We start from the raw sequence: 66,253 nt of genomic DNA, 5'->3' as shown, positions 1-66,253 counted from the left end.
GCATTTGTTGACATGCCAAATCTCATCTAATGAAGTATAACCACTGTCTTGTCTTCTTTATGACTATATCGATACATTGGCACCAGGTTAAATCCTCAGAGAACTTGACACCCAGGAACTTGAAGCTGCTCACTCTCCCCACTTCTGATTCCTCTATGAGGATTGGTACGTGCTCCATTTTGGTATGCGTGCCAGGTGAACACCAAATTTCTTGAATCTCACCTGATCCCTCAACACCAGCTCCATAGCAAAGAAAGCCCAGCAGTGTCTCTACTTTCTGCGAAGGCTGAGGAAAGTCCATCTCCTACCCCCCCCCCCCCATCCTCACCACATTCTACAGGGGTTGTATTGAGAGCATCCTGAGCAGCTGCATCACTGCCTGGTTCAGAAATTGCAGCATCTCAGATCTTAAGACCCTGCAGCAGATAGTGAGGTCAGCTGAGAAGATCATCGGGGTCTCTCTTCCTGCCATTACAGACATTTACACCACACGCTGCATCCGCAAAGCAAACAGCGTTATGAAGGACCCCACGCACCCCTCATACAAACTCTTCTCCCTCCTGCCATCTGGGAAAAGGCACCAAAGCATTTGGGCTCTCACGACCAGACTATGTAACAGTTTCTTCCCCCAAGCTATCAGACTCCTCAATACCCAGAGTCTGGACTGACACCAACTTACTGCCCTCTACGGTGCCTATTGTCTTATTTATTATTTATTGTAATGCCTGCACTGTTTTGTGCACTTTATGCAGTCCTGGGTAGGTCTGTGGTCTTGTATAGTTTTTTGTGTTGTTTTATGTAGTTCAGTGTAGTTTTTGTACTGTTTCATGTAGCACCATGGTCCTGAAAAACATTGTCTCATTTTTACTGTGTACTGTACCAGCAGTTATGGTTGAAATGACAATAAAAAGTGACTTGACTTGATTTTGTTTTAATCTTTCCTGAAGTGCACAATCAGCTCTTTAATCTTACTGACATTGAATGCCAGTTTGTTGCTGTGGCATCACTCCACTAGTTGGCATATCTCACTCCTGTACACCCTCTTGTCACCACCTGAGATTCTACCAACAATAGTTGTATTGTCAGCAAATTTGTCAATGGTGTTTGAGCTATGCCTAACCACACAGTCATGTGTATATAGAGAGTAGAACAGTGGGCTAAGCACACACCCCTGAGGTGTGCTAAGGCTGATCGTCAGCGAGGAGGATATGTTATCATCAATCCGCACAGACTGTGGTCTACCAATTAGGAAGTTGAGGATCCAATTACAAGAGGGAGGTACCGAGGCCGAGGTTCTGCAACTTCTCAATCAGGATTACGGAAATGATGGTATTAAATGCTGAGCTATAGTCGATGAACAGCATCCTGACGTAGGTGTTGGTGTTGTCTAGGTGGTCTAAAGCTGTGTGGAGAGCCACTGAGATTGCATCTGCTGTTGACCTATTGTGGTGTTAGGCAAATTGCAATGGGTCCAGGTCCTTGCTGAGGCAGGAGTTCAGTCTAGTCATAACAGAGCTCTCAAAACATTTCATCACTGTGAATGTATGTGCTACCAGGCGATAGTCATTAAGGTAGCCCACATTATTCTTCTTAGGCACTGGTATAATTGTTGCCTTTTTGAAGCAAGTGGGAAATTCTGCCCGTAGCAGTGACAGGTTGAAAATGTCCTTGAATACTCCGGCTAGTTGGTTTGCACAGGTTTCAAGAGCCTTACTGGGTACTGCATCGGGACCTTCTGCCTTGCGAGGGTTCACTCTCTTTAAAGACTAAATATAGAGCTAAGACGTATGGATGCAAAGACAAAGAAATAAAGAAGCCAAGTTAAGATGGCACCTCTAAATAATCTATCACTTTTATAATGAAGATAAGGAAAATTCCTTATATAAGAATGAATTAATTAATATGCTATGTATTTAAAACAATTACATCACGTGGGTAATGCGCTAGTACTTAGTCAATGAAAAATGGGAAAGGTGATAAACTGTTAGTTTAGCAGCTATACTGCTTTCTGCCAGTGAGTGTGAAAAAAATAAATGAGTTTGTTTAAAAAGTAGAAAATTTAAAAAATATTATTTTAAAAAAAAGCGGTTTCTAACAGTTAAGAGGGGAATAGATCATTTGCTGGCCCATTTCAGAGGGCACTTATTTTACACATGGTTTACAGAATTTCTCCGAGGTATATTAGTGACTTATATGGGTTTACTAAATGAAAAAACAGTCAATGTCGACTGTTTATTCTTCTCCATAGATTTTGCTTGACCTGCTGAATTCCTCCAGCATTTTGTGTGTATTGCTCTGGATTTCCAGTATTTGCAGAATCTCTTGTGTTTATTACTCCAGTCATTCTTAAAATTTATTATTGTTGATTATTTTTGTTCCTCCCACAAAATTCAGAATTTAATCTGATAGCTAGCATAATGGGATTTGAATTGCTTCCCCTCTTGACTCAATTCCATACCCTCCCCTCTCCTCTCACACACTTCTCTTCCTCTCCTGGCTTCCCCCACCCCCACCATTTCCTGTTCAAACAGTTCTGGTAGTTGTGGCCATTACCAATCTGTACGTCAAGTGGCCCTTATCAGTAGAAACTATTTATTTATTTATTTGCAGGCTGATGGCTTGAAAGTTCTTGTTTTGGCAGGAGATTCCACTGCAAAGTTTGCGTTTCTTGTGTTAGTATTTCTAATGCAAGCTCTCTGCATAATTACACTGTGAAGGCTTGAGGTATGAGATTCTATCAAGCACATTACGTACGATTACCATTCTTCAGTGATCTCAATTGAACATGCACAGATCCCATTATTTTTATGCCTGGGATTGTCTATTGCATGTTTTCATCCCGTGAAGTCCACAACAAGCAAATGACATAGAAGGGTGACTCATTGCAAATTGAACTTGAGTTGATTCACATTTTTAGTGATGCAAAGATCAAGAAATGCTTATTTCACAAGGGGGAATGATTTCCAATGCAATTTGCATAATGTTGCAAACAAATTATACAATTGAATTTTCGAGGTATTCTTATTGCACCTTAGCTAAATTTAGCTTAATGTAGCCAAAGCAAGTGGACCTGATTTTGTCCTCTCCTCACATCCCACCACTCTGATCGTGCCAGTTGTTGATCCCAGTCAGTCAGTTTCCCCAATCCATCCCATGATTTTTTCTTGTAGGTTTGAATTTGTGTTTCAAATTTTGTTTCATTTCTCAAAAATAAACAATTGAAGTGAACACATTTATGCTTAAAGCATCGATATTTACAATGAATTCAATTAATCATTGATTTTTTGTATCAGATACTTTCTGTGGATCATAATTCACTTTTAAAATCATGGCAAGACTTTGCTTTTTTTCCCAAATTCATTTCACGAGTGTTATGACCTAATTAAGTATGCATTTCAATTTCCTCCATTCATTTGCATTTATCTTCATTTTAAAATACCAGGAGGTAATATTTGAACTGAAATTTGCCCTTGAAACACCAAGCCAGATTGAAACTAAGCATTTAGGAAGTCAACAAAATCATTCTTGCAAATAGCTTAGATAATTTTAATTCCCAGGGCTTATTTAATTTTAATGGATTGAGTGGCAAATTGTGTATTTCACCCATGTTCTGCACAATTATGCTGTACATGTAACCAATGTAATAAAGATGTAGTTTTCAAAGCAACTTTGGAAATATTGGTGATGCATCTGTCATTTTTAAAATAAAAATAGGAGGTAGAGCATTATCCCAGTTCCCCGATTAACTTTCCCAATAGACTGAAACCCCAAGAATCCATTATCTGTTTGTTTAGAAATCCTGACAGCTTTACACCTGACTAAACAGGGACTCCATTCCTATGGTCTCTTTACAAACTCTGTTTGGTTTCCTGGATCTTTGTAAACTCACCTGATCCATTGAAAAGAGAAGGGAAAGACACCAGAAATTGGAGAAAAGTTCTTTCTCAAACCTCAAAATGAACAATCTGACAATGAACATATTCAAAGCTATAATGTAGTATTACATGCATGATTGGACATAGGGACATAAACAGGAGAGTGTGTATCAAATGCCTTCTTCAGTCTATTTCAATATTTAACATAATCATTGCTAATCCAGCCTTGACTTCAACACCATTTCCCTGCTGTCTTCCTACCCACCTTGTATTTAAATATCTTTCAATCTCCACTTTGAATATATTCAATGACTCCACATCTATGATTCTCTGGGGTGCAGAGATTAATGCCACATACAATTTCTCCTCATTGTAATCTTAAATTATACCAGCCAAATTTTCCAGGAAAACAAATAATCATTCCCAATTTACACACAAAATGCTAGAGGAACTCAGCAGGTCTCCCAGCATCGTTGGTAAAACGTGAACAGTCTCAGCCCAAAATGTTGACTGTTTACTCTTTTCCATAGATGCTGCCTGACCTGCTGAGTTCCTCCAGCATTTTGTGTGTTGCTTTGGATTTCAAGAATCTGCAGATTGTCTTATGTTTGTGATTCATTGCCAAGTACTGCATTATATGATTTTACAGCCACTTTATGCAAGAAATAGATAAGATTAACAGAATGTGACCCATTGTACAAATTTGACTTGGCTCCTGTAAAATGGCTATATGCAGTACAACTAAAGATGATAACTATTTTTAACTAGAAATAAATATAAAAGAAAATTTATTAAATTGTTCTGCAATCTGTTTGGCACTTTGATGTATCAAACAGCACAAGGAAACTATGCTGCTTTTGTAACAGGCTGAAACAAAGTACAAAATAATGCAGGCTCTCTGGAAAATATTAATGCACTACCATGATTTGAAAAGCAATTGAAAATAAATCAAGCAACAATAATTTTTAACATCATCATTACAACACTGGCATTAATGAACATCAACTGAAATTAGAAAAATTCCACCCATTTTTACATTTCATACTGCAAAACAGACACTTGGTTCTAATTTATTCTATGGATCCATTACAAATGAATGCAAAACCATATCTATTGCAAATAGACTAAAAATATTATCAAGACATAAATGATCGATAAGGTATTTAAGACCCTAAAATATATACTTAAGATATTCATGCAAATAAGTTTTTGAAGTTTCTAAATAAATGAATAAATCAAAATATAAAATGTTTAATTGTAACTTAATATTTTAAGGACAAAGAATAAAATTCATTTTCATGGAATGTATGAAAATCTGTAAACATACAAACACAAAATTTATTTAGTTTTACATTGCAGAACATCTCGATACTAACTGTTCTCCAGGAACGCAAAACTGGGAGGAGTGGGTCTGAGAATATAGAGTATAAATAAAAGATGGAGGTCAAACCTCAGTTGAGCATCGACAGTCAAACAGGTTGAGAGATGATGCCAAACAAACCAACCAGGTCTCGCAAGTGTGTGAATTATGTATTTGTGGAGAGAACAATATCAAATTCTGTGGATAACAAGAAACTCAGAAGCAGAGAGAGCTGCAATATTTCAAGTTATAACATGACAAATATGCCGGAATGTAGGAAAATATCAAGGGAGATGCCTTGGGGAAACAAATGCAGAGTAGCAGATCCTGATGGGAAAAGTCTGAATTGGTGCAAAAGATGGCCAAGAAAGCACAAGGGATATTTAACCTTACAGTGTAATTAAGTACCTAACACAGGAAATTATGCCATCTCACTAATAGGTCTCAGCAGCATATTGGGTGATTAAAGGCACTGGAGATCCTGGGATTATTTGCCTTGGGACAGAGAATGGGAAAGACTAGAAATGGAATTCAGTGCGAGGGACAACCCCGAGGGACAAACTTCTCTCTAGTAAAAAGTATTTACAGTATATTAACTACCAAAGGAGCTGGCAGGAAAATTAGAACTTATTTTAAACAGATCTAAGCAAGATCTGTGAAAACTACCTGAAAGATTGGTGGAATCAGATTGCATGACATACGCCACAGAAAAGTTCAATGTAGGAACAAGCCCTGAGGACCACAATGTCTGTGCTGACTACAGCACCAATACAAACTGATCCTATCTGCTTGTACATAGTCTATATTACTCAATCATCTACCTGCCTCTGAAAAGTTGACATTATACCCGCTTCCAACACATCCCCAGACAACATGCTGCAGGCACCTGTCACGGTCTGTAAAAAAAATCTCAAATTTCCTTTAAGTTTTAGTCCTCCCACCCTAAACCTCCTTAATCCCAACCTCTAGTATTTAACATCCCACCCTTGGTCTGATCACCTATCCTTTATATAATCTTAATAAAATATCCAGGCACATACTTGCAGAGTACAGGAAAATAAAGCCAAGTTGCAGTATTAAACAACATTTAAAAGAAAAAAATAAGATCGCAGAGGTATGATGAGCTGAATGGCCCCTCTGTGCTAAGATTTCAAAATGACATTTTACTCATGCTCCAGCGAATCGTCACAGCACAGGTAAAGTACTAAAGCCTTTGGTTTAAATGGTCAGACTAGATGCACCCATGAGACAAGAAAGAAGATCCAGCACAAAATTTAGTCATGAGAATGGAAAACAGTAGTACTTTTTAAAAGTTTAGACGAAGCAAGATATCATGTGTGTTTTTGTCCTTTGCAGCAGTTTTTATACCGGCAAAATATATCCAAGCTTGAAAAAAAAGTGACCAAACTAGTGATCAATATAAAGTGGCTTAAATTAAAGTGGCTTGATCTGAGGTCAGCCAATTGAACTAAATAGAGATAGTCAGAGAAACTAAATGTAACCATGCATTACAAATCAATTCCCCTCTCAATATACACAAAATGCTGGAGGAACTCAGCAGGTCAGGCAGCATCTGTGGAGAGGAGTAAATAGTTTACATTTCAGGCTGAAGCCCTTCATCTGAACCGGAAAGGAAGAGGGAAGAAGCCAGAATAAAAAAGAGCCCTTGCTCACTGCTCCCCCTGTGTTGCCCTCCAACTCTTCAATCATGTGCACATCAGATTCACTCCCACAGCCACATCCCCTTCCTGGGAACTTTCCACCATCCTGCTCCACATGGCTTTGAATTGTTTCCATGCATCCCACTGAGACTCGCTTTGTCCATTCATCCCTTCCAGAGCTCTTCTCCTGGCACTTAACCCTACAAGCAGGACAAGTTCTACACCCAGCTCTTCAACACCATTCAAGAGCGCATATAGTCCTTCCAGGTGAGGCAACACACCACCTGAGAGTCTGTCGGGATCATCTACTGTATCCAGTGCTCCCAGAGCAGCCTCTTTTACGTAGGTGAGACCTGACGAAAATAGAGGCACTGCTTCATCGCGCACCTTTGCTACAACGGAAGATTTCCTGGTAACCACCCATTGTAACACTACTTCACATTCCCATTCTGACATGTCAGTCCTCTGCTGCCACGATGAAGCCACTCTCAGGTTGGAGCAGCAACACCTCATATTCTGTCTGGGTACCTTTCAACATTCCCCTCCTTCCCTTTCTTCCATGGTCCACTCTCTTCTCCTATCAGATTCCTTCTTCTTCAGCCCTTTACTTTTTCCACCTATCACCTTGCAGCTTCTCACTTCATCACCCCTTCCCCACTCACCCACCTGGCTGCATATACTACCGACTTGTACTCCGTCTCCACTTCACCGCCCCCCCCATTTTCTTATTCTGGATGTGCTCCCTTTCTTTCCAGTCTCTGAAGGGTCTCAGACTGATATGTCAACTCTATATTCCCCTCCATAGGTGCTGAGTTCCTTACTGAGTTCCTCCAGCATTTAGCATGTGTCACTCAGGATCTGCGGAGTCGTGCGTTTACAGCAAAATAAATCTCTTCTCAGGTTCGTAGTTGAAATAGTTACAATTATAGAACAATTAACAGGAAAATAGATATACGTGATCTCTACAGAGTCTGTGTGCACAGACGAGGCAGAATACAAAATAATTGACACCACCCAAAACGATTTGCATGGCTGCGGTCAATGTCTTCTGCATAAACGAGGACTTCAGCCCATCAGGCCTGTTACTCTCTCTGAAGCAGTACAACCTAATCCTGATGGTGTTGGAGACTTATTTCCTTTAACTTACATGAAAATGTAGGTTTGGTTTCAAAATAAGTTCAGAAGTTATTTCTACTTGTACTTGTCAATCTATGTCCAATTGCCTTTGATAAGGTGTTAATATATTAATATATTGTGACCTCCATGAGAGCAGCAATGACATCATTTCACTGCTTTCAAACTGGCTTCAGACAGCAGATAGACATTTGCTGCAAGCTATATGTAGCTGTCAGTCAGGACCAGATGACCAATCATCACCGTCCTTCTGAAATTTGGTGGTGTAATTGTTGCAACATGCTATAGCATTGACCTTGGAGGAGCTAAATAAACAAAGCAACTTAAGAATTGCCCTATTTTACTCATTGTAGCCAGCTGGAGTTCAGAAGTTTGGACAACTCAGGCACTTGTCTGCATACTCATACGTCTACTAAATATTTTCCAACATTCCATTTTAATGTTCCTATCTTTACAATTTAATTTAGAACATGCTGTATTACAAAGTTTGTAGCTGAGGTTTTGAATCAATTATGCCAATAATTCCAGGTTAAGGCATTACCACCAAAAATGATTCATTGTACATTTCTAACCGGAAAAATCTGATTAAGTATTATTAAGCTAGACCTATCTGTCCAACTCAATAAAAACAAAGGAAATCAAACAAGAGGCAATAAAACAAAATTGCAAATGCTTCTGTATCTTCTAGTGTCAATTAAACTATTTATTTTAACAATTTTTAACAAGATTTATATTATAGCATGTCTCTGTTGCAAAACAGCAAATTTTATGTTATATGTCAGTGATAATAAATCTGATTCTAATTCTAAAAAATGCAGAAGCACTAACAATGAAAGTCAGTTACAGAGTATACTGTAGACGAGGATTACGGTATTATAATGAGAATGAGTCAAACATTTCCCTGATGGTAATTCTGTATTTTATAACTTTGGTAGTGCGTTTCTGATTTCAAATATAAAACAGTGGCACTGAAAATCGTGCATTATACATCAACAATGCATCAATCCCATTTCTGCCTTGCAGTTTCATCAAGACTTAAAACAGACTCATTATTGTCTGCAAGGCAAAGTATAATATGTCAATGCATTGATACATTATAAATTAGTCATTTCAAAGAATGCTGAAACATTGCAGAATAAAAACTAATTTTGCAGGAGTATAGTCTAAGTGTTTGAAATCTGAAAATAGGGAAATTCCTAGTATCTCAGCAACTATAAAGGAACAGAGGTGATCACAAATGCCTATCTAAATATTGCCTGAAAATCTTGTATATTTATTTACAGTTGATTAAACTTCCATTGTTGGATTCAATTCTCTACCTTTCAGAAACAATTTAAGAAATCTTTACTTCATATGGTTAGATCAAGGAATTGAGGAATCGTGCAAATAGCCTTAAATAATCTTAAAATTCTGAAAATATTTAGTTCAGCTCCTGATATTCTGTTTTTTCTGCTGGTGTTTAAGTGGTTTCTTCATTATAACCAGCAATGGTGGCTTGATCTTGGGTCTATCCTGAAAGAGCTTCATCTCACACTCGGACGTGGGGAAGCGGTTTTGATAGATTTCTGGATATTCCTTTTGGAACTGAAGGTGAACAGAAAATAAGGTTAATAGACCTCCAATTTTTAATATTCTTTTTTCCTTAACAAAATATTTTATTAAGACTTGTTCTAAAGTAGGCAATTTAACATTGGCTTTTGTCCAGATTGCATGTGCAAATACATGATTATTGTGCTTACTCCACTAGGTACACAGGTCCAGAGAGAAACTTACATCCAATACGACTAAAACCTCTCCAGCTTTGCTGTGTATACACCATCGTTTTCGACCGTGTAACTAGGAGTCAACTTAAACAGTTTCATTTCATGTGGAAAGGGTGCACCTTGTCTGATTTCCAATGACTTGAAAGGGAAAGGAAAAGAACAGCAGCCATATTGTCAAATCATTACTCAACTTGTTGGCAGATCCCATCGAAGCTAAGGGTGGCTGGATACTCGGGTTGCTATTCTACATTGTACTTCGTCTGGTCTGGCTGTTACTGCCGGTGCAGCTTGCACATGCAAGGAGAACGTTGGATGCAACCCAGATGTGCAAAACATGTTACTGAATACGTTTCCATATTTGGATTAAATTGAGCAAATGATTCTACACTTTTAGTTCCGTAGCTTGATGTAACCCATTTCTGCCACCCAGTACTGTGGCAATAAAATGTGTATGCCACAGTGAGGCCAAACTACTTGGGTTTGTTAATAGCATAAGAGAGAATACCTGTATTTATCATTGAAGTATTGCCAAGTTGGCGTGTGCCTTAGTGGGCAAGGCATCAGACTAGTAACCTGAAGGTCACTGATTCGAGCCTCAGCTGAGGCAGTGTGTTTGTGTCCTTGAGCAAGGCACTTAACAACACATTGCTCTGTGACGTCACTGGTGCCAAGCTGCGTGGGTCCTAGTTCCCTTCCCTTGGACAACATCGGTGGCATGGAGAGGGGAAGGCCTGCAGCTTGGGCAACTGCCGGTCTCCCATGCAACCCTGCCCAGGCCTGCGCCCTGGAAACTCCAGGCGCAGATCCATGGTCTCTCGAGACCGACAGATGCCACCGCCATTGCCAAGTTTCAGCTTGGGCATTGGATCGCTATCATTTAAAGTAGATTTCTAACTGACACATTAATTCAATCAACTCTTCCCTCAAATGCAATAAATATCTGGAAATATAAAAGGAAAATATGGGCAAAATGAGAGCATAAATGGCTATTGGAAGAAAATCAGTGTGGCCTTTAGCTTTCACATATTGTCTAGGGAGGAGAGTGCAAAGACAATGGGTGAAGAAAGGGGTGGGGACAGACTGGGGGGGGGGGAGTGAGAGGTTATTCTGCTTTCAACAAGATAATTTGTAAGAAGTAGTACAGAATTCTTTTTTTTGTTAATTTGTTCTGCAGTATGTTAATTCAAAGAAGTGCTATGAATCATTTGTGCAATATGAGTGAACAATATTTTAAGGTGCATTGAGTTTAGGGATGAGTGCCATAACTTGCAAAATGTTCAAGGAGCTCATTTACTTTCCCACTTCTCAGACTGGCTCCTTTTGGTGTAATTATCTCTGCTTAATCCTCCACCCCCGTCAAATAAAAGACACACAATGCTTCATTGCTTACTTGTTTAAGTTTTTTTTTCTTGTCTTTGACTGATAATTTCTTGTCTTCCACAATATTTTCCAATAACTCAGCCATGGCACGGTGAGATATAGTAACCTTTTGTTCTTCAAATTCCTTATTGCTTATCTGTTGGCAGAATGTATACATTGGGACTGAAGGATTCACATCTGTACATGGATACTGAATCTGAAACACAGTGAGGATAAATTAGGAACATACTTTAATATTTCACTCTAATTCAACAGATGAAATTGATGCCACTTTGCGGCAAATTAAAATACGTCTAAGTATTTTATTTGTTAAAAATATTAAGTACCTTAACTCTTTGGAGATGGTTGATGTGATCTTCTACAGCATTCTGCAGATAAGATGGTACTTGTAGAATCTCTTGATGGTGGTCCAGTATAAAAGAAACAAGTCGAGTACCTAACAATTCATCAAGGTCAACTTCTTTCTTGCAACGTAATATACAGTGTGAAAAAGTGTTAACCACCTGTAAAGTAAAAAAAAAATTACAGTGAAGAAACAATTTGCAAATTTAGCTCTTTTATTTATTTCTTCTTTTTCTCCATTTGGTCACTTCCAGCATGGATACAGATACACCATGAAGGACACCCACAGGAGGTGATGCCTCAGAAAGGTGACATCCATCATCAGGACTATACCCTCTTCATGATGCTGCATCAGGCAGAAGGTACAGGAGCCTGAAGACCAAGGTTCAACAATAACTTCTTTTTCATTGCCTTCAGGTTCTTGAACCAACTTGATAAAACTTATTTTTTCCTCTCTCAAGCCTGCAATAATGTTATCATGTTTACTTTATTTTGCACATGTGTGTATGATTTATGTTAATTTGATTATGTTAACATATGTTTGCCCTCGTCTTGTACTGCAGTATAGTAAAAACTAATTTTTATAGCATTTACAAGGAGAGCATCATGGGCGTTTGGTGTCATTCTGGTGGCCCAATCGGCAGCAGGAGTGGTGCAGAGAAGAATAAATAAAAGTACGGTGAGACAAGGGGAGTGGCCATCATTGGGAATGGGCCAGTGTTAAGGGTGGGAGTGTCAGGCTTTGGCTCAGAAGAAGAGGCATTAGCTCCAGATAAGTTTCTGTTAAGTTTTCCTTTTTTAAAGAAAACTGTGTCAGGAGTACTTAGTGTAGTTTAAATGGCTGTTGTGTGTTCTTCATGTCAGTTGTTGGCATCCTAGGAGACCTTGGGCCTCTCAGGAAACTACATCTGCGTGAAGTGCATCCAGCTGCAGCCGTTTGAAGACTGTGTTAGGGATCCGGAGCAGCAGCAGCTGGATTGTACTGGGAGAGTGAGGAGATCATCGATCGGAGTTACATGGAAGTAGTCACCCCAAAGTTGGCTGGGTGACCGTCAGGAGAAGGAATGGGGAGGTGAGCAGATAGTTAGCACAGAGCACCCCTGTGGCTATTCCCCTCAATAAGAACACCATTTTGGATACTGTTGGAGGATGACCTCCCAAGGGAATGCCACAGAGGCCAGGTTACTGGCACTAAGCATGGGTCCAAGGTGCAGAAGAGAACGAGGGAAAAAAGGGAAGTGGTAGGGATAGGGGACTCAATAGTCAGAGGAACAGAAAGGAGATTCTGTGGACGTGAACAGGACACCTGGATGGTATGTTGCCTCCCAGGTGCCTGGGTCAGGATTGTCCTGGATCACATCTACAGCACTTTGGAGGGGGAGGGAGAGTAGCCAGATGTCTTGGTACATATTGGTACCAGTGACATAGGAAGGAAAAGCAAAGAGGTCCTGAAGAGAGAATTTAGAGAGCTAGGCAGAAACAGGATGATTTTGCAGATAATTGCATGGCCAAGAAGCTGGTGCAGGAGACAGGGCTTCAGGTTCTTGGATCATTTGGATCTCTTCTGAGGGACAAAAGTGATGGGTTGCACCTGAAACCGAGGGGAACCAATATTCTCACGGGCAGGTTTGTTAGAGCTGTTAGGGAGGGTTTAAACTAGTTTGGCAGGGGGATGGGAACTGGATTGAAGGGACTCAGGATAGCACAGCTGGTTAAAATACGCAAAGATAGCATGCAGACACACCGTCAGGAAGGGCAGGCAGATGGCAGGACAAAATTTCAGACAGCAGGGTGAGTATCAGTGCATTACGGATGCAGAATCAAAAAGGGTAGTAAATACAGTACGCAATGCACGGAGTATAAGAAACAAGAGGAATGATTTTGTTGCACTTCTACAGATTGTCAGGTATGATGTTGTGGCCATCACAGAATCGTGGCTGAAGGATGGTTGTAGTTGGGAGCTGAATATCCAAGGCTACACATTGTATAGGGGGATAGGAAGGTAAGCAGAGGGAGTGTCGTGGTTCTGCTAGTAAAGAGTGGCATCAAATCATTAGTAAAATGTGAAAATGTTGAGCTGGGATGAGGGCTACAGATTATGAGAAATAGAAAAGGTGTGTCAAAAGGGCAATGTTATAATAGTCATGGGAGACTTTAACATGCAGGTAGGTTAGGAAGATCATGTTGAAGAGAGCTCGAGATAGTTCGTTAAAACAGTTTAACATTGAGTCTACCAGGGGATCAGTGATACTGGATTGGGTGTTATGTAATAAGCCTGAGGTGATTAGGGAGCTTAAGGTAGAAGAACCCTCAGAAGGCAGTGATCACAACTTGAAATTTGACAGGGAGAAAGTAAAGCCAGACCTGACAATATTTCAGAGTAATAAAGGAAATTACAGTGGTATGAGATGGGAGTTGGTCAAAGTAAATTGGAAGGAGATGCTGGCAGGGATGACAGCAGTACAACAATGGTGTGAGCTTCAGAGAAAAATGAGGAAGGTGCAGGATAGATGCATTCCAAAAACAAAAATACTCAAGTGGCAAAATAGTACAACTGTGGCTGACAAAGGAAGTCAAAGCCAATGTAAAAGCAAATTAGAGAGCATACACAAAACAAAAATTAGCAGGAAGATAGAGGTATTGGAAAGCTTTTAAAAACCTACAGAGAGCAATTAAAATAATTGCTAGAAGGGAAAAGATGAAGTATGAAAGCAAGCTGACAAATAGTATCAAAGTGGATAGTAAAGGTTTTTTCATGTATGTTAAAAATGAAAAATAAATGAGAGTGGATATAGGACTGCTAAAAAACAAGGCAGGAGAAATAATAATGGGGAGAAAGAGATGGCAGATGAACTCGGTGAATATTTTGCATCAATATTCTCTGTGGAAGACACTAGTAGTGTGCCAGGTATTGAAGGGTATGAGATAAGAAAGAGAGTGCAGTTGCTATTACAGGGGAGAAGGTGCTCAAAAAACTGGAAGACTGAAAGGCACATGCTACCTGGACCATATGAACTGTGCCCAGGGTTCTGAAAGAGGTAGCAGTAGAAATTGTGGAGGCATTAGTAATGATTTTTCAAGAATCATTGGACTCTGGCATGGTGCCAGAGGACTGGAAAATTGGAAATGTCACTTCACTCTTTGAGAAAAGAGGAAAACAGCCAAAAGGAAATTATAGACCAGTTTGCCTGATCTCAGTGGTTGGGAAGCTGTTGGGAGTCAATTGTTAAGAATGAGATTATGGAATACTTGGTGACATGGGACAAGATAGGACAAAGTCAGTATGGTTTCCTTAAGGGAAAAGTTTGCCTGACAAACTTATTGGAATTCTTTCAGGGGACCACAAGTAGGATCAATAATGGATGTTGTATATTGGATTTTCAGAAGGCCTTTTACAAGGTGCCACATGAGGCTGCTTACCAAGTTAAGAGCCCTTGGTATTACAGGAAAGTTACTAGCATAGTTAGAACATTGGCTGATTGGTAGGAGACAGTGAGTGGGAACAAAAGGATTCTTTTCTGCTTTGCTGCTGATGACTAGTGGTGTTCCATAGGGGTCGGTGTTGGGACCGCTTCTTTTTATGCTGCAGATCAATGATTTAGATGATGGAATAGATGGCGTTGTTGACAAGTTTGCAGATGATATGAAGATTGGTGGAGGGGTAGGTAGTGCTGAGGAAACAAGGAGGCTGCTGAAGGACTTAGATTAGGAGAATGGGCAAGAAAGTGGCAAATGACATACAATGCTGGAAAATGCATGGTCATGCACTTTGGTAGAGGAAATAGATGTGCAGACTATTTTCTAAATGGAGAAAAAAAAACAAAAATCTATGATGCAAAAGGTTTTGGGAGTCCTTGTGCAGAACACCCTCAAGGTTAACCCGCAGATTGTGTTGGTGGTGAGGAAGGCAAATGCAATGTTAGCATTCATTTCAAGAGGTCTGGAATATAAGAGCAGTGATGTGATGCTGAGGCTTTATAAGACACTGTTGAGGCCTCACCTTGAGTATTGTGAACAGCTTTGGGCTCCTCATTTAAGAAAAGATGTGCCGGCATTGGAGAGGGTCCAGAGGAGGTTTGCAAGGATGATTCTGGGAATGAAAGGGTTGTCATATGAGGAACATTTGATGGCTCTGGAGTTGCTAGAATTTAGATGGATAAGGGAGATCTCATTGAAACCTTTCAAATGTTGTAAGGCCTAGAGACAGCAGATGTAGAAAGGATGTTTCCCATGGTGGGGGAGTCTAGGACAGGAGGGCACAGCCTCAGGATGGATGGACGTCCACTTAAAACAGAGATGTGGAGATTTTTTTTAGCCAGAGAGTGGTGAATTTGTGGAATTTGTTACAACAGGCAACTGTGGAGGCCAGGTCATTGGGTATATTTAAGGTGGGGATTGATAGATTATGGGAGAGGGCTGGGGAGTGAGGCTGAGGAGGGGAAAAAAGGATCAGACATGACAGAATGGCTGAGCAGACTCAATGGGCCAAATGGCCTAATTCTGATCGTATGTCTTTTGGTCTGATAGCATAAATACAGTGCACAAGACCATGACAATAAAATTGAACTTTCTCAGTCAGAAATAATTCCAATATAGTAATACTGCTCACCCGTAAATCACTCAAATAGCAATTTTTCAGGTATATCAAATCTATCAGTTTTAATGGACCACTTGAGCAAGTTATGGTAATGATGCAGTTATGTGCCAGAAACTGTATCAGGTTGATCAATAGTGCTAATGATCTCATCTAGCCTTAATTTCTTTCATATAAACAATGATTTGTGAGGTATATCACTCCTAGACATGGTATTGGTGAGATGTGAGGTGAAATAATGGCCTAATGGATTGGATAATGCTGGTTGGGAATACATGGCATGCAAGAAAGCATTTCAAAAGTTTTGCTTTCCTGAAAAATATATAATTTCCACTGGCGCATGAATTATCAATCTAAGTTTAAGCTGGAAATTAAACAAGACTTAAAAACAACTTTCACAAAAGGATCTTTTAAAATATGTAATTCATTATGAGTAGCTTTTGAAGTAAAGGACTTGACATAGGGTGACAATATCTGCTGCGAGAGTTATACACTTCTAATGCATTTTCAATGAAGGAAAGATTTGCACAAATGAAAAAGCACCCTATCTAATTAAGAACCGATCAAGTACGGCTTTAAATATACCAAATGACTTGGCCTCCATAGACATCTGCGGCAACAAATTCCACAGATTCACCACCCTCTGGCTGACGAGGTTTTAGCTCATTGCTCTAAAGGTACACGCCTCTACTCTGTGGTTGTGCCCTTTGGTCACAGACTCTCCTTCCAAAGGAAAGACTCCCCCCACATCCACTCTATCTAGGCCTTTCAATATTCAATAGGACTCAGTGAGATTCTCCCCTCATTCTTCTAAACTTCAGCAAGCACTGGCCCAGAACCATCAAATAGTCACCATAATTAACCCTTTCAGTCCCAGGATCACTTTCATGAAACTCCTCTGTACCCTTTCCAACGTCAGCACATCATTTCTTGGGATATGATGCCCAAAACTCCAATGCCTTATAAAGCCTCAGCATAACATCCTTACACTTACATTCTCATCATCGGCATTATGTCGCATGACATAGGCAATCGCGGTCTCGTGACCGTGATCGTTGTTGGTAAAGTTTGTCTGCAGAAGTGGTTTGCCATTACCTTCTTCTGGGCAGTGTCTTTACAAGATGGGTGACCCCAGCCATTATCAATACTTTCAGAAATTGTCTACCTGACATCAGTGGTCGCATAACCAGGATTTGTGATATGCACCAGCTGCTCATACAACCAACACCTATGGCTTCATGTGACCCTGATTGGGGGGCTAAGCAGGTGCTACACCTTGCCCAAGGATGACCTGCAGGCTAGTGGAGGGAAGGAGCATCATACGCCTCCTTTGGTGGAGATGCATCTCCATCCTGTATTCTATTCCATTTAAATTCTAGTGCTCTAAAAGTGAATGATAACATTGTATTTGCCTTCTTTACCACCAACTCAACCTTCAAGTTAACCTTTAGGAAATCCTGCACTAGGACTCCCAAGTCCTTTGCACTTGCACATCTGATTTCTAAACTTGCTCACCTTTTTGAAAATAGTCTATGCCTTTAGTCTTTCCACCAAAGTGCATGACCGTATACTTCTCTACAGTGTATTTCATGACACTTTTTTGCCTGTTCTCAATTCTTTCTGCAGATTCCATTTCCTCAGTCCCTTCATCAATTTTTGCACCATCTGCAAACATGGCCACAATGCAATTAATAATGTTATCCAGATCATAAACAAAAAATATGAAAAGTAGTGAACCCAACGCTGAACACCACTAGTCACTGGTAGCCAACCAGTAAAGGTCCCCTTTATTTCCAATCTTTGCCTTCTGCTAGTCAGCCAATCGACTGTCCGTGATAGTATCTCTTCAATGATCCTATGGGTTCTTATCTATTTTAGTAACCTATCCCCTTCAGGAAACCATGCTGACTCTGGCATATTTAATCATGTGCCTCCAAGTACCCTGAAACCTCATCCTTAATAATGGACTCCAACATCTTACCAGCCACTGGCCCATAACTGACCCATAATTTCCTGTCTTTTGCCTCCCCCACTTCTTGAAGAATGGAGTGACATTTGTGATTGCCCAGTACACTGGAACCATTCTAGAATCTAGTGATTCTTGAAAGATCACTACTAATGCCTCCAAGTCCCTTTAGCTGCCTCTTTCAAAAACCCTGGTGTCTAGTTCTTCTGGTCCAGAAGATTTATCTACACCTAGAACCTTTCAGCTTCCCAAGCAGCTTCTCAGTACAGTGACTATGCTCATTTCTGCTCCCTGACACTTCCTCATATTTCTGGCATGCTGCTGGTAGTGTGCCTGGTGGAAGTTGGGCAAACTTATTGAGTATTATAACTGACACAACATACTTAAGTTCATCATTCTGTGCTTTAGCATTACTACCTCTGCAGAGTCATTTTCCAGTGGTCTGATGTCCACCCTTGCCTCTCTTTTACTCTTTATATACCTGAAAAAAACTTTTGGTATCATCTTTTATATACTGGCTGGCTTACCTTCACCTTTGGATTTCTTTTACCTTATTGCTCTTTCTTATTCCCAGAGAACCAATTGTAGCACTAGTCTAGTAATTTCACACGTTAGTCTCAAAATTACAAAAAAAAACACAATGGTACCAAGCAGGTTACCTTTTCAGTGAGTAGTGTTAGGAATGCTATTGAACATCAACAGAAGGGCCTTTACTGTTCATGGTTGTGTCTAATTGAGAATTTAGAAACATAGAAAATCTATAGCACCATACAGGCCCTTCGGCCCATGATGCTGTGCTGAACATGTACTTACTTTAGAAATTACCTTAGGTTACCCATAGCCTTCTATTTTTCTAAGGTCCACGTACCTATTCAGGAGTCCCTTAAAAGATCCTATTGTATCTGCCTCCACCATCATCGCCAGCAGCCCATTCCACACACTCACCACCTTCTGCATAAAAATCTTACCCCTGGCATCTCCTCTGTACCTACTTCTAAGCACCTCAAAACTGTGCCCTCTCGTGTTAGCCATTGCTCGATGTCAAGATTGGGTAGGCATCATTTCTTACTGTGAGTAGAAAACATCCCATCTTCTTTCAAGTTACCACCTGTCTTATCTTTTACAATATGAGAATTCAGACAAATTCAGCTTAGTACCAAGACACATCATGTCATATTTCAGCACACCAAGTCCTCTGAGAATGAAATAGCCACATACCAGCATCCTTGTTCCCATAGCATCATGAAGCTGTGGCATATCGACATTCTGGCTAATACGAGATATCATGCGCATAAGTAGTTGCAGTTTTCTGCGATTGGGTGGAGGTAAAAGAAGGCAACATATCTGGAGAGCTTCTATAGCAACCTGCTCCAGGTGAGGTTGCAATAAACCTGGGATACATAAACAGGTAATCAATTTATATTCTTTCACATCTTCATTTAATCCAAATATTACATGTACCAATTATTTAATCAGTTATTTCAGGATTTAAATTTGAACATGTTACCATATTTTCTTAATTAACTTCTTGGAAAAGATACTTCCATAATGATTCTATCTCTGTACTCTATCTACAAATGTTAATTCACCACCTACCCAATCTAAATACAGTAATTCTAACAGATTATAGGTTTCAATTTCATCTTAGCTATCAGCATTGGGCTATTGTAATGTCAAATATCCACTTGCAATATTAAAGACACACCCTTAACTTCCACATATTTGACCCTTTAAGAGAAGTGACAAAAACACAAAAGCTTGGACAAAAATAACAAGCAATGCATACAGTATTAAGCATCATTCTTACTTTGTGGGTCATTCAAACATTCTGCAAAGGTTGAATGGCAGTCATTTGAAGAGCAATTCTCAGATCCATCCACAGTATACTTAAAACACTGGAACATGGCTCCATCTGCAGTTGGATATCCAGTTCCTGTGTTGGCCAAACTAAATGCACTTGGTCTTCTTAATCCTAGCTCAGGTGAGCAATTGGGTTTCATTGTAACTTCAGCAACTGGAGCATTTATGTTAAAACAGCTGCCCACGCCTTTGGGTATCTTATAGTTATTTGTTGTATTAAGCTCATGGTAATTAACTTTTGAAAAATAGTGCAATCTTCCAAATTGTGAATCCTGATTCTGTTGATCCTGACCCTGAACTGATTTTTGGTCAATTGCATTGGTCGCCTCTCCAGTGACCAATTCTTGATTTGTATACTTAGTCCGAGGTTCATTACTGGATTCAGCCAAAGTCCATGCTGAGCTGCACCTGGTGCTGAAATTAGAAACTTGCTGTCTGCCACTTTCCAGATACAGATTTGACATTGATTCTGCTTTAGGTCTACTATTAATGAGGGGCTGGGTGCCCTGAATATGGGACTGTTCAGTACCATTCTGAGGCCTTGCCACATTCAGGTTAATGTGGCTCAGTGGCTTGCGTACCTTATCTCCACTTGCAATGTGTCCCACTGAGTGGTGCCTCGACATGATTGGGCAGCGCTGTCTGAGATCATTTTTTAAGTGAGCTAGGTTTTGATAGCTGCCTCCTATTAATTGATCTTTAATATCAGCTTTCTTATTGCTTTTCACATGTTGATTTAGACGCCTAGCACATCCTTTTTGAAGATTATGCTCATTTCGAAATAGTTTCTGCTCAGATACATTGACTTCCTCCTGTTGCTGCGTGGGCTTCGCTGAAATGTCTTTGCGAATTAAGCTCAGCAACAAGCATTCAGTCGATTTGAAAGAGGTTTTATGGCTATTCAGGTGTTGTGATTTTGCTGGCTGTGGACAGCCAAATTCATCCAAATTCTTGCGTTTTCCTTGTTGTCTGTTTGAGATCATGATGTAACCACACAAAACTAGCAGAAAATCAAAAGAAATTTAATACAGATTACAAACAAATACTCGGCATTCAGAGTACAGCAAAGGCAATGTACAAACATTTGCAACATGTGTTAGTGACATCAAAAGCACAGAGCAAGTTGAAAAAAATGTGGAAATTAACATTTATAAAGGGTATGAAAACTTATTTTAACTGTTTAACTACCTCCCACAAAAGCAGTTGCAAAAATCCCATCAAAAGTAATTATATACTAACAAACCTTTAGCTGGGCATCATAAATCTTTCATAATGAGACAAATTGCAGTTGCACAACTACTAGTGTAAAAATCCATTTATGAGTTTAGATTATTTTGGCTTTTCTAGTACCTACCTAATATATTCACAAAGAGTTCATAATATTCAAACGTAAGCAGTGGCTCAGGAAGATTGATAAAGTAATCTGCAACAGTCTTAAATACATCTCGCTCAAAACCCGGATATGTTGGCTGATTCAGGTCATTGTGCCGGGGCCCTGAATTAGAGTCATAAATAGCAATAAAAAACGTAATGCAACATTGCACACTAATAAAGTCAAATCACTTCCGAGGACCTAAAAAATTAGAAGGGAAATGAGAATTACTAGCACAACTTAAAATAAAGTCAAAGTCAGATTTCAAACTGTAAAGAGATAATTACTTTTACTTATTAATTAAATAAACATTAACATTTCATTTGTTTTATTTGTACTATTATCATTTGAGTCAGCACATTATGAGATTAGGACTCATTATAGAATGATCTCTTAATCTATCATACCTTTGGTGCAATCCTTCCGTGAAAAGAGTGTAACAGTATTGTTCTAATATTCATTCCTATGCAATGCACACGCACTTGTTAGAGGCCATCTATCCAATCTACATAGCATAGCCAAGATGTAACATAACGGTACTGAGGAACGTCTAGTGAACAGTCCCAAGCAAAGGGCAGAAGAAAGTACTTCCTTCACCTTCATTGCTCTGAAGACAGCACTTTCTTCAAGGATACTTCCTCCACTTTTCTGTGTCACTCTCAGCAAATCCACTACATCAGCACATGATGATTTTCACTGCTGATGATATTTTTTCCTCTCTGCACCTTACTCACACTTGCAATCTACTCTTTATCTTTCTTTCTCCCTCCTGGTCCAGACATGGCTATTCTCTTCATGCTCCATGTTAATCATTCTCGCTCTAGCTGTTCTTCGACCATTTCACTTGCCATCCCTCCTCAGTCCCCCTCCCCATTACTAGTGCCCTCTTGCTTCTAATCACATACTCCGCCCACATAATCCATGCCATTTACAGTAAAAACAAATGATAGAAAAAAATCATTCCATACATTCTTTCTCCATATTCCTGTGTCACATGCCAACATCCTTCTACATCGATTTCTCTGATATATCATCTCTTCTTCACACATTCCATCAAAATCTGCCTCTGAGCAACTTACCATTCCCTACTTCTCCATCACATCCGGCATTTTACATGGCTACTAAGGACAATTTTGTATCAATTCTGATAACTCAATGCCATTAGCCACATTGCGTTTTTGGAAATTATTGACTTACAGTTTGCTAGACACTTCATAGCAGACAGCACCCAATGAGGTAGATCTTCTGCAAAGAAACAGGTATTTAAGGATCAAATTCCATATACTCAGTTTTAACTTTTATCACCCACCACAGTCCAGCATGCCAAGACTCAAAATACAACTTGGTAATTTGCTGAAATTGAAACTACAATCACTTAAATTAGGGGATGAAAATTGGCAGGAATGACTTAGATTTCTTATTTACAGTACTTATATTTGCTTTGATTTAAAATTCTCTCCCAAATCTCTTCTTAGCTTTCTCTAAGATCAATAACGCCCATGTTTTCCAGTCTACCCAATAACAAAACCCTCTCCATATCTTTCAAAACGAAAATGAATAAAATTATAATGTTTTTACACAGAACTGTTTTTAAAATTAGATCTTTATTCAAGGAAGACTTCTCTATATAGGGGAGCCACTATTAGATTATGAGAGAATTGAAAGTGATTATCAACTACACATGCAAGGAAAAACAGGAAATGCAAAATGGAATTAAGGGAAAATACTGCAAATATTTTGAAACTCAGAACATGAAAATATAATTTTCAGTTTACCAAAGGTGAAAAGGACTTCTTGTTTCAATTAGTTGAGTAGTACCCATTTTCAGCAAGTTATAATGGAAAAATCACTGCAAGAAATTGTGCTAACATCCAAGATTTTTGTCACTTCCAAACTCCATTGCTTTGTTTTTTTTTTAAAATTTGTGCCATACCTCCTTGAGTATCTTGAGATAATTTTGCATATTAAAGAGGTATTAAATAATGCATGTGGATATTTACTTCTGGACATACAGTATAGCAGTCCTTATCAAAAACAGACTTAAAATCTGTTTACATATTTGTACATGCTATTAAATTATATCGTAACATTCAAGATTTAAGATTGTTTAATGTGCACAAGTGTAAAGAAGAAAAAAATAGTTGTTATTCTGTATCCGCCGCAGCACAAAAAGCCCACAAGATAAAGAACAGGATAATAATAATAAAAAAACATACATTAAAAAGAAATACATAAAATAGCTTATATACGTAGATTGATTATACGTTCACAAAGTGATACTAGGCCCAGGAATGTCTGTCACAACAGTAATTGATAAAATATTGGTGGTTGGGGGCATGCAGGGGTGGAGGTGTTTATCATCTTTACTGCTTGCGGAAAGTAACTGGTTTTGAGTCTGGTGATACTGGCATGGATGCAATGTAGCCTGTTTCCTAATGGGAGTGGGATAAACAGACCATAAGCAGGGTGGATAGGATCCTTCATAATATTATTGACCCTCTTCTGGCACCTTTCTGTATGTTTGTCCTTGATGGCAGCTAGGCTGGTGCTCCTGATGCTCTGGGCAGATTTGACTATCCATTGTAGAACCTTCCTGTCTGTTGCAGTGCCTTCTCCTTACCATGCAGTTTATTAAAATGCTCTCTACTGAGCAGCTGTAGAATGACATGAGTATAGATGTGTGTAGTCCAGTTCCCTCCAGCCTCCAGAAAGTAGAGGCATTGGTGAGCTTTTCTGATCATGAAAAAGTGCTCTGGGGCCATGAGAGGTTGTGCAAGATGTGCTCTCCCAGGAGTCTGAAACTACTCGCACTGAGGGATGTGAGTGGTGCGAGTTCTGCTGAAGCTGATATGCACCTTCACCGTCTTGTTGATACAGAGGAAGTGGTTATTTGCCTAGCACCAGGACATGGGCGCTTCCACCTTACCTCTGTAGGTTGTCGGTGATGAGTCCCATCACTGTTGTATCTTCGGCAAACTTGACGATCTTATTACTCGGGTGTTTGGCTGTGCAGTCATGTGAGAGCAGAATGAACAGCAATGTGCTCAGTACACAGCCCGGGGGTTAGTGGGGTACCCATGTTGAGAATGATGGGGGAGGGAGGGAGGCGCGGTTGTGCATTCTGACTATCTGGTCGGGAAGTCCAAAGGCAGGTTGCACACCTGGTGTATTTAGACCCCATCTGTATTGTGAGTAAAATTCTGAATTCAATAATGTGAACAATACAACACATCTGCCACAAAGTCAAAAGGGAAATAATGAGAGTTAATGTGGATGGCTGAACAATAAGGAAAGCAAATTCAGGAAATTCTGCATGCCAAGAGATATTGACTGCTTGTTTAAAAAGGAAGCGTATGACAGATCCAGAGTACTGAAGACAGGGAGATACTTAAGGCTGATAAAGGACCACAAACAAAAACAAAAAAAAATTGTTGGCTAGAGAAGATTAAGAAAATTCCAAGCCATTTTCAGACAAAAAACTGGCTACAGAGCAGTGTTATTTTGCATACAACTCATTAAACCAGCCTGCTTTATAATTTCCCTTTATTATCAGATCCAACATGGACAAGGTTCCAGTGGTGAAAGTCCCATGTTAATTATAGTTAAGTGAGAGGAACTTGTGGGACTACTGATACTTATTAGACCAACTGCAACTGGCACAGCTTTGGTAGTCAGAGGGGTGGCCCCAGGAGTGGCTGAAATTATGAGAACTTCAGCTCCCTCCCAGCATGCTTCTCGCTACTGTTCATTCACTTGAAAATAAGCTTGAAAAGCTCAGAGCAAAGTTGCTATTTCAAAGGGAGATCAGGAATGCTATGTTCTTTGTTTTACTGCAACATAGCTCACGTATGATTCACCTGATCTTGCAATACAATCTGATGGTTTCTCCGTTATTTGTACGGACTGTATGATACCCTCATCCAATGATCAATGCTTTGTGGTGCATAGATGTGTCTGTCTTAGCTGTATTCTGCTTCTCTGACCTGGAATACCAACTCAAACTGCTGCCCCTTCTGTCTACTGAGGGAATTCATGTCCATCTTTTGTTAGCAGTTTATGAATCACTTCAAGCTAGTATCCTCATGGCAAGGAATGAATTATACCTGGAAATTAACCCTGGAGACAGAAAACTATGATGGTTAATTCATCATTACTGGGGACGCCAAATCAAGCTAACTTCAGTAACGTACTCTCTAAACACAACCAGTGTGTCTTCTGCTTTTGCAAGTCAAAGGGATGGGGTTAACAGTCATTTTGAGCAGGAGCTTAGGAGATGATGGCACCCAACGGTGACTCCTTTGATTGCATCTTCAGAAGCAGCTCTATTTCCATCTTTAATATCACTATTTTCCCCCTGCAGGGTTCTTTTAAAGACCCTGATCTGGAGTTACACGCTGACTTTGGTTCTTTGTGGGAATGGGACCTGCTGTCAGGGTCTCACGACTGGCTGCTATTTGATATACCAAGGACACGGCCTAGAAGATTAGCGCACCTTTAGGGTTCCGGGATTTCGTGGCCCTGGAGGCAGGCAGACTCAAGATTGGTGCCGCTGCTTGATGCGTCGTGGGAGTACACTGAAGATGGAAAGCAATGAGCTGGCTGCTGGCTGTGTGCCCAGAGACCCGAGTTCTTTGGGCAGAGCTTGGAAAAAGTGACACAGCAGACTTTTAATATTGTAAATCTGCGAGTTGTTTGTTATGTCTCCCCTCTCGCCGTGAAACTGGAACACCTCCTTTTCCCTTATTAAGGAGAGAGAGAGCCTGTGGTATGTTGAATTACCGGGTGAATGAGTAGTCTTTGGGGTTCTGCAAGCCTGTGTCTTTACTGTTGCTTTGCTGCTGCTTATGCGTGGGAGGGGGGAGCTGGGGGGTACTTTGGGGTTCTAACATTTAACTGTTATTCATTCTTTGGGGCACTCTTCTGTTTTCATGGATGGTTGCGAAGAATTAGAATTTCAGGATGTATATTGTATACATTTCTCTGACATCTTTGAAACCTTTGAAAACAGAGTTCCACAAGGCACAAATTCCCCATCGACCCCATTTAGCTTGGTGGAAGTTAAATTTGCTTTCTTGAAGGAAAATTCCCTGAAACTGCCAGAACAGATGTAGTCCCTGGATACTTTCTGAAATTGTACACTAATCAATTGGCCATTGACATTTTTGACCTCTCTAATAATCTAAGATGCTGGAACCTGAAAGGTTAATGATCAGGAGCAGCTTCTTTACCACTATCAGATTTCTATATGAACAGCCTCATATTTATCGGATGCTACCACATTTTCAGAATCTGAATTTCACCATTCCTTTATTGCTGATTCAGTATTTTTCCACTTCTTCTGATTGCACTACAATCTCTGCACTATTCTGTTTTTGCACTCACTGTCTTTATTACTACCATGTATACCATTTAACTCTGACTTCATGTGAGCGAGGAATTTCATTGCACTTTTCTAATACTGTATATAACAAAAAAAAATCTTATCCAGTCTAAACACATGAGGGTAGCTAGACAAAGGAGGGAGCCTGGGGGGTGGGGGGCACCAATATGGCAATATGTACATAGACACAGAATCAAACCTTAAATGAACGCGTCTCATTTGTATTCAGGGAGAGGGTGGTGATAACCTGGAGCCTATTGTGAACGGATGCAGCTTTGATGTCACAGTGGCCATATGAGTGGATAAATCCCTACAGCCTACAATGTATCCTGGTATCCTGGGCTGCGATATGAGGATGTTTAAAACTTCTCTAACTGAAGGCAAGGTGTAAGATGACTGTAGGACAACAAACGTTGATATCTTTATTCAGGAAGAGCATCAAGGATAAGCCAGATAATAAAGAAATGGGTATCTCAAGTCAGTGGTATAAATGTATTGGAATAATTCAGGAGCACTGGATTAATCAGAACTTGGAAAGACAGGGCTTAATCAAAGATGGTCAGCATAATTTTGTTTGGAGGAAATCGTGTTTAACCAATCTGATTGATTTGCTTTATAATAGCAACAAAATTTATTACTGAGGCCAGTGCAGCTGATGCTGTCTACACAAACTCTGCTAACTTACTAGGCAGCATCAGACAGCTGGTTTGAAAGGTTAGAGCCCATGATACATTGGTAAACTGGGTGCGAAACTGGCTTAGTAATAGGAGACGGAACATGATAGTGAAAGAGACTGGAACCCTGTGACCAGTGGTGTACTACATGTCTGAGAGCTGGGACCCTTACTGTTTGTTATATACATTACTGACTTGAACATAGAAGATAGGGTTAGTAAGTTTGCAGATGATTTGAATATTGGTAGTGTTGTTGATAGGGTATTCTTGGGCTTTAGAAAAACAGTGATCATCTGGACAAAGTAATGACATAATTTAATTCCCATAAGTAGGAGGCAATGCATTTTTGGAAAGCTAATAATGTAGGAAATGTACTATGAATGACGGGGGTCCCTCAAGATGGCAGCACAGGTAGATAAGGTGGTGAAGGTGTATGGGACGTTTGCCTTCATTGACCAGACCACATAAAGTACAAGAGTGTGGAGGTTATCATACATGATGGAGATGGAGGAGGAGTTAAGATGGCACTAAACAGCGACTCCTTTGCTTGCATCTTCAGAAACTGCTCTATTTCCATCTTTAATATCTCTATTTTTCCCTTTCAGGGTTCTTTTGAAGACCCTGACCTGAAGTTACACACAGACCAGTTCTTTGTGGGAATGGGACCTGTTCTCAGGGTTTCAGGACTGGCCGTTGTCTGGCACGCCAAGAGTTCGGCCTGAGAGTCCGACTCATATTTGGAAGCCTAAGATCTTGGGGCTCTGGAGACAGGTAGATCGAGGGTCGGCGACACAGCAGGAGACCAGTGTGTCCTTGGGGGAGTTGGAAAATCTACTGCTGTGGGCCCAAAGACCTGAGATCTCTGCGATCTTCAGGCACAGAGCTTGAAAAAAGTGAAATAATGGACTTTTAACATCATAAACCAGCGAGTTGTTATTATGTCTCCCCGCTTGCTGGGAAAATGGAGTCACCTCCCTCTCCTTTATTGAGAACCTGTGGTTTGTCAAATGCCGGATGAAACGCAAAGTCTTTGAGGTAACTGCAAGTCTGTGTCTTTGCTATTGCTTTGATCACGCTTGAGTGCTTGGTGGCGGTGCCGATGCTTGCTTTATTTTTGCTGGTGGGGGGGAGGGGGGATTGTTGCTCGCTGTTGGTTTACGCGCAGGAGGGGGAGTTGGGGGGTACTTTGGGGTTCTCACATTTAACTGTCGTTCATTCTTTGGGCCAGTTCTCTGTTTTTGTGGATGTTTGCAAAGAAAAAGCATTTTAGGATGTATATTGTATACATTTCTCTGACATTAAACTGGAGCTCTGAATCTTTGATATTTAGTCAGGATACAAGTAGATTGTACTGTTCTGGTCACTGTGCTGTAGGAAGGACACTGGGGAACTTGCAGCAGAGTTTCACCATAACGATGTATGGTATGGCACATTCCAGTTATGACAAGATAATGAATAGACTGGGATCATTTGCCTTGGAGCAGAGAGACTGAAGTGATCCTGATAGAGGTATACAAAATTATGAAAGGCATTGATAGGACAGATATTGGAAACTTATCCCAGAGCAGAGCTGCATATAATCAAATGGCGTACATTTAAGACAATTGATAAGTGGCTTAGGGTGGGTTAGATGAAGACTTTTTTCATCCAGAGGGTGAATGAAATCATGAATGCATTGCCTGCTGGATGACTGTGACAGGTACTCTTGCAATATTGACGATAACAAGAACTGCTGAAGTAATGAAGGCAATGAACTGAGTGCAGATACATTGGAACAATAGAGATAGTCAGCGTATGCTGGACATGGTCTGTTTTCAATGCGGTATTACTCTGTGATACCATAACTAATAACGTTAATGGAGACTAGTATTTCCCATATAGATACCAAGCAATTTGCCAGCACCATGAGTAGTCTTTGCCATCCTCAGAATGTAATGCAAGGGATTAGACACCCAAAAAAATGTCGTCTCACCTGATTTGTCTTGTAATACAACAACGCCATGTTTACTGATGTTACATACATTGTATACAATATTCTGAGAAATAACTTGTGAGAGATCCAGCACTTCATCCAGTGAAGCTAAGCCTAAGAGTTTCTGCAGGCTGGAACAAAACAGATTATGGTACAGAAACTTGGTATGTCAAGATTTATAGCAATTATTTCACTATCACAAGTACAAGCTACAAGTTTATAAAATTTATCAATAGTGAGATAACTATAATTTCAATTACATTTTATCAGTCAGATTATTGCAAGTAATTACCTCTTTAGTTATTTGAAATTTCTGTATTTACAATATCTTTTAATACACTAATCTTACTGAAACTTAAAGATAATAAAAACAAAAATGTACACTAGACACATGCTTGAATATAATGCAAATATGACTATATAGTAGGGATTCATATGTTTGGCCTTGTAAGACAAGAGTAAGACAACTACATTTTTTGGTGGGGAGAGCATTGATGCAAAAAAGCTTATTTGTTTTCAAATAATCTATTATCTTCAACATCGTAGCTATATCCTAACTAGCCAGGGTTTCATGTGATAAGAACAGTTTATTAAAATTAAATAACTATTTTCCCAATCTTATTGTACCTGTTGTAATGATGAGAAATGAAAAATGAAGTTTCCACATTTTATTGATACATGACAGTTTTGGAACTTTAAGAATGCAATCCATCATTGTAACCTTTTTTAAAAATACCAAGCTCCGTGCACATTGATAAAATAAACATAGCTGAATGAAACTAAATAGGGTATTTAAAATCCATCTGATGCTTGTCATTAGTATGAGACTAATAATTTCAGACAGGGCCCAAACCAGCAAAATCTCAAATTTTGTATTGCTAATTATGTTCAAAACAGCTATTATTTCTCACCCTAAAAAGGTCCTCTCATGCTACTCTGACTTGTCAATGTTCTGCTATCATTTCCTTAATAACATTCTAGCATTTTTCTTATTAAAATATCAGGATTACTAATTTCTGGTTCTCTGATCTCCTTTTTGCATAAACAGTGGGATTAGATTTGCCATCTTCCAGTCTCTGGGAAGTGTTTAAGATGCATGGAATTTTGGAAGATGATGGTAAAGACTTCATTTTTATTGGCCTCTACTTTCAAAATGTTGGAATGACAGTCAATTTCTGGGGGGTTTAATGGCTTCAAATCTGAATAATCCTTTGTATCTTTTTATTTTAAAAGAGAACATCTTTCTAAATTCCTTCAAATCCTCTTTCACTCTAGATGTATTATTCTCCATTATTTCCATGAGATTTCTGTGGAGATAAACATAACATATTTTAACTTCTACCATTTCAATGTTCACTAATTTCATTCTTCCAATTTGTCTGTAGGAATTCCATATTAATGTCTATTCTTTTTAACATACCAATAGAAGCCGACCAGAAAAACTCAACATACTTTCTTTCCTTGCGTATTAGTCTTTCTTTCTCAAATTTTGAATATCTCCCAATCAGACTCATTGCTCTTTTCATACAACGTGGCCAAAGTCTTTTCCTTTGATCTGTTAGTACTTTTAACGTTGCTCATTAGCCCCTATTGGATCAGTTTTCTTCAGTTTTTGTAGTAAAATGTGCATTAATACCTTAAATATTTAACCTTGAAAAGTCTATTGTCATAACTGTGAATGCAGTTTTGTAATCTACTATAGCCAACTCCAGCTGGAAACTTTAAAGAATTGACTGGAAGCGTAAAAATATTACCTCAAGATTAAATGTTTACAGTAAAAATGGACTGCATTAGTTTCACTCAAAAGAGGGGTAAAATGCAGAAAGCTAGGTTGATTCTAGACACTTAAGTCACTTCCTAATTGGAGAGCTCATTTGTAGTTTTAGGGATGGTCATATAAAATTGGCTAGGATTTTTCTGTAGAGCAGTTTTTTTTAAAAAAAAGCAAGGCTATGTGGAGAAAAAGTTGCTTACATAGAGCTTTCACTATTATACACATTTTAAAGCACAGAATAGCTGTAAAATTAGATGGAGAGAAACTAAAGAACTAAAACAGAATGCAGAAAATTTAATTTAAAATAAATTGAATTAAATAAATTACAAAATAAAAGTCTTGATACAATCTTGATTAATATTAACCACGAACAATTCCATTTCAGAAGGTTCATAGTGGTCTATCATTCTATATTTTGTCTATTTTTTACATTGTGACTTACTGATTAAGTACAACTTCTCTCCAAGCTTCTTCAATGTCACTCTGAGTAACTGGCCTGGCGTGTGTCCACTCTTCGTCAGAAGTGACCACTAGAACTTCCTTATCCAATTCTTCAGTATTCGCCTTGTAATAAATAGACAAATTTCACACGACCAACAATAATTAGATTAAGAACTACATCTTTTCTAAATTAAAATATTAGAATATGGCAAATGCAGCCTGATTACTTATCCATACCAGATAGAAGGAAACCCAAACTACAGCAGCAAGAAATGATTCATTACATTCATGGAGCAGCACCTTAAGTAGCATAGGGATGTTGGATAATTGACTAGACAATGCTAGTACAGGTGTCCCCCGTTTTTTGAACGTTCGCTCTAAGACACCTTGCTGTTAGGAAAGACCTACATTAGTTACCTGTTTTCACTAACAGAAGGTGTTCTCACTGTTATGAAAAAAGGAACGCGCGCCGAGCAGCCAAGCTCCTCACCCAGAACTGCATTTTAGCCGGCATTGCATAAACACATGCCTGTGAGCATCTGTGCTTTACGTTGATTTATTTTGTGCATCTGTTAGCAAGATGAGTTCCAAGGTATCGGAAAAGCCTAAAAGAGCGCGTAAGGGTGTTACACTTAGCGTAAAGCTGGACATAATTAAGCCTTTTGATTGTGGTGAACAAGGTAAGGATATAGTGAGTTTGGCTAAGGGTTTGTGGAAGATGACGAAGATGATGTTGAAGAGGTTTTGCCATCCCTTGACCAAGAACTGACAGATGAAGAGCTGATGAAGAGGAAAGGATAACAATTGAAGCCGAACGCAGTAGCGAACGGCCCGAAAGTGAAGACGTCCAGGAACTGAACATGAAGCAATTGCGTGAGATTTTCGCTGCGATTGACAATGCTGCAATGATTGCAGAAAAGTAGGACTTTAATTTTGAAAGGGTACGTAGGTTTACGGCATATTTGCAGGATGGTTTGAGTGCTTACAAAGAACTGTACGATAGAAAAATGCACAAGGCTAAGCAGTCAAGCATACTGTTGTTTTTCAAGCCTTCCGCATCAGCCACAGCAGACAATGAAACTCGACCTTTGACATTGAGGCAGGCAGACATAGAAGAAGGTGTTCTGCCTGCCCTGATGGAAACAGACGATGACGAGATGACACCCCAGTTTCCTCTACCTCCCACCAATCCAACCCCCGACGACTCAGCCTAACACACCATCAGTGTACTGACTGTCTTCCCGATTCCGGTAAAAGAAACTACACTGTACATACATTATTTCTACTTTATATAGACTGTGTATTTTTATGTGTTACTTGGTAGCTTCATAGCTTAAAGGTTACCGGAAAGAGTGTTTCTGCTGGGAGCACTTGCGCTGTGTGTTTTTGCCGCGAGTACTGCCTAGAGCACTTGTGTGAGATTTTCGTTGCGGTGGACAGTGCTGCAATAATTGCAGAAAAGTATTCCTACATTATTTAGGCTGTGTATTTATCAGATCATTCCTGCTTTTACTTTGTGTTACTTTTGCTTTAGGTTTTATGTGTTATTTGGCATGATTTGGTAGGTTATTTTTTGTGTCTGCGAACGCTCAAAAATTTTTACGATATAAATAAATGGTAATTGCTTCTTCACTTTACGACATTCCAGCTTACAAACCATTTCATAGGAACGCTCTACCTGCGAATAGCGGGGGATACCTGTACTTCTAATTGGTACCAAAACGTACACACAATTGTGTTTCGGGACAACTTCCAAAAACCTTCTAATTTCTTGGAGTTACAAAATGAACTTTTAAAATGCATGCAGCAACACACACAAAATGCTGGTGGAACACAGCAGGCCAGGCAGCATCTATAGTGAGAAGCGCTGTCGACGTTTCGGGCTGAGACCTTGGCTGCATGGTGGCAAAATGGATTGGTACTTCAAAGCATGAAAAGACAGAACAAATTGAACTATTTGCATTAATCAAGAAACCACACTATTCATCTATTTTCTATCAGCATACTCTGTGGTGCATGCTTATTATGGTAGTTAGTCACGTGCAAGGGGGCATAGTAAAACAAAAAGAATTCATATATTCATGCTTTATTCTAGGCAGTTTAGAGCTGGGGACCGACAGATGTCATATTTTTTTCTGACCACTTAATTTGCTTAATTACAGTGCTTACAAAAAGTATTCAAACCCCTTGGAAGTTTTCATGTTTTATTGTTTTACAACATTGAATCATGGTGGATTTCATTTGGCTTTTTTTGACACTGATCAACAGCAAAAGACTTTTTGGTGTCAAAGTGAAAACATATCTCTACAAAGTGTTCTAAATTAATTACTAAACGCAAAATAATTGATTGCACATCCTTCAAGTCAGTACTTAGTAGAAACACACAAAACACAAAATGCTGGTGGAACTCAGCAGATCAGGCCGCATTTATGAAAAAGTTGACGTTATGGGCTGAGACCCTTTGGCACTATTTAGCAGGTGCACATTTGGCAGCAATTACAGCCTCTAGTCTGTGTGGACAGGTCCCTATCAGCTTTGCACATCTGTACACTGCAATTTTTCACCATTTTTCTTTACAAAACTGCTCAAGCTCTGTCAGTTTGCATGGGGATTGTGAGTGAACAGCCCTTTTCAAGTCCAGCCACAAATTCTCAATTGGCTTGAGGTCTGGACTCTGACTTGGACACTCCAGGACATTAACTTCATTGTTTTTAAGCCATTCCTGTGAGGCTTTGGCTTTATGCTTGGGGTCATTGTCTTGCTGGAAAACAGATGATCTTCCAAGTTGCAGTTCTCTTGCAGACTGCAACAGATTTCCCTGTATTTTGCTGCACTCATTTTACCCTCTATCTTCACAAGCCTTCTAGGGCCTGCTGCAGTGAAGCATCCCCGCAGCATGATGTAGCCACCACCATGTAAGGATGATGTGTTTTTGATGTCGTGCCAAACATTGCGTTTAGTCTGATGGTCAAAAAGCTCAATTTTGGTTTCATCAGACCATAAAAACTTCTTCCAGCTGACTTCATAGTCTCCCCAATGCCATCTGGCAAACTCTAGCCGAGATTCCATGAGAGTCTTTTTCAACCGTGGCTTTCTCTTTGCCACTCTCCCATAAAGCTGCGACTGGTGAAGCACCTGGGCAACAGTTGTTGTATACACAGTCTCTCCCATCTCAGCGACTGAAGCTTGTAACTCCTCCAGAGTTGTTATAGGTCCATTGGTGTTACCCCTCTTGTACAGTCACTCAGTTTTTGAGGACAGTCCTGCTCTAGACAGATTTACAGCTGTGCCATATTGTTTCCATTTTTTGATGACTGACTTAACTGTACTCCAAGGGATATTCAGTGACTTGGAAATTTTCTTCTATCTATCTCCTGGCTTGTGCTTTTCAATGATGTTTTTGCAGAGTTACTTGGAGTGTTCTTTTGTCTTTATTGGTATAGTTTTTGCCAGGATATTGACTCATCAGTAGTTGGAACTTCCAGATACAGGTGTCTTTTTACTACAATTGAAACACCTTCACTGCATACAGGGTGATCGCCATTTAACTAGCTATGTGACTTCTAAAACCAATTCCCTACACCAGTGACAATTTGGTGTGTCATGTTAAAGGGGGTGAATACTTATGCAATCAATTATTTTATTTTATATTTGTATTTAATTTAAATCACTTTGTAGAGATCAGTTTTCGCTTTGACACAAGAGTCTTTTTCTGTTGATCAGTGTCAAGAAAAAAAGCCAAATTAAATCCTCTTCTTTAACTCTGTGGAACATTGTTATTGGATTAAATGGAGGGCATGTCGTACAAGGATAATTACCTGTGGGTTTGCCAGTGCCAGTATTGGTTTGTCCTAGTGGGCCACTGCAGTTAATAACTCATCGGAGTGATTGATAAGTTTGTGGCTTAAGGTAGAAGGAGATGAGTTATTAACTTCAAACTTTCTGCATAATCACTCAGAGTTGAACTGCATGTGCATGTAACGAGAGCTGTATAACTCATCCCCTGCCTTAGGCCATGAACCTACCAATCACCCCTGCTGTGGACTCTTCTGGAGGTCCAAGATCCATACGCTCCACAAAAATAATGTCAAAAAATAAATGTGCTAGGTTTTCTAAAATTGACTTCTTCTACCTTAGGCCATAAACATATCAATCACCCCTCGTATTATAAAAACATAAAGGGTGGTATTTATGTGGAATCATCTACCAGAGGAAGTGGTTGAGGCAGGCATAATAACATCTTTTAAAATACAGTTGGACAGGTACATGGATTCAAGAAGTTTATGGTTCAAACATCCCCAAACAGGACTAGCTTGGATGTCGTGGACCAGTTCAGCCAAAGGGCCTGTTTCTGTGCTATATCATTCTACCTGCTATATGCTACTTCTTTATCTGTACTTGTCTCCCTTGGCTTTCGTCCTTACATAAGCCTTACAGTCCTCAAATCCTGCTATTTTTCTTTTAAAATTTTCCCAGACTAACCTGCAAGCAGATGCTCTTACTCTACCTTTGCCAAGTCATGTCTTACTTCTATGAACTTGGCTTTGCCCGACAAGACCCTTATTCTTTATCCCTGATCTATCCGCATCTTTTTTCATATCCACATGGAAATATATGAATTTATGACCACTGTTTCCAAAATGCTCCCAGGCTAACACTTGGGGCCACATTCCCCAAGGCAACGTCCATTAACACTCCTTCCTTCATTGGTTTGTTTCTATATTGTGATGAAAACTATTTGTGGACACACCTCTACACCGAACCTTTTATGCTAAGGCAATCCCAGTTAACATCTGAGAAATTGAAATCATCTTGTACTATAACTCTTATTAAAAATCACATTTCTTTGCTATTTGCCTACATATCTGTTCTTTTCTTCTATTACCTGTTGATTTTTATGTATTATGTAATTTGTTTGTAATCCCTAACTTAAGGCCTTTGGGGATACATCTAGGATATCCTTATTATTTTAATATGAGTAATAAATTCCTTGACTAACAGTGCAATATGATAGAGGCATAAAATATATTGAAAGTTCAGGGTGGAATGCAAATCAAACAGATACAACTACCCATAATTTCAATTTATAGTGGAAACAAAGAAAATAACATCACATAATAGGATTTGCAAAGGTAAAATTACCTAGCTTAAAATGACATTGCTGTAATAAAACAATTGAACTTTTTTTCTGGAAAAAAAATTATAGTTTTGAAAATAAGCTACTAGTGTAATCCCATTCAATAATTTCTAGATCAAAAAACGTTATTCCAATAATACCTGAGGAACTTTAGCCTCCTTATACAATGGACAAAATTCACTTTTCTTCGCGTTGCTCATTCCAGTTGTAATTTTTTGGTAAAATGGAGGCTGGCTAGGAACAACTTTCAATGGAGATGTAGCAGGAAATCTGTTTAACACAACATTAGTACATTATTTTCATCAAAGGATATTATTGAAGAAGATAGTAAATGACTTTCATGTAACAACTTTAATATGAGAAGCCATTTCATAGAAAATCTGACTGAGTAGCAAGAAATATTACTCACATTACTTAAAATCTTGATCACAGTTGATTTTAAATATCTGAGAGGAGAAGGCGGTGTGGAGATTTATAGAGTGAGTTACAAACCTTTGGCTTAATAGCTGGAGGCATGACATCAGTTGAGAGATTAAAATAAAGGAGAGAAGGCCAGAATAAGAGGAATGCACATCTCCTGGAAGACTGCAAGATTGGAGGTTACAAATATTGGAACAGCTGAGACAATGAAGAGATTTGAAGACACCTGAAATCAAGGCATTTGCAATGGAAGCCAGTGAAAGTTAACAAGAAGATTTAATGGATGTATAGTAAGATACAGGATGACATCAGGTTTATGAAGACTACCATGGAGCACCATAGTAGTGTAGCAGTTAGTGCAATGCTATTATAGCTCAGGGCAGAGTTCAGTTCTGGTGCCATCGGTAAGGAGTCTCTGTACATCCTCTCTGTGAAACGTGTGGGCTTTTCCCGGATGAGCTGGTTTCCTCCTACAGTCCGAAGATGTACTCGGAAGGTTAATTGTCTATTGTAAATTGTCCTGTGATTAGGTTAAGGCTAAATCGGGAATGTTGGGGAATGCTGGGCAGAGAGGTTTGAAGGATCGGAAGGGCCTACTCCACACTGTATTGCCAAATAATTACACCTCCAAAAGATAGCAGAGAGAGAATAAGGACAGTCCGCATATCAACTAAGGAATTGGTAGGATTGAGTGACAGCATGAAGTGACAAATGGAGAGTCTTACAGATGCAATATGAAGTCTACTTTCAGGCCAAATGTTTCTAAAGATTGCAAACTATCTAGTTTGGCTTCAGAGTGGGTAGGGAAAGTAATGGAGTAAGTGGTGGGGTGGGGGTGATTAAATTTATTTCAGGGTCAAAAAAATGTATCCCTTTACCCAAAATAAAAAATAAAGCTTTGACATGCACCTTATATCAATGAGATTCTCCACCTAACATCATGGGATTTCACTGTACGCATTAGCCTACAGTTCAAACGTGATTCTAAAATAACTCATTGTAAAGCACTCTCAGATATTCCAAGAAATTCACTAAAAATATTCAAGTGCAGGATTCACCCCCTTTTCTTACCTATATAACTGACTGTTATCATCCACATTCTCTGCTCCCCATCTTCCTTTTATATCCTCAATCACACGATTCTTCAAAAACTTTCTTAACAGTTGCAGAGTTTGCTGTCTAGTCACATCTGGTCCAAAGTTACTGTTATTTCTCAGCAGCTCATGTAGCCAATCAACTGCCTCTGAAGCAGTAAAACAATTATTGTACTTTTTCAAGCGCACACTATGTTTCTTCAAAGGCATTCCTGCCCTAAACAGCTTGATTAATTCATTCCACTGGAGAGAAAAAAAATAAAGAAAATACATAAATATTATGGTTCTGTGACATTTCAATTGCAATACACATGCAAAATTAAATCTGAAGCACAACATAAAACAAGACGGAAGAAAATACTTCCAGTTTTCAAGTATGAATTTCAATAATGAAATCTATTAATTAAATTTATCCTGAACAAGAGCAACACAGATCAGTCAGTTCACTGACTGCATCATCATAGATGTTATTAGTGATTTCTTTGAGAGTAATAATAGTCACAACTTCAGACCAACATACAGTTCCCAATGCATTATTTTTCAGCAGATACAGATTCCATAACTTTTCTGGTGTCTCCCACTTTGCATTGATACATTTTCTGAGAAACAATCCTTCCTATCACTATAAGTGAATAAAGAAGTTTTCTCATTGCACTCCCCTTCTAACTGATGGTTACTTTATACTGCACCTCCACTTCTACAGAAAATGCTCATGAGCTGATGTTTCGGATTCTCAGGATTTGTACATTGTGACCTCATATCTTCTACCACCTTTTAATGTAATCTCATACAAGAATGGCATTATCCTAATTTATGAAAACTCCTTTCAATGATCACCCTTGTATTCTCAGAATAAACTATACTGACTCCTGATCTAGGAAGTCATCATATTATAACATTGCCATTCCCAAATCCTTCCATAGCTCCAATCCAATGTCCTTTAACCCTACAACTATTGCACCTTTGCTCCTGTAGATATCTTGTTTTGAATAGTATATAATGAGTAGACAAACATTCAGCTGCCAAATACCTAGTTCCCAAAAATCTTTGAAACATGAGGTGAAGCCTACTTCTGACTAAGACTTTGGTCTGTGTCTCTGAATCCTTAAGTCAAACTTTGTCAGATAACATTCCTCTAAAGAAATTTTGGTGTGTTTACTACACAAGTTCAGTTTAAGTTAACCAATTCGATAAGAAAGATGCCAATTCAATTTAAAGACAAGAAAGGAAGATGGAGCAGAGGTGTATGTTGATCAACTCTTGAGCTCAGTGGATGGACTTATACAGCATATTTTCATGTCTAGAACTCAATTAAGCATCATTGCCGAATCTCAGCACATAGCAAATCTTAATTTAAGGAAAAGTTCAAAGCTCAAATTAAATTTATTATTAATTTCAAAAGTAGTATTATCAAGAGCCAGCTGGTGGTGTAGTGGCATCAGCACTGGACTTCAAGGCAGATGGTCCTGAGTTCAAACCCAGCAGGGTCCCAACCTGGGCAGCATCAGTGTCTGTGTGGAAGAAAGGTCTGACAATCTACTTCCGTATCTTGTCATGAAAACCCTATTGACCGCTTTTGCTCTTATTTCTCATGTCAGCACCGAGGAAATATAGAAATTACATAGAACCATTTAATAAATAAATAAATAAATCAAACTACAAAACACATTTCACTGATAAGCCAATTTTAAAAATCTGCCACCTAATGTTGAAACAGCACCTTTTTAATTCTTTTTTTTACAAGTCTCCTCTTATGCCCTCTGTGATTGCCTTCTGTCCACAAACTTCCAGCCAAAGCAGAGCGGGAACAGCACACAAAAAACACCAGTCAGCCAGTGCTGTACAAGTTCAAGGTCTTAGCACTGGAACTAACCAAGTCCTCAGAGCTGATGAACAATGTTGAGCTGAAGTAGTTTTCTGAATGCCCAAAACTTAATGGAAGTTACGGCTAACATAACAAAACCTATTTACTCCAACAGACCGCAGCTATTGTTGTGACAGACTCACAACAATTTGGTTAAATTGTAAATTATCTTTCAAAATGTGGTAACTTCTACTTTACAAAAAGACCACTCGACAACTTGATGGCCAAAAGAGCATCTTTATCTGGGACGGCAAATGATATTTACAATACAGAGGCTTCCAGGTACCTCGTGTGGAATGGGTGGGGGAACTATATGCAATGCATACTGGGAGTAAAAAGAGCGGAAGTAAAGACCCCGCCAACCCCAGATCCCACCTCTTGCTACCAACAGCTTCCCGATTAGTATTAACTTACTTTTAATAATACTCACATTACAACAGAAAAGATCTACAGTATTAAGTTACCTGGCTATATCAAAGCCTTACAAAACAAAAAATGCTGGTATCAAACTAGACACTTGATTTAATGAAGAAAAATCAAGCCAGCTCAGAATCAGAATCATATTTAATATCATGAGCTATGTCCTGAATTTTTTTTGTTCTGCAGCAGTACACAATAAAAAGCTGTAAATTATAATAAGAAACATATACATATAAAATTTAATTAAATAAGTAAGCTGGTGTACATGGGCTCATCGTCCAAACTCGAGTATTTGTCTTCTGTATTTCCCTCTTGAAGGTAGCAATAAGAAGAGGGCACATCCGAGGTGACGGGGGTCCTTAATGATGAACTTCATCCTTTTCAAGATGTCCTCAATGCTGGGCAGATGTGCCTATAACGGAGATGGCTGAGTTTGCAACGTTCTGCAACTCTTTCCAATCCTTTGCAGTGGCTCCTCCATACCAGACGGTATTGCAACTAATAGGAATGTTCTCCATGGTACAGCTATAGAAATCTGAAAGTGTTTTTGGTGACATACCACGTCACCTCAAACTCCTAATGAAATGTAGCCACTGTTGTGCCTTCTTTGTAATTGTATCAACATGTCACCCAGGATAAATCTTCAGAGATATTGACACCCAGAAACTTGATATTTCCCACCCTTTCCACTGCTGATCCCTAGATGAGGATTGGTGTTTGTATGCTCGATTTCCCCTTCCTGAAGTCCACAATCAATTTCTTGGTCTTACTCAGGTTGAGTGTAAGGTTGTTTATGCGACACCACTCTACCACACTGAGAAAGCCTCAACTGCTTCTCTGGGCAGAGAATTCCACAGATTCACCACTCTCTGGGAAAAACAGATTCTCCTCATCTCCGTCCTAAGTCTTCTCCCCTGAATCTTGAGGCAATGTCCCCTAGTTCTAGTTTTACCTACTAATGAAAACAACTTTTCTACTTCTATCTTATTTATCCCTTTCAAAATTTTGTATGTTTCTATAAGATCCCCTCTCATTCTTCTTATGGTGAGTCTGCTAAAAATAGATGTTGTCTGCAAATTTATAGATGACATTTGAGCTGTACCTATATGAAGTCCTTTGCATTAGTACCTGTGGATATGTGAAAATAGGGAATGCTGTCAAAGTAAATGTGTAATCAAAGTATGCATAAGTTACCAAATACTACCTTGAGATTCATTTCGCAGGCACTTACAGGAAAAAACAATAGAATTTTACGCAAGACTACATAAACAGACAAGGACAGAGAAACAGCAATGAGCAGAAGACGACAAAAAGATGGAAACAAAAATAGTACCAAGAACATGAATTGTAAAGACTCTTTGAAAGTGAGTCTGTAGATCACAGAATCAGTTCAGAGTAGTGGTGAATAAAGTGATCCATGCTGGTTCAGGAGCCTGATGGTTTTAAGGTAATAAGAACATAAGAAATAGGAGCAGGAGTAGGCCATCCAGCCCATCGAGCCCCACCATTGAATAAGATCATGGCTGATCTGACCTTAAAACTCAGTTCCATCTACCTGCCTTTTCCCAATAACCCTTCATTCCCTTACTATATAAAAACCTATCTAACTGTATCTTAAATATATTTAGTGAGGAAGCCTCAACTGCTTCCCTGGGCAGAGAATTCCACAGGTTCACCACTCTCTGGGAAAAACAGTTTCTCCTCATCTCCATCCTAAATCTTCTCCCCTGAATCTTGAAGCAATGTCCCCTAGTTCTAGTCTCACCTACTAATGGAAACAACTTTCCTACTTCTATCTTATTTATCCCTTTCAAAATTTTGTATTTTTCTATAAGATCCCCTCTCATTCTTCTGAACTCCAGACAGTATAGTCCCAGGTGACTTAATCTCTCCTCATCCCTTCATACCTGGAATCAACCTGGTGAACCTCCTCTGCACTGCCTCCAAAGCCGGTATATCCTTCCTCAAGTATGGAGACCAGAACTGCACACAGTACTCCAGGTGCGGCCTCACCAGTACCCTGAATAGTTGCAGCATGACCTCCCTGCTCTTGAATTCAATCCCTCCAGCAATGAAGATCAACATTCCGTTTGCCTTCGTAATAACCTGTTGTACCTGCAAGCTAACTTTTTGCAATTCATGAACAAGCACTCCCAAGTGCCTCTGCACAACAACATGCTGCAATATTTTACTATTTAAATAATAATCTGCTCTTCTGTTATTCCTTCCAAAGTGGATGATCTTGCATTTAACAACATTGTATTCCATCTGCCAGACCTTGGCCCACTCACTTAACTTATCTATATCCCTTTGCAGACTCTCCACATCCTCTGTACAATTTGCTTTTCCACTCAGTTTAGTGTCATCAGCAATTTTTGCTACGCTACACTCAGTCCCCTCTTCCAGATCATCAATGTAAATGATAAACAGCTGTGAGCCCAGCACCGACCCCCGCAGCACATCACTCACCACTAAATGCCAATGGGAGAAACACCCATTTATACCAATTCCCTGCCTTCTATTGGTTAACCAATCCACTATCCATGCCAACACATCTCCTCCGACTCCATGCATCGGTATCTTATTTATAAGTCTCTTGTGTGGCACTTTATCGAATACCTTCTGGAAATCAAAGTATACGACATCCACCTGTTCCTCTCTATCCACTGCACTCATTATGTCCTCAAAGAAGTCTAGTAAGTTTGTCAAGCAGGACCTGCCCTTTCTGAATCAATGCTGTGCCTGTCTCATGGAACCATTCCTTTCTAAATGTTTCGCAATTTCTTCCTTAATGACAGCTTCAAGCATTTTCCTGACTACACATGTTAAGCTAACTGGCCTTAACATTTCTTGAACCCGTTCTTGAACTGTTCAAGAATAACTGTTCTTGAACCTGCTGGTATGGGACCCAAGGCTTCTCCCTGGCACTACACTATTCTCCAGACCATCTGGACAGTAAAGGTACCCACATCAGACAACTGTTTATTGACTAGAGTTCGGTCTTCAATAGTGGATTCTGGTTAATTGGGACACCTCGGGGACTAGTTCATTTTGGCTCCATTAAACGACTGCTCCAATTAGCTGAAGTCTCATGGAAATAGTTGAAAAGGTATAAGAAAGGAAAACTACTGTTAAAACTGAGAAACAAATTATTCTGTATATCATTTGAATACATAAGTTATAACAGTATCCAAACTACTACAGTTCTAAAAATGTGTATTAGTTCCTAATAGTTATCAACAGAAGAATTGACAAAATTGGCAGACACCTAGTACAGTGAGTGGACTGCCTTCAAACAATGCTTTTGAAAATAGCATCCTCCAAATCTTCACCTTAATGTGTAACATTCAAAATGATCGATGATACCTTCAAATTCTTTGTAGTTCCTAACTTCTTGAAGTAGTGAAATCATTTCATTTTCACTCCCAGCCATTTCTGGCATTTCCAAGCCTGAATGCATGAAACCACAGTGAGCAAAATAGCTCCTTGTTATCTTATTGTTTATTACTCACCAATGATCAGTGACAAAAATCACTGCTTTTTGACTACAATCGTGCAAAAGTGCAATCTTAAAACTGTTCACTCTAACCATAGTGAAGTGTCTACGGCCGCACGATGTACACATGACTGATGTGAGTTAGAAATTATTGTTTTACAGTCTCTTGTCCTAATTAAGCAGCATAGTGTCTCAAACTAACAAAGGGTATCTGAGCTACTTTCCTGATTTGTTTTTGTTCTTTATGAGTTATCCCAAATAAGTGGCTGTCCTGATTGACTGGAGTCCACTGTAATATCATTCCAAGCAAACCCATCACCAAACTCTGGAATTAAAATCTCCCTCTGCAACGGAATCTTTGACTTTCTGATCAATAGACCACAAGTATAGTCACCAACACCTCTACCATGATCTTTCTAAACGCTGCTGCTCCACAAGGTTGATTGCTCAACCTTCTCAACTCATTGTCGTCTCATGCCAGGCTCCGCTCCAACTCCATCCTCGAGGGTTTTCAGATGATACACAGTAGCAGGCACATCTCAAACAACCAATACCAGGTTTATTACCTTGATGAAACCAGTTAGAATGCTCTCCGCTGTGCATCTATCGAAATTTTCAAAGTTTTACATACATACAGCATCCAAGATTGTTTAATGTCATTTCCAGTACTTATGTGTAAAGGAGAATGAAATAATTGTTACTTTAGATTCGATGCAGCACAAAAAAAGATAAAGAACACAATAACAATAAAAAACAAATATAAGTACAAAGGATTGCATATATATGTAGATTGATTGTCTGTACGTTAGGTGACTGACAGGAAATGATAATGTAGTGGCTGTTGGGGTGTAGAGGTGTTGATCAGACTAACTGGTTGGGGAAAGTAACTGCTTTTGAGTCTGGCGATCCAGGTGTGGATTCTCTGTAGCCTCAGTCCATGAGCAGGGTGGGTGGAATCCTTCGTGAGATTACCAACCCTTTTCCTGCACCTTTCTGTCTTGATGGTGGGTAGGCTGGTGCCAGTGATGTGTTGACTACCCATTGTAGGACCTTCCTGCCTGCAGTAGAACAGTTTCCATACCGCGCCGTGATGCAGCTTGTTAGGATGGTGTCTACTGCGCATCTGTAAAATTATGTGAGTATAGATGTGCATAGTCCAGTTATGAACGTCCAGTCTTTGGTGACAAGCTGAATCTACACCGACTCCTAAGAAAGGAAAGGCCTGGTTTTGCCTTCTTTGTAATGACGCTTGTGTGTTCAGGTCCTCTGATAGGATGGTACCAAGGGACATAAAGCTACTGACCCTCTCCACTGGGATGCCCAATGAGGACCTGCTCACTCATCTCCGGCTTTTTCCTTCTTAGCCGATAATTAGCTCTTTGGTTTCGCAGTTCAATGAAAAGCACACCATCTGTTATTGAAATAATGACGTTTTCTAGGTATGACCCGGGCACACAGAACAGAATATTAAACCAGGCGGTTTAAACCAGGATAAACTCTTTCTCAACAAGCCGGAACGCGAGATGTCATCAGGCATGAGCACAGAAACAGGAAATGTCGGAAGCTCAACGTCAGGTAGCGCCCGTGAACAACGATCAGAAGAGTTAAAATACTTGTGCTGTTGTTCCGCAATCCATCATTCGGGTTTTTCTTCTGCTCCCCACTTCTACTAAGTTCGCCGGCACTCTCGAGATGTTTCTGTTCCTACAAGGACCACTGACGGTTCCGTAAATCATTTTAAATATGCTCCCACTTTGGACAAGCATTATCGGTGAAATTGTCTTGCTCTACTTCTAATTTACACCGATTCTCAAATCCCACTATCTTGATATTATCAATAACACGACTATGAATTATGTTAACGCACAATCGCCCTTTTTTGTAAACAAAAAGTTTCTTCTCTCTGAAGCGACCTCTCTCCATCCCGTTCCTGATGCAGTGCTGTGTACCCATCCGATGTATTGCCAGTAAAGCGGGGCTCTCCAATGGGGAAAACTTTCTCAACTCTGCTCCTACTCTGGAGCCCAATTCCTCTCCAAAACTAAGACAACTTAGTCAAGAACATTTTTTCCCCCTTGCAGATACCCTGAAATAACTTACCAGCTTCGTAGCCCTATACGGCCCCGGCGAGATAATCCGGCTTTCCATAACCTTCCAGCTGACGTTCAAACCCGGCAATGATCAGTGATAAACCCGCTGGACATTTCCAACCACAGAAGCCGGACACAACGGCAAACAGCGAAAGCCAGCTTCAGCCATTGCGAGTGTTTGAATCCCGAACTCGAACGCTCTCCCGCTGTTCATTGGCTGAAACTCCCACGTGACGTCACCACATATGGAAAGTGGCCGTTTGTAGCTCTGTGTGTTAAAAGTCTAAGAGCTTTTCTTTTACAATTTCCGTCAATGTGTTACTGAAGTGAAATACCGAGGGGTACAGGAAGTCGAAAATATAAAGGCTAGAAATAGTCGGCAGATTTGACATAAGTGTAAGGAGTTATAGTGGCCACCGGATAATCTTGTGGAAATATTTAATGTTTTTAAGTATGGTGGAATACTATTACAGAGTTCGGAGTTTACATCTGAATTTGGTCTCCGCTGTGAACAGTGTCCCTCAACAGTTTTTCCTTTAGCTCCTCCCACTTTCTCCAGACTTGAGGAGTAACCCCATGGCCCCCAGCAATGCCTGCCTTTTCCTTGGCAATGTAGAATAGTCTATGTTCCAAGCCTTCCTGGACACGCCGCTTTGGCTCTCCGTCTGCTCTGGATTTTTTTTATCTCGAATAGCTGATAAGACATCAATCCGCTCAACTTCAGTACTCCTCACTCCTCGAATTTTACTCCCTCTGAACACACTCTCTCTGCACTAATCCTAACATTACCATCAAACGTGCAGACAAACGAGATGCTGTTGTTGTGAGGCACACTGACTTCTACCTTGCTGAAACCAAGGGCAATTCTCAGACTCCTCCTCATACCTCCCCCTTGAAGAGGGCCCCACTCAGGACCATCAGAAAACTGTCTCCAACACCAAGACTGAGCTCATCAACTCTGGAAAACTCCCATCCATTGCCACCCAACTCACAGTTCCCTTACCCCACATTGCTGGCTTCTACCTCCTACCCATGATCCATAAACCTGACTGTGAGGCAGACCATTGTCACTGCTTGCTTCTACTCCACTGCACGCAAGTCCTCATAACTTGACTCCATTCCATCCCCTCAGTTCAACCTCCTCCCACCTACATCTGTAACACTTCTTACCCCCTCTATCTCCTCACCAACTTTCAATTCCCTCGCCCTGACCACCTCATTTTCACCATGGATATCCAGTCCCTGTACACATCTCTCCCCCATCATGAAGAACTTAAAACTCTCTGCTTCTTTCTTAATAAATGAACCAACCACTTCCACTCTATCCTGCGTCTGGCAGAACTGCTCCTACATCCTCAACAATTTTTTTCCACTCCTCCAACTTTCTCCAGACTTGAGGAGTAGGCATGGGCTCCAGCTATGCCTGCCTTTTTGTTGGCGATGTAGAATAGTCCGTGTTCCAAGCTTAATGCTGGTAATGCTCCCCAATTCTTCCTCTGCTAGATTCACTACCGTATTGGTGCTTCATGCACTCCTGCTGAGCACATCAGTTTAATCAACTTTGCCTCCAACTTCCACCATGCCCATAAATTCACTCGGTCCATTTCTGACAGATCCTTCCCCTTTCTCAATCTCTCTGTCTCCATCTCTGGAGATAAACTATTGACTGCCATCTTTTATAAACCCACCGATTCCCATGGTTATTTTGGCTGTATCTCTTCCCACCCTGTCTCCTGTAAAAATGCTATTCCCTTCATCTCCACCATATCTATTCCCAAGGAGGCAGCTTTCCTTTCCAGTACCACAAAGATGTCCTCCTTCTTCAAAGAACGGGGTTTCCCCTCCTCCACCATTGATGCTGCCCTCACCCACATCTCCTCCATTTCCCAAATTTGTGTGCTCACACTATCTTCCTGCTACGTTATCAGTGATAGAGTTCCTCTTGTCCTTACCTATCACCCTGTGTTCTCTGCAACTTCTGCAATCCCTAAAGAGATCCTACCACCAAACATAGCTTTCCTCCCTTCTTTTCACTACTTTCTGCAGAGATCACTCCCTCCTTGATGTCCTTGTCCATTTGTCCCTCCCCACTCATCTCCCTCCTGGTGCTACACCTGCCCATTCACCCCCTCCCTCACCTCCATTCAGGATCCCAAACAGTCCTTCCAGGTGAGGCAACACTTCACCTGCAAATCTGCTGGGGTGGTCTATTCTGTCCGGTGCTCCTGATGTGGGCCTCCTCTACGTTGGTGAGATCTGTTGTAAATTGGGCGACCACTTTGTCAAGCGCCTCCTCTTCACTTGCCAAAAGATGAACTTCCTGGTGGTCAAACATTTTAATTTTGATTCCCATTCTCATTCCAACATGTTGGTCCATGACCTCCTCTTGTACCACGATGAGGCCACCCTCAGGATGAAGGAGCAACACCTTGTATTCCATCTGGGTAGCCTCCAATAGCAATTTCTCCTTCCAGTAAAAAACAAATCCCACCCCCCCACTTCCCGGGTTCCCTCCTCCTTCCGTTTCACCCATGGTCCACTCTCTTCCTTCCTCTCCAGCCTTTCCTACCCACTCAGCTTCACCAATCACCTTCAAGCTTTCCCCTTTCCCTTCCTCCACCTTTTCATTCAATCATTTTCTCCCTTCCTTTCCAGTCCTGGAGAAGGGTCTCGGCCTGAAACATCAACTATTTATTCATTTCCATAGATGCTGATTGATCTGCTGAATTCCTCCAGTATTTTGTGGTGTTTTGTATCTCCAGCACCTGCAGAGTTTCTTTGTTTAGGTACAGTGTTAACTAGATTACATTTATATCATCACTTTGCTTTGGGTTTTTTTGAACAGAAATAGCACATGCCTTCCTCATTTTTTCCACAATTTCTACCTGACTACAACCACTCCAAACTCATTTTTAAGGGATTTGTTTGCTAATACAATGCCATTAAGCTCTATGTTCAACAATAGAACTTTTTTGTTCAGTTTCATAAATGCTATATTGATGAAATGGAGCAATCCATTGCCTCTTCATGGCTTTTAAGAAACCCAACACCATCCCTCTGCTACTATATAGCATGCTTTACATTGACCAGACATGAGTTCTTTCTGTTGTTTTTATCCAGCTTGAATAGAGTGGATATGGAGAAGATGTTTCCTAAAGTGGAGGAGTATGGGACCTGAGGCACAGCCTCAGAATACAAGGACGTTCCTTTAGAATAGAGATGGAGAGGAATTTTTTAGCATGTGTTAGTGAATCTGTGGAATTCCTTGCCGCAGATCACTGGGTATATTTAAAGTGGAGGTTGATAGGTTCTTGATCAGTAAGGGATCAAGGGTTTATGAGGAGAGGGCAGGAGAATGGGGTTGTGAGGGATAAGAAATCAATCACGATGGAATGTCGAAGCATTCTCGAGAAGTTGAATCACCTATCTTTGCTCCTATGTTTTATAGTCTCAGTTCCATAATACCTCAACCCATCCCCAGAAACAACAGATACATTGCTCTTGCCCTTTTCCTTCCCACCATCTAGGTTCACGGACAATTTTTTTCAGTTTGGATTTAAATATGACAACAAGTTTGCAACAGACCAGTTTAATTTCAGACATTTTCCAGGAAAATGGACAGTTTCAGTATTATGGTACTGAGTCTGTGATCACAACTCACAATATTTGCCAGACTTGGAGAATATTTTGGTTTATTTAATATTGAAAATTAGGCCAAAATTTACAATTTTGTCATAGTGAAGGTCGTGGTCTTGTTAAACTAGGTGTCATCAATATTTTTGGATTATATTGAGAAGGGGCAGAATATGTGAAGGGAATTAAAGGAGTCATATAGCCCCTTGCTGATTATTCTGTGGCAATACTTGAATAAATAATAATGGAACCAAGTTATTTGAAGGGCTTAGATGAGGTGCAATTTTTAAAATGTGTCCTGGAAAGTTTCCTCAAACAATTGGTAAATGGCTTACTAGAGAGGGGACAGTGCTTGGCCTCGTATTGGGAAATGAGGTGACTGAAGCCTCAGTAAGGGAGCACTTGGAATATCTGGTCATCCATTTTGTCTGCTGAGCGAGTTTTCCACTGACATCCTGGTTGCAGTGTACATTGCATTCCTGGCCAACATCAGGCTGCCAATGTTGGAGGAGCCGAACACTCTGATCAGCAGTCACAAGACTGCACAGCTCGATGCCTTCCCAGTCATCACCGAGGACCTCAACCAGGCCACGATGAGGATAACTCTGACCAACTACCACCAACATGTCACTATGGATCAGAGGAGCCAACACACTTGACCACTGTTACACCACCATCAAGAAGGTTTACCGTTTTATCCAGTGCCCCCACTTTGGCAAGTTCGATTACCAGGTATATAGGCAGAAGCTGAGGACCACAGCACCAGTAGTGAGGTCAGCGAAGGTATGGTCAAGGGAGGTGGAGGAACACGTATACTGTTTTGAATCAGTGGACGGTCCATATTCAGGGATTTATCTTTGCATCTGAATGACTATGCCACAGTTGTCACTGGCTTCATCAAGACTTGTGTGGATTAATGTTTGCCTTCAAGAACGTACCAACCATACCCAAACCAGATGCTGTGGATGAACCAAGAGGTTTGCAGTCTGTGTCCAACAGACTCGTAGGTCAGAATCAGAATTCGGTTTAATATCACCGGCATATGTTGTGACATTTGTTGTTTTGTGGCAGCAGTACATTGCAATACATAATAAATATAAGAAATATAAATTACAATAAGGAATGTATATAAACATAAATTAAATGAGTTGTGCAAAAAAGAGAGCAAAAATAAAGTAAGGTAGTGTTCCTGGGTTGGTTCATCGTCTGTTCAGAAATCTGATGGCAGAGGGAAGAGACTGTTTCTGAAACACTCAGTGTGTATCTTCAGGCTCCTGTATTCCTCCTTGATGGTAACAATGAGAAGAGTACATGTCCTGGGTGATGCGGGTCCTTAATGATAGACGTTGCCTTCTTGTTGAGGCATCGCCATTTGAAGGTGCTCTTGATGCTAGAAAGGCTAGTGCCCATGAAGGAGCTGGCTTTGTTTACAACTTTCTGCAGCTTTTTCTAATCATGTGCACTGGTCCACACCAGATTGTGATGCAACAAGTTAGAATGCTCTCCATAGTACATCTGCGCAAATTTGCGAAAGTCTTTGATGACATACTAACTCTCCTCAAGCTCCTAATGAAATGTAACCAGCGTCGTGCCTTCTTTGTGATTGCGTCAATATATTGGGCCCAGGATAGAACTAAAGAGATATTGACACCCAGGGACTTGAAACTACTTATTCCTTCCACTGCTGATTCCGCAATGAGGACTAGTTTGTGTTCCTTCTTCCTGATGTCCACAATCATTTCCTTGATCTTACTGATGTTGAGTGCAAAGTTGTTGTTGCAACACCACACAACCAGCTGATCTACGTATCTCGCACCTATATCACCACCATCTGAACCTCTGCCAACAATAGTTGTGTCATCAGCAAATTTTTGGATAGCGTTTGAGCTGTGCTTACCTACATGGTCATGGTGTAGAGAAAGTAGAGCAGTGGGCTAAGCATGCATCCTTGAGGTGAGACAGTTTTGGTTATCAGTGAGGAGATGTTATTTCTGCTCCACACTGACTGTATTCTCCCAATGAGGAAGTCAGGGATCCAGTTACTGAGGGAGGTACAGGTTTTGGAGTTTCTTGATTAGAACTATGACTGAGTTAATGGTGGAGCTGTAATCAATAAACCCCAGCCTGATGTAGGTATTGCTATTGTGCAGGCAATCCAAGGCCGAATGGAGAGCCAATGAAATTACTTCTGCTGTAGACCAATTGTAATGATGGGCAAATTGCAGCTGGCCCAGGCCCTTGCTGAGGCAAGAGTTGATTCTGGCCATGAACAACCTCTGAAAGCACTTCATCACAGTAGGCGTGAGAGCAACTGAGCAATACCTGTCGAGGCAGATCACCCAGCTCTTCTTGGGCACTGGTATGATGTCGTCCTTCTGAAGCAAGTGGGAACCTCCATATTCAGCAGTGAGAGACTGAAGATGTTCTTCAATATTCCTGCCAGTTGGTTTATACAGACCTTCAGTGCCCTACCAGATAAACCTTCAGGGTCTGACGCCTTGTGAGCATTGAAGTATGTTCTGACTTCGGCCTCCAAGACAGAGATCACAGGGCCACCAGATGCTGCAGGGATTCACACAGTTTTCACCCTTTCAAAGCATGCATAAAAGGCTTTGAGCTCCTCTGGGAGTGAAGCATCATAGATATTCATGATGTCTTCCTAAAAGGTTTTGCCTTGCAGGAAGTAATGGCCAGCAAACCTTGCCGAAGCTGATGTGCATGCGATTCTGTCTGTAATGTCAATCAGAATTGTTTTTTGCCCTTAAAATAGCCTTCCATAGGTTGTACCTGGACTACTTGTATAGTTCTGGGTCAGGAGTCTTGAATGCCATGGATCTAGTCCTCAGCAGACAACGAATCTGCTGGTATATCCATAGCTTTTGGGTTGGGTATGTCCAGCATGTTCTCAAAAGTATACACTCATTTACACTGGTCTTGACGGAGTCGATGCCAACTGTGCCTTACCTTGAAAGGCAGAGAATGATGTGCTGGAGGGGAGGATTCCACCATCTGCAATGGGATCTAACCCATAAGCACATCTCTCCCTACCCGTGCCCTCTTCGCTTTCCTCAGGGATTGCACTCTACATGACTCCATTGTTTACTTTTCCCTCCCCACTGATCTTTGCACTTACCCCTGCAATCAGGACGTGCTACACCTGTCCTTATACTTCTTAATCATCGCCATTCAGGATCCCAACCTGTCCTTCCAGGTGAGTCTTTCATGGTCACCTATTATATCCATGCTCCCCATGCAACCTGCTCTACACCAATGATATCTGACGTCAGCAAGCACCTTTGCTCCACCTGCCGCAAAGACAATCTCCATATTGCTACCCATTTCAAGTCAACCTCCCATTCCCATTCCGACAAGTCTGTCCAGAAACTCCCCTACTGCCACAATGAGGCTAAACATAGGCTGAAGGAGCAGCACCTCATATTCCACTTGGGTAGCCTCCAGTTTGATGGCATGAACATAGGTTTTCTAACTTTTGATAATTGCTCCTCCCTCCCCTTTTTTTTCCTACTCTCCATTCTGGTTACTCTCTCATACTTTCTCATCTGTCCATCACTTCCCTCTGGTTCCCGTTCTCCTTCCATTTCTTCCAATGTCCTCTCCTATTAGATTGCATTTTCTACAGCCCTTTATCTCCTCTACCTCTTACCTCCCAGGTCCTTTCTTAATTCCCCCTCTCTCAGCAACATTCCTACCCTTCCCCTTCACCTGGTCTTACATATCACCTGCCAGCTTGTACTCCTTCCCCTCCCCACCTTCTTATTCTGGCTAATAACCCCTTCCTTTCCATTTCTGATGAAGGATCTACTGTTTATTCCCCTCCATAGATGCTGCCTGACTTGCTGAGTTGCTCTGGTATGTTGTGTGTGTCACTCAGTGTTCAATAGTTCTTTAGCTTTGAGGAGAGGAGTTACAATCAGATTTCAAGAGAAAACTGATAATAATGTCAACAAAAGTGGGGAGTTTGGTGGTTATTGATTTATCAGGATCAGAGCTGAAGGAGAAGAAGGTAAAGCTTAAGGACAAGGTGATTTAGATGATTGGCTGTGGTGAGTGCAACAGCATTATAAATTTGGCCCAGTGGAAAGGGAAAGGAAGAGAAGTTGCAGAGAGAGATCAGATAGTTTCAATATTTGTATCAGAAATCCACGACAAAAATAAGTTCTGGCAATTGATGAAAAGGATAAGGTAATATAATTTATTACCTCGTCAATCTTTAACACCGTAATTCCTTCAGTACTAATAAGCAAGTTTCAAAACCTGTGCCTCTGTACCTCCTTCTGCAACTGGATGCTTGACTTCCTATGGGGAGACTACAGTCACTGGGGATTGGTAGTAACATCTCCTCACCGACTATCTATACAGGTGCAAACTTAGCTGGGTGCCATACTGTCACTACACCCATGACTGTGTGGCAAAGCACCGTTCAGATGAAATCTATAAATTGGCCAATGAGACTCCGATTGGTAGAATCTCAGATGGCAAAAAGGAGGCTTATAGAAGTGAGACAGATTGTCTAGTTGAGTGGTGTTGCAGCAACAACATTTAACTTAATGTCAACAAGATGAAGGAAATGATTGTGGACTTCAGGAAGGGGAAGTCAGGAGTACGTGTACCAGTTCTCATTGAGGGGTGAAAGGTAGAAAGAGTGAATAGATTTAAGTTCCTGGGTGTCAACATCTAAGCTGAACCACCAAATTGATGACTTGTGAAAAAAGCTCACCTGTGGCTCGACTTTGTTGGGAGTTTGACGAGACTTGGAATGTCACCAGAGACTCAATCAAATTTCAGTAGATTACAGTGCATCACAGCCTAGTATAGAGGCTCCAATGCAAAAGATCGCAAGAGGCAGCTCCATCACAATCTCAAGGCACCAGTGAGAATATCTTTAAAAGGTAGTGCCTCAAGATGATATCATCCATCATAAGGACCTTCAACCATCCAGGATAGCCCCTCTTCTTGTTACTACCATCAGGGAGGAGGCTGAAAAACAGGGTAGTAATTGTGGGATTGCAGCCCGTACCACACACCAGGGAGGATAAGAACAGAATGATTTGGCAGGTGAATGCGTGGTACGAAACTGATGCAGGGGCAGGGTTCAGATTTACAGATCATTGGGATCTCTTCTGGGTAGGTACAACCTGTACAAAAGGAACAAGTTACACCTGAGCCTGAGAGAAACCAATATCCTTGTGGACAGGTTTGCTAGAGTAGTTTGGGAGGGCTTAAACTAATTTGGCAGGGGGATGGGAACCAGAGTGATAGGTAGTTGGCTTACAATCAGAGGCAGTGTGTTGTGAGACTGCTAGCAATGAGAAGCAGATGATAGGGCAAAATTTCAGTCAACAGGATGAGTTGCAATGTAAAAGGCAGTCAAAATCAAAAGGGGTCAATACAGGACTGAAGGTGATATATTTGAATGTGCACAGAATACAGAATAAGGTAGATGAACTTGTAACACAGTTACAGATTGGCATCTTTGATGTTGTGAGCATCACTGAATCTTGGCTGAAAGAAGATTAAAGCTGGAAGTTTAATGTCCAAGGATACATGTGTACTGAAAGGACAGGCAGGAAGGTACATGGGGTGCCATAGCTCTGTTGGTAAAAAATGAAATCAAATCATTAGGAATAGGAGACATAGGGTGTCAAGGTGTTGAATCATTGTGGGTAGAGCCAAGAAATTGCAAGAGTAAAGAGACCCTGATATGAATTATATCCAACAATAGTAAGGATGTGGTCTACAAATTACAACAAGAGTTAGAAAATGCCCTTCAAAAGGGCAATGTCACAATAGTCATGGGGGATTTCAATATGTAGGTGGATTGGGAAAATCAGGTTGGTGCTGGATCCCAAGAGGGGGAATTTCTAGAATGTCTACGAGGTGTTTTTTAGAGCAGCTCATGGTTGACCTGCTCGGGGATCAGCTATTCTGGATTGGGTTTTGTGTAATAAACCAGAATTGATGGGGAGTTTTAGGTAAAAGAACCCTTAGGGACAAGTGATCATAATATGATCCAGTTTATCCTGCAATTTGAGAAGGAGAAGCTAAAGTCAGATGTATCAGTATTACAGTGGAGTAAAGGGAATTATAGAGCCATGAGAGAGGAGCTGGCCAGAATTGATTGGAAAAGAACACTGGCAGGGATGACAAAAGAGCAGCAATGGCTGGAATTTCTAGAAGCAATTTGGAAGGCACAGGATATATACAAAAAGTATTCTGAAAGCAAGATGACACAAATGTGGCTAATGAGAAGTCAAAGTCAAAATAAAAGCCGAAGTCAGGGCATATAATAGTGCAAAAATTAGTGGGAAGAAAGAGGACTAGGACGTTTTTAAAGACCACCAAAAGGCAACTAAAAAGCTATAATGAGAGAAAAGATTAAATTGAAGGTAACACACATAACATGCTGGAGGAACTCAGCAGGCCAGGCAGCATCTATGGAAAAGAGTAAACAGTCGAAATTTCAGGCTAAGACCCTTCAACAGGACTGGAAAGGAAGAGGAGAAGTCAGAGTAAGAAGGTGTGGGGAGGGGAGGAAGAAGTACAAGGCGGTAGGTGATAAGTGAAACTGGGAGGGGGTGAAGTAAAGGGCTGGTCGGCTGCTGGTGACTAGTAGTATTCCACGGGGGTCTGTGATGGGACAGCTTCTTTTTATGTTATATGTCAATGACTTGGCTGATGGAATTAATGGCTTTGTGGCAAAGTTTGCAGATGATATGAAGATAGGTGGAGGGGCAGGTAGTTTTGAGGAAGTAAAGAGACTACAGACAGATGAGGTGATTGGGCAAAGATGTGGCAGATGGAATACAGTGTTGGCAAGTGTATAGTCATGCACTTTGGTAAAGAAATAAAAGGGCAAACCATTTTGATTGGGAGACCTCTTTATTGAATACCTACACTCTATTTGCCAGAAGAAGCATGATTGCCCAGTAGCCACCTGTTTTAATTCCACTTCCCATTCCCATTCTGACATGTCAGTCCATGGCCTCCTCTACTGCCGTGATGAGGCCACACTCAGGTTGGAGCAACACCTTATATTCCAACTGGATAGTCTCCAACCTGATGGCATGAACATCGATTTCTCAAACTTCAGGTAATGCCCCCCTTTCACCATTCCTCATTCCCATTTCCCTCCCCAATCTTATCTCCTTACCTGTCCATCACTTCCCTCTGGTGCTCCTCTCCCTTCCCCTTCTTCCATGGCCTTCTGTCCTCTCTTGTCAGATTCGCTTTTTTCCAGCCCTTTATTTCTTTCACCAATCAACTTCCCAGCTCTTTACTTCACTCCTCCACCCCTCCTGGTTGCACCTATTACCTTGTATTGTTTTCCCCTATCCCCACCTTCTGACTCTGACGACTCACCTTTTTTCTCCAGTTCTGATGAAGGGTCTCGGCCCAAAACGTTGACTGTTAACTCTTTTCCATAGATGCTGCCTGGCCTGTAGCAGCATTTTTTTGTGTGTGGTTGATATTACATTCCCTTAATTTGGATTTCCCTCATTAGGGAAAATAGTGTTTTGTTTCTACTATATTAACTTTTTGAACACCTTATCTAATCACACCTTAAGAAAACTTAATGTTATGCAACATTTCTTTTTACTGCAACTCAGTAAGACATGGTGTCATTCTAGTGAAGTATGATGCTTAAATCATTTTGGATAGAGTCACTCTTCAGCTGTACTGATTTTTTGCTTTATTAAACAAAATACACTTTATTCAAAAATAAGTTATATACAATAAACCATTCAATGACTTTCAATTCTTTACAGCCGTTTCCATCGCTGTCTTTACATTTTCACACCTTTCGCCACCCACGTGGCCCTCTGTACTGATGGGGATTTTCCAAGGTGCCACTCAGCCCATCAACCCATTTTGGTTTGTGTCCTTCCTTAGTGGGAAAACAGATTCTGCCACCTTGAATTTGCTGGTGGGTTGGATGAGAGCCGGGAACTGAAACCTGTGTTTTAAAGTTTTTGCACCAGCCCAATGCACCAACTGTGTAATGTCTAAAGTGTTTTCATAAAATATGTTTTTTGACACATTGGCATTAAAGTATTCTAATCATGCCCTACAGCTTTAAATAAATCGCATGACTCAAGTGAAATTGTCAACCAGTAGAAAACCAGTAGATTAGAGTCATCACTTTGGGTATTACATTAACAATCAAGTAAGACTGCAGGGGGCAGTAGTGTTTAACTGTGTTTACTCAGTCTTGCCAGGATAACGAGCCTATAATTTACATGAAATTAATTCTAAGATATCTTAATTGGGAGACCACTGGTCACAAAGTACGTTTATTTAAATGACCGCAAATAACGACTACTTCTGAAATTTTAGAAAATAAAAGGATGTTGGGTTTAATATAGGCAAGTGTGAGGTGATGTATTTTGGGAAGTAAAGTGCAGGAGGAAAGGATTCTGCGATTGGATGGACACTGAGAAGCATCGATGCACAGAGGAATGGTCAGACGCGATTTCTCAGCTCCCGGAAAGTGGCAACACAGGTAGATGTGATGCAAAGGAATTGTATGGCGTGCTTGCATTCATTGATTAGAGTATTGAATATATAAGTCGGGAAGTCAGGTTATAGCTGTATAAAACTTTGGTTGGGCCATATTTGGAACACCGTGTGCAGTTCTGGTTGTCACACTAGAGGAAGGATCTGGATTCTTCGGAGAAGATGTACCAGCTTGCTCGATTGGTTTGCTTTAGGCGAGGGTGGAGACTCTTGGATTGTTTTCTCTGGAGTGCCAGAGGCTGACGGAGATAGTCTTCTCCCTAGGATGGGAATGGTCAATGCTAGGGAACATAGTCGGTTTAAAGTGTGTGTTGGGGGTTGGGGGGCGGCGGAGGGACGAAACGTTTCAGAGGTACTACAGACTGACCATGTGCAGGGAAATATGATTAATTCGAATGGCATCGTGGTGGTGGGCTAACGGACCGGTTCCTCTGCTCTTGCTACTTCCGTGGAGGGAGAAATGCAGCATGTATTCTGTTTTAACATTCAGGGTGTGGTGGACCGAAATCGCTTTTTATTCTTCAACTACAAGGTACTCGAAACAAAAATAAACCTTTAAAAACTTTTCTATTTCTATTAGTAGTTTTACTATAAACTATTTCATTAGCCAGAAATCTATTGTGTATTTAAAAATGGGTAACGATCTCTTTCTTACCTGCCGTCGCCTTTTTGAGAAATACACGTTGGGAAATCAATTTCCCAAATTCAGGTGACTTATATTCATTCATAAGCCCAGTTTATTTGAAATAATATTAGGTGACGCGAGAGCAACAAGTTACCGTTGAGAGGCTGTCGGTTCTAAACCTAGATATAAATAAAGAAACTGCTCTATCAACACAATGCACTTAACTTCAGTGTACGAGTGACAAGTCCCAGGATTCTACTACATTAGCAAGCCTTGTAAAGACCATTCCGATAGTAACTCATTGGAATGACGCTTCGCTTGAAAAGCCAATCGTGGTATGAGTTGGGCAAGACTTCGGTAAATAAATGGTGTGATTGACGGCCTAATTCCAATTGAACGTTGAATCCTTTCCCACGAGCCGCAGGATAGTGCTGTGATCGTGAGAACACACCTATAAACCGCATTATGTTCGCGAGCATCCAGGAAAAAGTAATAATTGGGAAATCCGGTAAATGTCTGTGTAAAAAGATGTGTTAATATCCAAATCATATAATTGGCGAGTGAAAATTGCAATTCAATCAACTTCATTACGATCCTGGATTGAGAAGGAAATGCAGATCAGTCGCATCTCTGCTGCGACCTTGGGAGCATATACAAATATGTAGATCACCGCTGAACGGTAGGTTTGGTGCAGTTTAAATTATTACCACGTGGGTTCATGTAGATTATAGATTTAGCACCAAAGTTTAATTTTAAATCGCGTCGTACCGACAGTAAGATGCCGATGACTCTGAAGGTGATATATTGGCGTCAAAGGGGGATCAGGTATGTGCGGATCCTGTATGGAAGAATCGGGGACTCGAGCAACTGTGGTTTACCGATTAGCCGATGTTTGTCGTGATCGGTTTTCAGAATTCATGTTACAGGAATATAAAGGATGAAAATACTTAGTCGTAAGGAAATGTCTCATTTATTTCAGATAATATAGTTTTGAACATGCGGAAAATAAGTACATTTCTCTTAATATGGCCGTGATAGTCAAATTTAAGTAAGTCGTAGACTTGTCTGATACCGGAATGGTATGCCATGGCAACACGATACTGTGAATTTTCTTGATTCTGTCCCCCACATCGGGATTTTTATTCTCTTTTCCACCCGTTTAACAATCTAGATTAGAAACGGGTTTTTTGCGTTATTATAATGGCAGCAGTACTAATGGAATTAGATTTTTGAGGACTAATTATAGAGGTGTTTATGTAGAGGCATTGTAGGTTCATTTCATGAGTCCACCCACACATTGCAGTTTTGCCTTATGCTGCGAGGTTTATACTTGTTCCAGTGAAAATTCATCGTGTGCTCCCAGCGCTGCAAGGCTTCAACAGAGTAAGCTCCCACCGTGATTGTCCGCAACTTGGAATTAACTACAAGGTCATTCAGTTTGCTACTGATCATAGAAAATATAATTTAAAAATGAAGTACGTCTCATTAAATACGCATCTGAAATAGACGAAGATGTAGTGACACTAGACATGAATATCTACAATGTCAAACAGTAGATGCTAAGGAAAAATATGCTGGGAACTGACACGCAGATCCATATTCATAGAGCAGTACAGCATAATACAGGCCATTCAACCCACGATATTGCGCCGACCTTTTAACCTGCTCCAAGATCAATATAATACCTCCCTCCTGTATAGCCCTAAATTTTTCTTTCATCTATATAAGAGTCTCTTAATGTCTCTAATTTATCTGCCTCGAACACCATCCCTGGCAGCTGGTTCCATGCACTCACCACTCTAAAAAAACCTACCTCTGACATGCCTCTTTATTCTTTTCTGCAAATACCTTAAATTATGTCCTTTCTTGTGAGCCATTTCCACCCTGTGGAAAAAGGTGTTGGCTGTCTACTCTGTGAAGATACCTAATCTTATAGTCTCTATCAAGTCTCCTCTCATCATCCTTTGCTCCAAAGAGAAATGCCTAGCTTGCTCACCATTTTGTCTGACATGCTCTCTAATCCAGGCAGCATCCTGGTAAATCTACTCCACACTCTCTCTAAAGCTTCCACTTCCTCATGATGAGACCACTAGAACTGAACACTGCTCCAAGTCTGGTCTAACCCGAGTTTTATGAAGCTGCAACATTGCCCTGTGGCTCTTGAACTCATGAACTCAATTTCCCAGACTAATGAAGGTCAGCATTTAATCAAAAGTACTATACAACAATCAAATGTTGTTGAATTTTAAGTGGAGAATTATATTGATTGTAACTGTACCTGAACAAAGTCGAAGCTGCCTCAGTAGGTTGTATGGCAAAAGACCTGTGCAGCATAATTAACCTGCTTCCTCACCAAGCTGTTCCTGCAGAATCTCAGCACTGACTTCCTGGTGGCCATTTCTAGGAGCATTTATGGTTAACATTTTTCCCCATTATCTAAGATGATGCTAAGAATACTTCACAGGCAATTAAATACTTGTGAAGTGAGTTAATTCACCATTGCAGTGTGGGTTCCTGAGGATGTTTCTCCCTCTTACCATACTCCAGCAGAGGAAATATAGTTATCACATTTATCTCTCTGCAAGTTCTCTCTGAGTCTTAGGTTTGCTTCCATCAGATCACCTTGCAATTTTCAGAACTCTAGAGAATATTGATTTATTCTCCATTTTCTCAGGATAATCCCTCCATTGCCCAAAAACCAACTTTCTTGCACTGCTCTTAAGCTGAATATATCTTTCCTGGAATAAGGAGGCAAATATTGTACATAGAACTCATGCTAAATTCCTGCAGCAAGATTATTGTGCTTTTGTCTTCCATTGCCTTCCCATGAAGACCAGTGTTCCATTTGCTTTCTTATTTACTGCACCAAACATAAACATTCTCAGATTAATTAAGTAAATTGAGGATTCAGATCAGTGAGAGAAAAAGAACTCTTCAATGGTATGAGGTTACTAATACTAAATATTAAAACATTAAAGAAGCACGAAGTCACTAGAATATTAATAAAACAATGAGTCACACAACTTTCTGCCTGCTGACTGATTTGGAGACGTTAAGGATCCTGGCAGTGTTCATGATCCCTGTCCAAGATGTTCGATGAGCTAGCTTATTCTTAGAGTTAATAAGACCACAAGTTTTTAATCTTGCAAACAACTGTCAAGTACTTTTAAGATTAGTTGCCCTCTGTTTTTTTAAAAAGACTATTTATTATTTATTGCACCAGGATAGGGCTAGTTTTTGTTACTCCTTATGAAAAACATTGTCTTATTTTACTGCCATATGTCTTTACAGCTAAATGCTTTCAGGGCTCATGATTTATTTGTAGTTGTATGATTTGATGCCCCAAGATTTACTTATTTTTCTAGACAAGCCTGTATGTTCAACCTGAATGCTTTTAGCTGACAAATTTACTATATTGCAGATATACTTTTAACCCTCATGCAACAGTTACTAATTGAAATGACCTAGCTTTTTCTATTCTTCCTGCCAAAGTAGGAAGTCTCCCATTTCTCATTGGACTTTATCTGCAATCTTTTTACCCACACAATTAAATTCACTCAGTCAGTTCACAGGCATTTTGTGTCATCCTTAATTTACCTTTGCACTTCCATTTCTATTGTCAGAAAAGGTCAGTACCTTAAAGTTAGCCACAGCACATTACCCTGAGCCACCCAACTGGTTACAGCTTGTCAACTTGAAAACAATAAATTCATCTCTACCCTTTGTTTTCTGTCAGTTAGCCAATCTTCAATACAAAATAACATTAACTTTAAATCTATGATCATTTGAAAAGCAAAATAAAACACAGTTGCTAAAATTCTGAAATACAAATAGAATGGATGTAGTCAATTATTCAGGCAGCATTTGCAGAGAGAGAAAGAAATGGAAATAACAGTTTAGATTGATACCTTTAATCAAAACTAGGATAAATCGGCAAGTTAATTCTCTTTCCCTTTCCATAAAAGCTGTACGATGTTTAAATATTTCCCACATTTCCTGTTTCCATAAATTCTGAAAGGATACCTTTGAACATAGAACATAGAATAGTACAGCACATTACAGGCCCTTCGGCCCACAATGTTGTGCCGACCCTCAAACCTTGCCTCCCATATAACCCCCCGCCTTAAATTCTTCCATATACTTGTCTAGTAGTCTCTTAAACTTCACTAGTGTATTTGCCTCCACCACTGACTCAGGCAGTGCATTCCACGCACCAACCACTCTGAGTAAAAAACCTTCCTTTAATATCCCCCTTGAACTTCCCTCCCCTTACCTTAAAGCCATGTCCTCTTGTACTGAGCAGTGGTGCCCTGGGGAAGAGACACTGGCTGTCCACTCTGTCTATTCCTCTTAATATCTTGTACAAAAATATGTTTGCTTTTAGAAGTCCAAATAAAATAGATATACTGGAACTATTCTGTAATATATGCTCAAAGAACGCTGACTGAAATATTTCTTCTCTAAAACTGTGTTGGCTTTATCAAATGTATTTGTAGTTTCTAATTTACTTTTTTCTTTCTTTCTTGTGTCCATATCAAATTTATTGGACATATGTACACCCAAGATATAAATGCCATCAAAATTTGTTTTCTGCAGCAGCACTGTACATTACAAACATACTGTACTGTGCAAAAGTGTTCGCCACATGTAAAAAAAAATTGTTAAGCGAAGAAACTTTCACAAGAAATGAAAAGTTTCTATATATCAAAAAATTTACTGTAAAGAGCAGTAATCAGTAAAAAAATGAAACCAAATCAATATCTGGTGTGGCCACCCTTTACCTTTAAAACTGTATCAATTCTCTTAGGTACACTATCATGCAGTTTTATAAGAAAATATGCTGGCAGGTTGTTCGAAGCATCTTGGAGAAGGTGCCACAGTTCTTCTGCTGAATTTGGCTGTCTTGTCTGCTTCTGTCTCTCAAGATAATCCCAGGCAATCTTGACGGTATTGAGGTCAAGGCTCTGTGCAGGCCATACCATCTGTTGCAGAACTCCTTGTTCTTCTTTTCACTGAAGATAGTTTGTTAAGACTTTGCCCATGTGTTTGGGGTCATTGTCCTGTTGTAGAATGAAATTGGGACTGATCAGACACCTCCCTGATGGTACTGCGTGAGGGATGGAATTTGCTTGTACTTCTCAGCATTGAGGATTCCATTAATTCCGACCGGATCACCAACACTATTTGCAGAACTGCAGCTCCAGATGTGCACAGAACCTCCACCATGCTTCATGTTTGGCTGTGTGCAGTGCTCTTCTACCGATAACTTGCTTCCTGTTTGAGCCAACAATTCCAAATTCTGACTTGTCAGACAAGAGAACTTCCTGCCATTGTTCAGTACCCCACTACTTGTGTTTCTTTCTTCATCTGAGAGTCTTGGCTTTATTTCCACTTTAGAGGAATGGCTTTTTGGTGGTAACTCTTCTATGAGGATGACTTCTGACAAGACTTCTTTGGACTATAGAGGGGTGTACTTCAGTTACAGTGGTTTCTGTGAGTTCAGAGATGATATTGGCGCTGGACTTCTTCTGATTTATAAGGGACCTTAGTTTAATGTATTTGGCATCTGCTGCATTCAGTTTCTGTGGCCAACCACTACATCTCCGATCCTCAACTTTGCCTGTTTCATGGTGTGTTTCTTCAAATGAGCTGAGACAGCACATGTCTGGAAGTTCCTGCCTGCTACAAAATTTCTGCTTGGGAGAGACCTTGCTGACGCAGGGTGACCACCATGTGTCCTGTTGCTATGTTCATGCTTGCCATGGTGTAAGAATTGATGATTTGAAGGTTAAATTGTCATATCTGCCACACCCTCACCTTTTCATCTGGTCGTGCTTCACTCAGTTTCATTTCTTCTACACCTGTTCCTGTTTCAATTAATCAGTTTAGTTCATTCAACTCATTAGCACCTGTTATCTTTGTTTAAACATGCACTGGGCTGTATACCTACCAAGTAATCAAGGTCTATTACTTAATTGAAAAATTGTCTATTACTTAATATGTTACTTTCTGTAATGAAGTACCATTTAATTTTTTTGGAAAATGTTTGGAAATTTAAAATTTGCTCATTTCTACTGACACACTAATGCAAAAGATAAGCATCTTAAACAAAATTTCTATAAAGAAACCTAGAGTGCCTAAGACTTTTAAACAGTACTGTATTAATGTAAATTGATTTTGATATGAATTGCCCATTATTTCACCCAAAATGAAGTAAACATGACAACATTAGTGCATGTTGAAGGGGGAAAAAATAAAAGAAAGATGTTCTGAGGTAGTATTAGGATTTTTCAGGTTGTTTCGAGAACCTGATGGCAGTGGGGAAGATGTGTGGGTCTTCTGGCTCCTACACCTCCTGCCTGAATGGCAGCAATGAGAAGAGAGCATTGCATGGATGGCGGGGCCCTTAATGATCAATGTCACCTTCCTGAGACATCGCCTCTTTTATATGTCCTTGATGGTAGGGAGAATTGTGCCCATGATGGAAGTGGTTGAATCCACCACTCTCTGTAGCCTCCTCCATTCCAAGTTTCTCAAGGTCTTCGTTGACATGTTCAATCTCCTTAAGTTTCTAAGAAAGTAAAGATACTGGTGTACCTTCATGTTTGCATCTATGTGCTGGGCCCAGGATACACCCTCTGAGATGTTAGTTGCCTAACTTCCCCTTCCTAAAGTCCGCACTCATTTCCTCAGTTTATTTGACTTTGTGTGCAAGATTGTTGTTATGACACTGTTCAACCTATCCTTTCTCACTCTTGGATGCCTCCTTGTGATTTTATCTACAATAGTGATGTCATAGGCAAATTTGAAGATGACATTGGAGCTTGGGTAGCGGGGTGGAGATGCATCTCTACCAAAGGAGGTTTAAGGTGCTCCTTCCCTCCACAAGCTTGTATGTCACTCTTGGGCAAGGTGTAGCATCTGCTTAGCTCCCTGCTCAGGGTTACATGAGCCATGGGAGCAGGTGGTGGATGGTCATATGAGTAGCTGATGCATATCACAAGTCTTGGTTATGTGACCACAGATGCCAGGCAGACAATCTCTGAAGAGTATTGGTAATGGCTGGGGCCATCCTTCTTGTAAAGACACTGCCCAGAAGGAGGCAATGGCAACCACTTCTGTAGAAAAAATTTGCCAAGAATAATCATGGTCATGAGACCATGAACACCTACGTCATATGACACTGCACACAATGACGATGACTGGAACTTTACATCGTATGCAGTCCAGAAAAATCACCAATGCCTTGAATTTTTGAGGATGCTGAAGAGAGCTGGACTTTGCACATACAATACATATCATGTCATTCTAGAGATGCATCCTAATAAGCTGCATCACTGGAAACAGCATGGCGGTGGGCAGAAAGACTCTGCAAAGGGTAGTGAAACTGC

The 66,253-nt window shown here is 40.3% G+C and overlaps 1 protein-coding gene across 2 annotated transcripts; it reads right to left on the bottom strand.

Moving 5' to 3' along the window:
• Positions 1-8,160: 8,160 nt before the first annotated feature.
• Positions 8,161-46,233, bottom strand: LOC132401972 (DEP domain-containing protein 1B-like). Of its 2 annotated transcripts, XM_059984356.1 has the most exons (12): positions 46,080-46,233; positions 38,177-38,442; positions 36,826-36,955; positions 31,550-31,671; positions 29,334-29,464; positions 22,505-22,552; positions 21,290-21,430; positions 19,883-20,935; positions 19,294-19,466; positions 11,500-11,676; positions 11,184-11,369; positions 8,161-9,614 (listed from the first exon to the last, which is right to left on the bottom strand). In XM_059984356.1, exons 1-12 carry the CDS (start codon positions 46,125-46,127, stop codon positions 9,456-9,458), a joined length of 2,634 nt encoding a protein of 877 aa, XP_059840339.1. In that variant the 5' UTR covers positions 46,128-46,233; the 3' UTR covers positions 8,161-9,455. The 2 variants fall into 2 exon arrangements, with proteins under 2 accessions (XP_059840339.1, XP_059840340.1); XM_059984357.1 differs by lacking the exons at positions 22,505-22,552; positions 29,334-29,464; positions 31,550-31,671; ... (1 more) ...; positions 38,177-38,442; positions 46,080-46,233 and having other exon boundaries at positions 21,290-22,143.
• Between the last annotated feature and the right edge of the window lie 20,020 nt (positions 46,234-66,253).

The sequence above is a fragment of the Hypanus sabinus genome, chromosome 11 (assembly GCF_030144855.1).
Source record: "Hypanus sabinus isolate sHypSab1 chromosome 11, sHypSab1.hap1, whole genome shotgun sequence".
Taxonomy (NCBI): Eukaryota; Metazoa; Chordata; class Chondrichthyes; order Myliobatiformes; family Dasyatidae; genus Hypanus; species Hypanus sabinus.
This window is presented reverse-complemented; position numbering and strand designations above follow the sequence as displayed.

Coding starts and splice junctions, on each gene's coding strand:
- LOC132401972 (XM_059984356.1), bottom strand. CDS start 46,127: ATGGAAAGCCGGATTATCTCGCCGGGGCCGTATAGGGCTACGAAGCTG. Junction 21,431..22,504: donor TATGAAGTGTCTAGCAAACT/GTAAGTCAATAA, acceptor ACTCTAATTCAG/GGCCCCGGCACAATGACCTG. Junction 19,467..19,882: donor ATGTTTGAATGACCCACAAA/GTAAGAATGATG, acceptor TATGTATCCCAG/GTTTATTGCAACCTCACCTG.